This window comes from Tyto alba, unplaced genomic scaffold (assembly GCF_018691265.1).
Source record: "Tyto alba isolate M040663 unplaced genomic scaffold, T.alba_DEE_v4.0 Super-Scaffold_2, whole genome shotgun sequence".
Taxonomy (NCBI): Eukaryota; Metazoa; Chordata; class Aves; order Strigiformes; family Tytonidae; genus Tyto; species Tyto alba.
In genome coordinates, this window is record NW_024881282.1 from 66266339 (window position 1) to 66338427 (window position 72089).

General features: G+C 39.9%; 2 protein-coding genes across 10 annotated transcripts in view; both read left to right on the forward strand.

Moving 5' to 3' along the window:
• The window catches only part of LOC104358014 (hyaluronidase PH-20), a 20790-nt gene extending 11785 nt beyond the window's left edge, over window positions 1-9005 (forward strand). For all 8 annotated transcript variants that reach the window (XM_009963539.3, XM_033011541.2, XM_033011542.2 and 5 more), the window contains 3 exons: window positions 574-1763; window positions 3240-3329; window positions 5147-9005. In XM_009963539.3, coding sequence (XP_009961841.2) covers window positions 795-1763; window positions 3240-3329; window positions 5147-5806 — 1719 coding nt within the window. In that variant the 5' untranslated portion in view covers window positions 574-794 and the 3' untranslated portion in view covers window positions 5807-9005. The remainder of the gene's footprint in view (window positions 1-573; window positions 1764-3239; window positions 3330-5146) is intronic.
• Window positions 9006-14482: 5477 nt separating this feature from the next.
• LOC104356292 (ADP-ribosylation factor-like protein 8B) lies at window positions 14483-39624 on the forward strand. Of its 2 annotated transcripts, XM_033011521.2 has the most exons (7): window positions 14489-14874; window positions 19347-19427; window positions 32255-32328; window positions 32686-32779; window positions 34919-34986; window positions 36396-36466; window positions 39227-39624. In XM_033011521.2, the coding sequence occupies exons 1-7, from the start codon at window positions 14686-14688 to the stop codon at window positions 39274-39276; spliced, it is 627 nt and encodes a 208-aa protein (XP_032867412.2). In that variant the 5' UTR covers window positions 14489-14685; the 3' UTR covers window positions 39277-39624. The 2 variants fall into 2 exon arrangements, with proteins under 2 accessions (XP_042649186.1, XP_032867412.2); XM_042793252.1 differs by lacking the exon at window positions 36396-36466 and having other exon boundaries at window positions 14483-14874.
• Window positions 39625-72089: the final 32465 nt, after the last annotated feature.

Sequence of the window (72089 nt, forward strand, 5' to 3'; positions counted from 1 at the left end):
ATATGCAGCTTTTGAGCCTGTTCAAAAGAGCTCTGGACAGAAGATAGAGTGACTATAATATTGCAGATACCTCACTGAGTTAAATGAGTGTACATGGATTGTTTTCTTGCATGTGTACAACAGTCCATATTCCAATTTTGTGTTATCTTCTATCTTCCCTTATTTGCCCTGTAAAATTAACGAATTAAGACCTAGAACTTTATTTTGAGACAGGTGAGAAATATTAGATATAGATTACTGTTGATTAAGATAAAACATTGTGAGACTCCTTGTGTTTACAGACATCAGTCACTGGTACAATCAGGACTACTACCGAGCATGTTCATTCTGATCCATGACTCACTGGATACCATTCCACTGTCAGTTTTATATCTACTTGTTATATATATATACAATTTTATGCACGCACAGTTTATTTCCTCTATGATTGTACATTGTGCTTTTGCTTCAGAGGGGAATTCTATTCAAAGATTACAATATATTCAAAATCACAAATGGTATTTGTTTCATTGTTAGCAATGAAATATTTATCATCTCTTACTTCATCTACATTTGCCTCTTTTTCTGTATTAGGTCTCAGAAGTTGTTGAAAGGTTTCCTGCAGCCTGAAATGACAGAGAGCCTCATATAAGGACATCCCTATTTTAAACCTAAGGAATATTGCTTAATAGGTATTAATCTGAAGAAACATATTGTATGGTAAAGCTTTTGACAGACTACCAACCTTCTGAACACCCAGAGAGCATTACATTTTTGTCTGATCAGAAGCACCTAATGTCACTGCACATGCTACAATGGAAACTCTAAGACAGATACAAAGTTTTGGTATCTGTGTTACCTGTATGTATCCTATAGCATCCAGTATGGTGTTCACCACTCTTCTAGTTTCTTGCTGCTCATCTCTGAACATAAGAGCTCGTCCACTTGTTTCTAATTCACCTTTCCTTTCTATCTGGAATGCTCCTACAGAACTTTGTACTGAAAGGACTGGAGTGCAGCTGGACATGAAATTTTTTTCTCTCATTGGGAGCACATTGAAGACATCCATTGGGCAAAACATCACTCTTTTCTATCCAGACAGGCTTGGCTATTACCCTTACAAAAATGAAATTACAGGAGAGGCATTCAATGGAGGACTCCCTCAACTGTCATTGTTGGAGAATCATTTAAAAAAAGCCAAAGAGGATATCCAGTTCTATATTCCTTCAGATGAACAGTTTGGATTGGCTGTCATTGACTGGGAAAACTGGAGGCCTGTGTGGATAAGGAACTGGGGATCAAAAGACATTTATAGACAGGAATCCATTGAACTGGTTCAGCAGAGAGACCTCAGTCTATCAGAAGCCGAAGCCAGGACTATCGCTAAAATGGAATTTGAAGCTGCAGCTAAATCAATTATGTTGGAATCTTTAAAGCTGGGCATAAAAATGAAACCAAATCGTCTGTGGGGATATTACCTTTATCCAGACTGTTATAACTATGATTACAAACAAAACCCACATAATTATACAGGCACCTGCTTAGATATTGAAATAGAAAGAAATAATGAGCTTAACTGGTTGTGGGAGAAAAGCACAGCACTTTATCCATCTGTCTATCTAGAGACAGCCTTAAGATCTTCCAGAAATGCCCAGCTCTTTGTTCGCAATAGAGTTCAAGAAGCTATTAGAATTTCCTATGTCTCTAATTCTACTCATCCCCTTCCGGTTTTTGTATATACACGTCCAGTATTCACAGATGTCTATGAGGAGTATCTTTCCCAGGTGAGTGGAGCTAGACCTTAAATATTCCAGAATTAAGTGGAAAGAAATTACCAGGTGACACTTATTTAGCAAATATGCTAACTTGTATCAGAAAAATGTGTGTAGAGTTTGATTAAAAGAATAAATTAATCCATCAAAGAAATTTCATCAAATGGAACACTCAGAGGTCTATTTTCAAACTTTCCTCATGATATTTATCAAATACTGTTTTATTCTCTAAGTAGCCCTCACATGTAGCAAAATATTACAAACCTAGAAAGCATATTTAGTACATTAAGTCAGAAGAAAGAAGTTTGAGTAACTTCTTCAAAGGAGATTTAGTAAAACTAGGCTGGCCTAATGTCTGCTTTTTAGGTTATATAAAAAAAAAAAAAACAATAACAAGGAGTCTTTATTTTCCTTAAAAAAGGGTTTAAAAACTAGTGAGAAAATTCTGTTCTTAGTCGTACTTGAGTAGCTTTCTAAACGGTATTTCAGCATCTCATGGGTTAGCCAAAGTTAGGCTCAGATTAAGGTCTAATCATTTTTTTGCAATTCTGGCTACAATTTTCCCTTTGTATTTTCATATATACCCACCCTGTCAGAGATACCACCAAGCTGGGGAATCTCCTCTTGGTCATCCAGGCCAGGAGGAGAAGGGAGTTAGATGTTGTGGTCATTGTGACTGCACTGTGTCCAGTGTCCTCTCACATTCTGAATAGAGCATCACCAGGCATTGCCCACAGCTCTGTGGATACCTTCAGGGAGCAAGGGGTGCTGTCAGGGACCCTGCTGGGTCCCTAGTCAATCATTTAAATCCTGTAATCCTTACATTTTTCCTTTTCATGTGTTGTGCCCTGCAGTAAGTTGTTTTTTTCTTTTTCTTCGCCGATGGGCTTTAAGATTTTGTTTGGGTTGAGCTAATAGCTGACCCTAAAAGGAGAACTGAACAGAAACAAATTTCCCAAATCAATCTCTGTAAAAGATTAGAGCCGTTCTCTGAAGAAAAGAGATTCCTGTTGGTGAAAGCTCCTTCTCTTGCTACTTTTCTGCTTTAGCACTTTTTGGTAACTGAAATTAAGTTAAAAAAAAAAAAGCAAAAAAAAAAAAAAAAAAGCTGTGCTTTCCAGCTGTGCATTACCGAAACCAGTTACTATCAACTCTGAGCAGCCAGGAGGCAATGCAGCAAAATAAAACTTCAAATGGTTGGAGGAGTGTATGTCGTATGCCTAACCACTGGCTCAGTTTTACAGCCCTGTTTTTCTAACCACATGACATATAAATTGGATATAGTTGGCAACATTTTCTGGCATCACCTGTGCAACCCAATCCCAGAATAAAAGTGTAATTGAGAGCAGAATGTTTTCATCATGTATAATTGCTTGCTGTCTTCAAAGTAGTTATTTTGGATATGTAATTTACTACATGCATTATACCTTTTGCCCTTATGTTATAGCTTACTTACATTAGTATGATTCTTTGCACATTTCCCCTCAGGATGACCTGGTAAATACCATCGGAGAATCTGCTGCACTGGGTGCTTCTGGAATTGTGATCTGGGGTGATATGAATTTAACACAAAATAAGGTATGTCAGATTAATTATTACATGACATTTTTAAAGAGCAATAAAGTGAAAAGGATATAAAGCATTATGATTACTTACATCGTATCTTCTACTTTTAAAATAATGACTCCGTATTGCCAGCAGTCTTCTCTAGTCAAAAAACAAGCACATTTGAGGCTTATGAAGGTTGTAATTGTCTACACAGAATAAGAGTTCAATCTTTCAAAGTATCAGTGTTGGTTGAGTAACTGGACAAACTACCATGATAATTGTAGGCAACAGCACTTATTTGGTTAATTTAAGGAAAAAAATTCCTATATCTTCATATACATTCCAGTCATGAGCTACAGAAAAAATTACTTGTGCTTGCCCAGAACAATTTTTAACAGACCCTTCCGCTTCTTAAAGTGGTGCACCTAGCAATAATATTTAAAGCACTAGAAGGAGTCAGTCTGAAATTTCAGCTCTAGCCTGTTCTGTGTGTTGTAAGTAATAATTTGATTAATTTCATTGTAAGAAAGATATGAGTCAGAAGAGGAAAAAAAGTTCAATTTTTATTAGGAAGATCAAATGCAGAGTTCGAGAAACATTGTTACAAGGATGTTCAAATAAATCTTTCAAACTAGCTCATTCATACCCAGGCAAGCTAGATATAATAAACAACTGCACGGGAAGACTTTTATGAAGTCTTCTGAGAGAAAAGACTGAAACTCTTCAGCACTGCTGAGCCTCCTGTTACAAAAAGCATGACCAAATAAACCTCCACAGCTCTGTAAGGACCAAATTCCCCAAAGCATCCCACTTCTACCATTTTTATGTGCCTGCCTTTGAGAAAAAATATCAGTTGCACCTGAAACTTTTTTGTCCATTACCTCAATACCAGAACATAGAGGAGCAACAACTTTTATTGCTTGAATTTTGAGATAAGTGTAAGCAAACAGAACTTTCCACAGCCCAGACGGATTATACATTTTTGCACTAACTGCACCTTTTGTTTTTTACAGCTATCACAGTAAGCAGTCTTTCAGCAATGAAATATTACTGTAATCTTCACTTTGGCAAGAACTTCATCAACCAAAATTTCTAGGCAGGGTTTGTATATATAACTAAAAGAAACAAAAGACCTACATACACCTCAGATTCACTAAGGTGATCTCCATGGGTGTAAATATTAGCTGTATCTGTATGCGGTATTAGGCAAATGCCCTATGGAGACACAGTGTCAGAAACAATGAAAGAGTTCCCAGAGCCTCTGGTTATTAAACTATGCCAAGCATACACAGAATATATGCCAACTTCATGATCAATTAGAATGATCAGTTCTCTTAGCATACTTCCAATTTGACCATGCTCCCAAAATGCTTTCCATTCAAAAATGCTGTGAAAGCTCCCTGTTCCTGCAGCCTACCTATTCAGGTCAGGGTCAAATTGAAGAGTCTCACAGAGGTGATTTGATAGAAAAATTATTTGTTCAGGCTGAATAACTGAGGTTTTTTGTTCAAGATCCCTTCAAACCATTCAAGACATAAAAAGGAACTTTGATCCCTCATGTCACTTCTTTAAATGCATCTGATTTATACGGATAAAATGAAAGTTGAAAGTTGTCTCTCTGATATAAGTGCTTTTCATAACATCTCCAGTAACTACCCGACATAAATTTGCTGTGATCCTTGAACTATATAGCAACTTCTCAGATAAACTCGCTTCTAACAACCAGTAACTATTACCAGAACCTCAGGAGAAACATTCATAGATATCCACTGTGATACTGTTATTAGAACGACAGCATTTTAATGGTTTCTGTAATAAACTATGCAGGTATAATGTTCTTTTCACAGAACACCTGTAGAACTCTGGACAACTACCTTAGGACGACTTTGACCCCATACCTCATCAATGTCACAATGGCAGCCAGAATCTGTAGCCAAGTGTTATGCCAAGACTCTGGTGCTTGCGCACGGAAAAAGTGGAATTCCAGTGACTATCTTCACTTGAACCCTGAGAATATTGTCATTCAAATGACAAAGGATGGAAAATACACTCTACAAGGGCAACCAGCATTTCAGGATCTGCAAACATTCATAGAAAATTTTGATTGCCACTGTTATGCAGGCCACAGTTGTGAACGTAGAGCTGATATAAATGACATCCATTACCTCCATGCTTGCATTTCAGAAGATATTTGCATTCATATATCCTCAAATTCACTTTCTAATATAGAAGCCTCTGAAGAAAAGATTCTGTCTAACAGAACTGTATTTTCATTTACCTCTCAGAGTAAGGTGACATTATCTACACATTCTGAAATAGAAGATTTCCAATCTACCGTTGGAAATAATATACTCAATACAACAACTGCAGAATATAACACTGTCACATCTGCCACTAGATATGATTTAGAAGCAAATGATACTCGTACTTTCAGCAGTTCTTCATCCTATACGATATGGATGTTTAATCTGTTTTGTTTAATTCTAGTTTTGAGAATCTTAATATAAATGGCCCATGAAAGTGAGAATATTCTTTTCCCTGGCTGTGTTTGAAATTCTAAAGGTTTTATTTACAAAGAAAAATCTTTCCCGAAAGGCATATGGTCTTATCTGTATCAGGTAACCTTTTCTATTCCATAGGTGACACTTCAGCTTGAATGTATTTCTTCAGTTTAGTTCTATAAACTATTTGTGCCAAAGATATTCTGGTCTGTATATATTGATTATACCATATGAAAGGATAATCCAGAATAAGGAACATTTTTTTAAAGTTTACATTTTTAACAGTTATATTTGGAAAAAAAACAAATGAATTATTGATAATGCCATTTTGTATGCTTCAAGTTAAGCCAGTTAAATACATCTCAACCTGGATTTCATTGAGTCTCAGCACTCAACAGGTTTGATGCTCTATGCAGGAATTAATTTTATTCCATATGAAAATTAGTTCTTGAAAATATTTGGATTAACTTTAGATCTGTGGGACCTTGCAGCATAAAATTTATCTGATTAATGTAATGTTTCTCCACTTTTCACATTATCTACAGGGACACCGTGGTTTTTCTTTTAATTAAATATATTCACAACTCTTCAAAAGCTCTAACTTTAATGTAAATGTTGACTTCAAATATTACAGCTTCACTATTTAAAATTTGACCTGTAGCGGTCTCTTCTTTTTTTTTCTTCTCTTCTTCTCCCAAGCCCTCCCCTTCCCCCTTATTGCAGATGTCTTCTTCTTGGCTTTCAGTTGTTTTGCCTGACTAATTCTCGCAATTCATCTGATCTGCACTCCCTACCCGCACTGGTCACCAGTCCTACTTTCTCTGTCCAGCTAGACCTAGCAAATGGATAGGGTTGTCCCTGCCATTTGGACAAAAGCCTGTGAGCGTGGGACTTTCTTGATGCCTGACTATTTCCTGAGCAGGCTCTTTGGTGGAAAATTTGTTCTTTAGGAAAACCAAGCAGTGGATGCTGCAAGATAAGTGACCTGGGACTCCCATTCCTCATTTTCAGTGCCCATGATCCCCAGTCTCACGATGACCTTTTTGATCCAGTCTGCTGACAGAACTGAGACTATTTGCTTAATATTATTCCATTGCCAAAAGCAGTGTGAAAGTAGCAGAGATACCTCAGAAGAAAACTACTCCCAGTATCATATGAGGATTCTAGTTATGATTTACATAGTCAGCATTTAGAAGCAATTAACTATAGTGTATTTGATAAAATAACCTTTTCAAATTATGTCAGATGCTTAATAGACGGCTGGACTTCTGATGAGTGAAGAGTGGCTGCTGGCATGGATGCATTAAAGAAGTCTCCCTAGAGCTAGGCATGATCTGCATAAATAAATCACCACCTCCCACAGATACAACCTGCCTCACTAATGGATATACCTGAGATTTCAGTACAGGAGCCCTTTATTTATGAAAAGTTCGTGCCTTAATCTAGCAGAAAACACATATCCATTGACTTTGAATTTTCAGGTTGTCAGTCATAACAGACATTCAGAAAAATAGATGAAGCCTTTAGACTTAACATGGAGAAATAATGTTTTATGGCTTTTGGACTGCAAGTCATCAAGAGGAAGTGACAATTTTCTCATCGCAGTTATGTTGTTGAGTCCATAAGTCAAAGCTGTTTCTGCCATTAATGTTCCAAGCAGAATCATGAATAAAAAATATATATGTAGCAGATTGTTCAGCACAAAAGAATCCATCTGGCTTTGATCACCTCTGTAAAAATATGGGTTTTTTACTGCAGCTTTGATATTAGTTGTTTGATCTTGAGTAACCAAAAGCCATGGTATCATAATTCCTGTACCTGAGGTCCCTCCCTTTCATACTGCTGTTGACATTACCTTTGAAAGGGTTTCTAAAAACTGGAAACATCACTGGTAATGCCTTAGCATGTGTTGTATGACTTATATGAAGTTTTATTTTTTTCAGCAGAACGCTTAAACATGGCTAAAATTCTATGTTGGCACACAAAGTTCTATTTCAAAGGTGGCATTACTTTGTTATATGTTTGGCAGTTTCCTGAGGTTAGGCTTGTTTGTATCTAGTCCTCTGAAAGACACTGGATCTGTAGCACTTTGTGACAAGAGACCTCAGAGGTTCACAGTATCTACAAGTCTTGCCGTAAATATTTTTATCAGCCAAGTAATAGCAGGCAGAGCATTTGTGATGGGGAAAGTGTGAAATCACCAGAAAAGGAGGAATGAGAAGTTAAAATCACAGAAGAGTGAGACAGAGCACCCAGGACCTCCCAGTGCATGCAAAGGAAGTGAACTGCAGAAGTGAAAGAGTGAAGCAGTGGGGAATGTGGACAGACCAGTCTCTTCCCATTCAACAGGTTTTATCTACCTGGCACTTAATACTGACAACCTTTCCCGGAGGCCCACTGTAAAGATAAAGGAACACAGTAACTGATATGTTAGATTAGACCTATCCATCTGATCACAGCTCTTTTCTTGAGAGCAGCCAGGACCAGAAAAATGAAAGGCAGGCAAGTGAGAGGAAAGCAGACTATTGCAATAAACTGTTCACAGAAATGTGCCTTAGATTTCTAAGCTGCACACATGAATAGCTATCTGTCTTGTGCTCTGATGCACAATGCTTTACCAACCACCTTTCGAGTGTTCATTTGGGATATTTATGCTACCTACATGTATCTGTAATTCATGTTTTAAATCCTACAAACTTCTTGCCATAGTGAGATTCAGGCCAGCTATGTGCTGTGTAAAATTGAAGTATTTTCCAAATATATTATTTTGCTCTGTATTATATTTGTCTTGCCTATATTCTATGCTAATGAGTCACCATGGGGTCAGTGAGTCTCCATGGACTAGGGAAGGAGAAAAGAAGGAAAAGGGGTGCTATGCCTTGTGTTGCTGGTGACTATCTTATGTACAAAGCCGAACCTGTATTCTCCTAAAGCAGACCAACCCCCCCCCCCCCCGCCAAAAAAAAATTTCACTTTCCATTCATGGCATTTGCTGTAATCATTAGTCTTCTCTGTAGCCTTATAGTTTCAGTTTCTTATGTTCTTTTATTTTTCAAAAGATTAAATACTAAGGGAACATTCATTTCACTTTGATTGCCATTCATTATTTTGTACTTCTCCCTTCTAGGCAGAATTCAGGCTAGCAATACTTAGGGACTGGGAACTGCTAAAATGGGTTTGATGAAATGATCTAAATGAAAGTCATTTAACTACCTCGAGTGCCCTCCTTCAATGTCTAGAAATTTTTCTAAAATTGTAATTGAAATTTTGCTTCTCTACCTGAAGAATCTGGATCTGGTTTACTGTGTTGCTTGTTTGGGGACATCCAAAGATATTGGCACTCTTAAGAGAGATGCCTACAGGCACTTAGAGAAACTGAACAGAAGTGAAATCATGGTCTAGTCCTTGACTTATGGTTTCGTGCTTCTCCGTATTAAATATGACAACATGGAGAGAGATTTTGAGAGGCAGGCCAATAACACCACTTTGCAGACAGCCTACGATGTGACCAGCATCCCAAAGAGTCCAGAAAAATTTGCTTTAATCCCTGCATCACACGGGGACACCCTGTTGTGTATATATATATATATCAGCAAAGAATTGTGTGGAAGATTTCAGGTCTGTGCAATATGCACTAGACAACTCCCAGACACATATTAGATTTGTACATGTACCTATCCATCACTTTTCAATATAAACAACCAGACAGCAAAGACAGCTACATAATTTTAAAACATATTCAGTTATGGAGCACTGATGAACTTTTTAAGAAGACAACTAAATTCTGTCCTTCAAACATGCACACTTAAAACTTACTTGAAAGGTTTTTCACAGTGCGCTTCTGCAAGCGCCTTTGCACAGGCATATACCCGCTCTGCCAAAGCAAAACAGCCTGCAAAATTAAGGTCTGAGATTTCAAGACAGAGTCATGAGTTTTATTCCAAAGAATAACATCAATACAAAACAATGTTTATTTCATGGCTTAAAAAAAACAAAACAAAACAAAACAAAAAAACAACACAAAACTGTTTTATTTAACAACAACTCCATCTTTCTTAAATAAATTTATTTTTTGTTGTTCTTTCTTGGCAGTTTTTTTTTTTTTTTTTCCTGTCCTACTGAAAACCAACGTATAGGTGGCCGGAAACAGATTCAAAAAGCTTATTGGTCTAACTTCATCCCTTAATGCTTCTAAATGTGTCCCAAAGTGTGGCTATTCCAGACTCTTCTGTCGGTTTTTCTGCAAAGACTCCACTGAAATTTAACTCAGCATCATGGTATTTTTCTTTATGATGATAGTCATGTAAACATGTACTATTCAAGATCAATTTTCAGTTTTTGTGTATACCAGTCAAGGATCAGGGTCTTTAGAGAACAGTCCTTTTGTGTAGGCCTTCTGAACCTTTCATAGCTACTTTTCTCTTTACTGTCAGTAGGACTCAGGACTGCAAAATCTTCCTGCATTTGTTGTCCCCTTGTTACATAGGAGAAAGTAAAGGGCAAAGAGGTGTAAAGGGCACCTATCAATGTTAGCATCCTTAAGGGAATAACTTCGGATTCCATTATGTTCGCTAATGTGTTACCATCATCATGGTATATTGATTATAGTTCTCCTTGGCCAGTAGTAATTAGATTACATTTTTCAATGTATGCTTGCATAACCCTTGGTTTATAAGTGATAAGGTATTTATTGATTAGTAATCGGACACAAACAGACACTATGAAAATTAATGTAAATCACTATTTTATACATTCACCCAACATTTTGCTTCTGTGCACACAATTCCAAAGCTTTGTGTTCAGCAGTGGACATCAGACGATATGCAGTCACCCTTCTCTGCCTCTGTTTTCATCTCAGAAAACATATTTATTCAACAGAACTTCAAGATCCTGAGGAAGAAATATACCATATGTTGGCAATCTCCTTCTGCTGTGCACTGCTCCCTCAGGCTACCAGCAGGTTGAGACAAGATGATAGCTTGACAGTGTCAAGTGATGATTTCCTGAGGCAGGGCCCTAACAACCGTCCACTTAAGGGGAGGCTAAGGGCTCCCTGCAGTCCCATAACAATAATATTGTTAATGTCACAACAAAGCATTAAGTACCTTACTGCTGGACAGCTAGTAATTAAGAGCACTGGACTAATAACAGACTTAGGCTGTCTGTAAATGCTGTGCATTGTTTCAGTACCTGCTGCATATACCAAATTTAGGTATCCAAAATGCATAGTTCTTAATCTTCCCCCATTTGCCAGTGTAACAATCCTTACAGAAGTGCTTTTACACCTCTTCCCTCACTGGAGCGTGACAAAAATTTAAGATACATACTAAAGAGTCACTGATGCGCCAGCCAGCAGAGGGCATGGATGATGCACAGAGACACTGGCGGGTGCATTACAATGCTTCCACTGAAAAGTTCAATACAGTCTTTCTATTCTCTTTAGCAAAGCAGCTGCCTGTCTCTGGCCTACAAACAGAAAAGACAAGCAGTCTCTCACTAATGCAGTGCCTCATTAGCAGAAAAGATGTATGGCTTATTCTACAGGATTTTTTTCCCAAACATCTGGTATATCAGGACAAACCTGAAAATACCGGCGTGAGAAATCACCTCTTCCCATGCTCTCCTCTCTGGAGATTTCATTCAGCTGAAGGCTTCTCATTAAAATCTTCATGTCTCACTAAAATCCAGGATTAAAATACAGATAATGTGATCTGATCTCTTTGTTAGTGCTCCAAACTAGAGATGTGGGTCCCAAACATCTTGTTTCTCCCCAAATGTGGAAATATCTCGACAGACAGCGTTGGTTCAGGTCAAGTTTTGCTGACCATGTATTTGTAGCATCACCACCATCATAATCTGAAACTTACGATCCATTGTTATACATTTTCATAGCACAAAGAAGTCTCTGCTATGGAGTAAGCTGCTGTACTGTCACTTCAGAGACAGAGCACTTGGAAGACTCAATACACTAGGAGCTGCATGGCCCCAAAACACTGCTAGACTGGTCCCGAAGTGTGTAAATCTCAACAGACAAGACAGAAAAGTGAAATACTTTATCAGTGGTTATTTTTTCCCCAGAAAGATTAAGTGGCTTGTCCACAATCACACGGGATTATGAATTGTGGCTTCTTGTGCCCCAGCTCAGGCCTTTAGCTACAAGAACAAATGTCCTCTGAACTGCTAATTGTAGCAAGGTAGCAATATCTTTACATACAATATTCTATTACCAAATTGCAAAATAAAGAATTGACTTTCGTAATCATATAGTTTTGCGAAAGATATAACAGATTTTAGAACAATGTTAACAGATCTTTCAACTTGGACAAACCCTCCAAGACTTTTTAATATATTATATTTTGACCCCCTAGACACTGTAAAAGACACTGTCAGTGTACAGCTGAATTAATGTTTTAGAATATACCTGCCTATCCACTACTGGCCTTTTATAAGGGTATGATGGAAATATATTTTTCAGAGTATGTTGGTGTATCTGCAATATATTGTTTCTTTAAACTTCCAACACTATGAACCTTTAGCACTATTGCAGAACCTTTAGCACTATTACAGAATTTAAAAATTCTTGCAAAATTAGAGACCGCTCAATTTTATGTGGTTTTTCCCATGCAGTAATCAGAACCACTTTATTCCCTGAAACCACTCTCACAAATGGACTGTCTTTACTTTGCACATCACCAGCTGGGTGATGTGTGGAGATGGGAAAAATTCTTCTATTTTTCAGTTTTAAAGCAGCCAGAAACATTTCACTTAAAATTCAGTAATTGCTTTGGCTGAAACAAGTTTTTAAAAATAACAAGATACATAGCAGAAAAATAAAAGTATAGTTTTTGACCTGTGAACTATTTCCTGGTCCTTTTACCCATCCAACCAGAACAACTCAGTTCATCAGCGTCAACTTTTCCACCCATGTCTCTAGTGAGCCCTCCCTTTACGTTTAGCGTAAATGGTAACTGGCTGGTAAATTTGTGACTGCTGGCTGAGGCGAGGATGTATGTACGTATTGAATGGCCATCTGGCTGCTACTAAGAGGCAAGGAAAACAGCAGAGTTCTGCCACATTCTCCCTCAGTGAAGGATCTGATCAGGTTCCTCTTTCACCGTGCCACCAATTTTCAAGAAACTTCAAGAGCTGTACTGCTCTAAAGCTGCTGAAAACACCATCGCTGCCTCAGTTTTAAGAGTGACATCCACAATTCTGACTCTAACCCAAAAGACCGGTGCTAGGGAATAGCATTAGGACAAAGGGACTACCTGTATGAAGGGCAGCACCTTATGCTACTGGGGAAAAAAAAAAAAAAAAAAAAAAGTGTTTCTTTTTGTTTGTTTGGGACTCGCCACTTAAATCCGTATGCTTTTCTCCAGATTTTATATTGAGAAACAATGAGAAGTAATTTCTTAACATTATTGCTGGGTAGCAGGGCCAGCTCCAATGTTCAATTTCCTTCTGGAAATGTTCAGTTAAATTTACATGAGTAAATAAATGAGTATCTGTAAAAAAAAAAATCTTAGAATTACACTATGAGTCATTTTGACTATCTGCAACCAGGGCATGAAAAAGAATAAAGTTTTTCACCACAGCTAGCCCAGAACCAATCGCTCTTGACAGCGAAGTCACATGTCCTTTCAGTTTTTGTGATCTGTCTGACGTAAGCAGTGAGGTTTGTGACAAATTGCATTCTCTAAAATGCTGAATTATATCTCTAAAAAGAGCATGAAAAACAAATTCAAAAATGTTTTGATGAATTTGCTATGTTTCAATAGTAGAAGTATCCATATTAAATTTTCGAAGTGCCTTGTTTATACCTGTATGAAAGTCCCGCATCTACCAATACCACCAGTGCTGTAACCTTCTAGAGCATCACGTATAATTTCAGTGACAACCTCAGAGACTGGCAGGTGGATTCAGGTTAAGTGTTGGCTCTATTTACGGGGAAAACAAGCCTTTCTCTAATGCTGTGTAGCAAGACTGTATGCTAAGTCACTTATCCAGTGCAGGCAGAAGATTCCTGGTGAAGTGGCATGTCCTACTACTGCCCACTGTACAAAACCACCGTCACAAGCATCTCTTGCTGAGGCAAGGCAGCGTGCTGAGGGAGACTCTCCAAGAACTGTCAGAGAAGAACCCAGTCAAAACCACGGTAAGCCCGGGGTCTGAAAGCCTGGCTCTACACGATGAGCAACTCAAGAAGAGTTTCATGGGAGGGGTGGAGGTTCTAGGGCCATAAGAACCGCCACCAGTAGAGGTGAAGGACCTACAAAATAGATCCTGCCAAGGGGGCCACGTCCACCAACTCTCAGAAGCCCGCGCTGCAAACGCGGCCCTCGGCCGCCCCTCGTTGGGTGCGGGGTGCTGGGCGGCCAGCCCACGGCGGCAGCCCCGCACCGGGCCCTGCGCCCAGCCACCCCTCGCCTCCCACGACCCCCGCGCTGCCGCTCCCCGGGCCCTGCGCTCCCTCCAAGGGACCGCCCCAGGCCCCTGGGCGCGGCGAGCCGCCCCGGGCCCGGCCCCGGCCCCGCCCGCCATTTCGTGTGGGAGCCGCCCCGCCCGCCCTCCGGCACCTCCGCGGACCGGCGCCTGCCTCCCCCCCCGCCCACCCCGGCGCTGCCCCTCGCCCGCCCGCGCCCCCCGCAGCTCGGCCCCGCCGCTCCCCCGCCCCGGGCCGGGCCGGGCCACGCCAGCCCAGACCCCTCCCCTGTCTGCAGCGAGTGGCCGCGGGAGAAGGGCGGTGGCGGCGCCGCCATCACGTGAGGGCCCTGCCTGGCGCCCGGCTCCCCGCGCAGCCTCCCCGCCGCCGCCGCCGCCGCCGCCGCCCGGCCCCGTCGCGACCCCCGCCGCCGCCCCTCGCCTCGCCTCGGCCCCGCGCTCCCATGCCCAGCAGCGAGGCGGTGCCGCTGGGGCTGGGCGCCTGCCGCAGGTCGGGGGCGCTGGCCGGGATGCTGGCGCTGGTGGCGCGGCTGCTGGAGTGGCTGCGCTCGCTGTTCTGGAAGGAGGAGATGGAGCTCACGCTGGTGGGGCTGCAGTATTCGGGCAAGACCACGCTGCTCACCGTGCTGGCGGTACGCTGCCGCGGCCCGGCCGGCCAGGGGCAGGGGCAGGGGTAGGGGCAGGGCGGGGGGCGCTCGGGGCGGTGGCCGGCGGGAGGGCCGGGGCGGTCGGGGAGGGCGGTGAGGCGGGGGGCGGCGGCCCGGCAGGCTGGCGGGGCTGGAGGCGGCCGCCCGCCCCGGGCCGGCCGCTTCCCCCCGGCAACAAGTGCGGGCTTTGCCGGCGGGGCCTGCGGCGGAGCCGCCTCCTGTCAGGAGGTCCCGCGGCGCGGCGGTGCGGCGGGAGGGAGAGAGGAGGGCGGCGGCGTGAGGCAGCTCTTGCATCCTCTGCAACCTGGAGGATTTCACAGCAGGCTCGGGTGGGTGTGGAGCTGTTTTAAGACGGAGAGAGATGTCACCTGCATCCGACTGCTCATCTTCGAGCAGACCTCTGGGCACAGGCTCCTGCCCGTGATTCAGAGTTGGCTTTTCACGGCCAGCGTATCCCAGAATAACTCGGAATGGGTTGTGCGTTCTCCAAGGCCACAACTCCCCTGCTAGTGAATTCTCCCCTCCCATCAGTTGCATCAATATTAATGCCTCACACAATTCCTTGATAGCTCTTTCCCAGTATTCAAGTCTGATTTTGACGCTCCCTTCCCACTGTGGTGATGGCCTTGCAGCCTTATACCTCTCTAATGCTGACAACTACCATGACGTTTTCCATTTTGTTGCCATGCTGAAGTACGTTCCTCATCTTTGTTTGCTACGCTCCCCGCCCTTCTGCATTTGGGTCCATCCCGAAGATTTGCTTTCCATTGAAAGATGGAAACAAATACGTATGTTCAATATGGTTACTAATAATGATGAAGCTTAGTGGCATATATATGCTTATGCGCAGGGTGATCGCTGTTGTGAGATGTATTGCAGCTTCACCTGCCATGAGACAAAGGTTTCCAGATGTTCTTCAATACTTATCTTGAAAAGTTACCGGATCACAAATCGAAACCAATCTGGCAGGTGTATGGCCTAAAGTCAAAGAGATTGTGGCAACGATGAAATGAGTATATGGTATTTGTTATTTACTTTTGAATACCATTATGGATTAAAGGAAAAATAGCAGATTGTGAAGTAGTGTGAGTAAAGAAGTGGTGAGAGAGCAGGAGAAAAAGAAATGGGGTAGGGAAAGTGCACGATGAAAGTGTGTTTTGGGGGACATCAGCAATCAATAAACAGAAAATATCTGGAACTGGTATTTTAGTTAGGCACTCAGGCAGGCTTGGTAACAGAGGCCTCAGCATTCCTCATGCCCAGTGGAAGTGTTCGTCTCCCACAGGTGGGCTTTGCTGAGGAAGTGGGAAGACGCATGTCATGTTTCTTGGACTATTGATTGATTCTTCAAATTATATTGATTCTTGGGTTCATAAATGGAGCTAAGAAGAACACAGCAGTTCAGAGACTTCAGTAACAGTAGTGTGGTATTAGACTTCATCCGTGTAACTGTTTGTCCACTCACTTATACTATACCACCAGTGGAATGACATCATGTATGTTTGTTTCTCTTGTGCTAATATCTTGAATACCAGAGCACCATTGTTACTGCAGGTCTGATTTTGCCAGCAAATGTATTGGTTAAGAATATTCTGCAAGGCATCCATGTTTTCTAACTTGGGGAGTGGCACAGATTGCAGGTTTTGTAGCTTTTGGGTCTTTCAGTCTGGAGATCACACACCATGATAACGACCAAAGAAGGGTAGTTGGAGAATTCAGGAGTAAACAATTTAGGATAAGGCAAAGGATAGTAGCTTACTCGTGAATACAGTTGATAGGGGACTGGCAAATAGATTGGCAACTATATGTATGTTTGTGTGTATGTGGCTAGAGTGTAACAAAATGAAAGTAACTGTTACAAAATAGTGGCTACTTAAAATGCAAACTGCAAGGGATCATAAACACAAGTGGTAGGAAATGACCGTTTTTTCCTCTTGCAGGAGTAGTCAGGCATCCTACCTTGCTAACACTGAATAAACACCCTTTGAGACAGTCTCCTCCCTGAAGTGTTCAAGCCATATTTGGTCCTGTGTTAGCAGTGGAAACCTTGGATAATGGCCTTTTACTGTGGGATGTAATGAAGCAGAATCTGGCCCATGGTTGTTGATATGGTAGGGGGTGATGATGGTATTCACTGTCAGCTCAATATTCAGCAACATTTAAAGAGGACATTGCAAACTTTTTAGCATCAGTTATTCTCATCTCTGTCAGGATGTAATCTATTTTTTACGGAGTTACAATCATAAACTTGTACATCTTGTATATTCACAAAATAGGTAATTTGTCATGTAAAACTTCCTTAGCAAGCAAAACAGAACAGATTTTTTACTTTATCGTGCTTGCAGCACTTGAAAAAAAGCACAGTAATCAGAGCTTTTGGACTAATTCAGGCAAAGGATTCAACATATTACTTTATTCATTGTGTGGGAAAATAAAGAACTATAAACATAATTCTTTCTTTGTAGCTGGCTCTGTTCAACTAGACTGGAAAATTCTTAGAGGAAATAACTAAAGACTAATAAAAGAGGTGCTGATTCTTTGCATTCTATCCCCAATACCAGAGCAGTTACAGTGTTGGTTAATTTTATTTCTGTCTTCCAGTTTAGCATATTACATATGGTATATAATTTGCTGACAAAAGTGGAATCCTGACTTTCCATGAGTTTGTTTAAACAATAGCCTCCTGAATTGGCTGGCTGGTTTTCCAAGCATTCCTGTACTTGAATAATGAGGCTACATTCTCAGGGTTTATATGTTCATATGTACTTAGATGTCTGTCCTCCACAAATAAATGTACTATATATGTTAACAAATTAGGCCAGTACCTGCTACGGGAGATGGTTACTGATTGGCTTTGTCTTACTCCATCCAATTAAAAACTTCTGTCACTGCTGGGTATGTGTATCTGTATGAGGCTGCAGGTGCGTTTGTCTTCCCTGTTTTATTCCTACTGCTATTGACAAGTCACTGAACCAAGGAGAGAAAAGGAAAAAAAGAGACTTTCAGAAAAAAGAGATGGGGAAGATGTATAGTACAGAATTTAGCAAGAAGGTTCCCATCTGTAAGGTCGAACAAGTAATGGATGGAGGTTGTTTTTTGCCTGAAAGATCTAATACCAAATGCCAAAATCATGTGAGAGGATCAAGTAACTGTGAAAGACTACACAACTTGTGAAGTTTCAGATTAAAAATAATTAAACTTAGTTTGTGAACACAAACTGGAAGCATAGTGTGTTCTCACTCTGCCACAAAGAGCGAAAGGTTGCAGAGGGTGTACAGAGACCAGCAATAGCACTAGGGATAGCTGGTGGCAATGTGTGTGCTGTGAGGCACCCACACTCAGTGTACCCTGAGGCTCTGATCATCCACATCTTAGGTGGGAGGGACCTGTTGGAGTATGCCTGCTTCCCTCCTTGTCCACGTACCCATATTTTCTTCCAAAAAAAACCCAGGGCACATGGGATGGTGAGGTAGGTGAAGGGAGTATGGGCAGATAGATATGGAAGGGCAATGACAAGCCCAGAAGGTCCTGTTCTCCTTTCTGGATGACTGGAAAACCAGGACTACTGTGTATGTTGCAGAGAGCCTCTGGGCCTCTGTGTAGACATAACTGTTAAGTAACCACCTGCATGTCTTAATGCACCACGCCTAGGAGACACAATACCTTATTAATGACACATTTTGAAAAGGAAGAATGAATAATGAGTTATCTACTTAGATCTGAGTTTAACCTTTCTCCTTAAAAGCTGTCTTCTGTAGTGGGTAGATGTGTGTAGGGTTCCCATTGGCATGATGACAAGAGTATGTCTTGTACAAATATTTCTCTGAACGGGGGGAGGAGGCAGTGCTTTGGTTTTATGTTTAAGGTGTGCTGACTTCGAACCTTGTAGTTTTCTGTCTTAATGGCATTATCTTAGCTTCCACAGCAGGACTCGTCTGCTGTCACCTACTCAGAAGGAAAGGGTCTGCACACAGTACTTTCTACATGAGTACTCCTTCACTGTTTATTATATTTGGAGTTAAATCGTTGGTAATGGTAGTGAGAAACTACAGGCAAAAATCCTGGTATAGTCATATTTATCGTATTTTATATTGAGGGTTGGATTAGATGACCTTTAAAGGTCCCTTCCAACTCAAACGCTTCTATGATTCTCTATTTTGACTGTGCTGCTTTCTGGTTTGCTGAAGGATCAGATGAAGAATTGTCTGAAGTCTCGTGGTTTCTGGGGTGATCTTTGTCACCAATGAGAACAAAAGATCTTTTAAAGGGGCTGAAATGATCAGTCTTCCTTGGGATGACAATGCATTAATTGAAGTGCTGGCCAGTGCTTTTGCAGAAAATTAGTGTGATATTTTAAAGTGTTGTAAAATAAGTTTCTCATTTGTAATCTAAAAATTTTATCTGCTGTGTATCAACTATTTTATAATAAATGTAATTTTTTTTTTTTTTTATTCTAGTCAGGGCAGTTCACAGAAGATATGATTCCTACAGTAGGCTTCAATATGAGAAAAATAACAAAAGGAAATGTTACCATAAAGGTAGGTGTGCATGTTTGAGTTAATACAGAGTGAGTAACTAATGGACAAAGTGATTTCAACTTGGAATGTGAAAGTGTAGGAAATTTCTTTTAAGCGTATAGGATCATTTATCTGTTTTTTAGCTCAAAATTAACTTTTTAAAAGCATATAATCATATACTTCTCTGTTACATTAATGTATTTGATTTCATTTTACCCATGCCAGGCAGAAGCTTTTCTGCAGTCTTTTGGGTTAGGAAGGTCATAAAATTCTGAGATATTAAGATAGCTGAGTTGATTCCTGGAGGTGTGTCTCTCCTTTTCTCTCTCTCTCCTTCTCACAACTATAAGTGAAATCTGAAGTAACTTCACTCCTAACTTATGCATCTCAGCAGAGAGTGTGGTTTAGCTGGCATGATGTTAGTCATACGGAAATAGGACATCTAATGTAAGTCAGTTGTCAGGGAACCATCTCTTAGGCCCATAGAGAAATACAGATGATTCCAGTTTGATTGTGATTCATGCCATTGACATTAGAATAGAGATAAATCACTCCAATAGCATTAAGGTGCTCTCTGTTGTTTGATTATGAAGGGAGCCTCGTTGATTAGTCGAGATCAAATTCATGACTTCTGTCTAAAATTAGGTGAAAGGAATATAGGTTTTTGCCTTTACCTTGACTTTTCCCTCCTTTTCCTTCATTTTCTCTCCTTTCTCTCTCAGTTCTAAAGATATTCTTTTTCTTCTGGTTTGGTGTGACTTCTAAACCTAGGAAGGATTTTCTGAAATTACATGTAATATGAATATAAGCAGTTGTTAACTGTCTACCCATTTTCTCTAAACTCTGAGTAGGTAAAGGGTGGTAGAAGAGATACTTGATTTCTGTTGGTTGGAGGACGTTAAAACTGAACTAAAAATCCCTAAACCTAAAATGACCATAGTGGTATAAATACTGTGACTGCCTGTCTGTTTCTGGTCTTAGTATCTTCCTATACTTTCTCAAAATTTCAAATGACTGTAGTGCCTTCAACTGTACATTCCACTTATGTATCTACTTCTGTGTTACAAGCTTGCAGAATAATCAATAGATGCCTTTACAACTGCTTGTAAGTGACAGAGCCTAATAAGCCAGTCTTTTGAAAACTGTTGAAATGGAAAGTAATGTCACTGACTATTTCCTCTCTTCACCCCAACCATCCTTCTGTATACCCTTTTGAAATTCATGTCAGGTTTGGCTGAAATAAAGACTTTAACATTACCCATGATTTGATCTGATTCTAATTTCCTGGGAAATTTTGGCAGACTGACAAAAATAAATGCTGGTGAGTATCTTAAAACTAGGTCCACAGTAAAGACCGTGAAAGACTTATAAGAAAAATCGAGTAAAGTGTAAAATGGAGTAAAAGTAAAGTGGAGGAGAGTCATTCTTGCCTCCGTAATCTCAGCTTTGTGACTTTGTGCATGATCATGTACATGATTAGAGCCTACTTTGGGAGATAGTCTGACCTCGCTCATCACAGAGCAGGTGAGCAAGAAGACAAAGTAGCATCATTTAAGTGTTTTTAATTCACACATTTCCTGAAAGGTAAATGATTGATAGAAGCCTAAACTTTTTTTTTTTTTTTTAGTGTAGATGGTGTGTGTGTGTTTGTGAATTTAAAAAACCAAACTGTTGCATGATGAGCACTGCAATACTCAGTGCACCGTGTCCAAATTCTTCTTTGAAGTAAAAAGTCAAGACTAGCATTACTTTACGGAGTGCACGGCTGTGAAAACACAGAGGAATTTATATGTCAGTATGAGTAAGCCTGCATTAGTTGGACTTTATCTGAGGAAAATGTAGGTGATCTGCCTCTCGGCACTAATTCTTGCAGCCAACCCTGAATGCTCAGGTTTATTTTGGAGACCCAGGAATCAGAAAGAATAAAAGGTAACTGCATTGGTCTTTCAGGAGACAGAAGCAGTGCACAAGGTGCGCATTCTGCTGAGTAACAGTCATGCAGCTTTTTCTTGTACACGGAGGCTGTTACTTCATGATGCTTTCTGGTAGTTCTTACGAATGCTGTGTTTGAAACTGCTGAAAAAAGCATGATTTCATCAATGATGAGGTTTCAGTTATGGTCTTGGCCCTTGTTCTCCTCTATTCTCAGTATATGCAAGATCATCCAAGCTCTCCCTCATCTCTGCTGGTTCATTTCTCTGTGGCCAGCTCTGCTTGTGTTGTGTACGCTACATGTAAGGTAAGGCTGGTAGGGGGAAATTTGAATTTATGGAAACATCTGCTTTGATTGCCATGGGGCAGTATTCATGATGTATAACAAGAAAGTACAGTGATCAGCAGAGAACTGTTTCCTCTCTTTCCTTCCTATGGAGTTTCCCTCCAACTCTCCTTGTGTCTGTTAGCCTCTCCTCATCAAACACATTTCTCTCTCTCACTGCCTGGTTTCTTTGTGCCTCATCCATTTGCATATACACACAAAGTCCAAACCCTGAGCACCTCATTCCTCAAAAGACCTGCTCCTGTCCCTTAAAGAGTAAGCAACAAACATCCTTGCTTAACCCAGGAGTGCATTTGTCAGTGAATGAGATAAAAAAAATTATAGTCTTGGATCCCTCTACTGAATGTTGAGCAAGCATCCACGTGTTGCTGAGCAGAGAGCTGAACTCAGCTATAGAAAGAACATACTTAAGCCTAACAGTAGCTTGGTACATTCCTGTTTATCTTTTCCTAAAAGAGTGCATTTTAAATCCAAATCAGAACTTCTGAATATTTTTTCCTTTGGGGTCCAAATTCTGCTTTCCAAACAGAATCTTTCTTGTAAAGGGAAATAAAACCAACCCCCCTTAAAAAAAAAAATAAAGGTCACAAAATAACTGCTTTTCTGCCCATGGTAGCAATTCCGCACCTCAGTATGATGTTCCTCATGCTGGGGACAAACTAGACTTACCTTTTGGGATGCCTAAGAGGGAATCAGGCCACCCTGCTGAGGGTGTCAGAGATCAAAGGTCAGCTTTTACAATCAGCTTAAGTATATCATGGTGTGAGGTTCTATGTTTGACTTTAAGCCTGGCCCTGCACCCTTGCACCCCTTTTCCATCAGCACAAGTCATCACATGGCAAAGCGGTAGTCAACCAGCCAACTGCTCTAGATGAAAGCAACCTCTCAAAAACCCCAACAACCAACCAAACCAAACCTGCCCCTGTGCTAATTCCTCCCTGTTCAAATTACCCAAGCAGTGTGTGCCCCAAACAGCTGCATGATTGCGGGTGCCGCCACAGTGTGGGAGGGCAGGATACAGACACGGGGAAAATGATGCATTTTGGGGGCAGCCTGGACAGACTGACCAAGCTGCAAAACAATGTCTGTATTCAGAGAGCGGAATCTGGACAGGAAAAAGCTGCAAACTTTTAAGCACATCAGTGATAATATTTTTAATAAAATAAATGCTTAATGCTATATTGTTAGGATTTATGAACTTTGGATGGCGGTAAACTTTCTAATCCTTATGATTAATTAATGATTCATATTAGTTATGAAAGAGAATTTATGGAGAAGTCAATGGACACTGATATCAGAACAGTCTGATTGTTGTGCTAATTGTATAGTTTTTATCCCCCAAGATTCTGTTTATTATACACAAATCAACATGTACACTAGCTATGACAGCAAATCAAATAGTGTATTTACAAGAACATCAAAGTTACTGCCTTTTAAGTGTAAATGCAACCTAAGGCCGTCCCATGCTTTACTGACCTCTTACACATCAATGGCAGATGAACAGCAGAACAGGAATAGTGATAAAATTGTGATTAGCATTGTGATATGAAGCAGCAAGTGCAGACTCACAACCAAAATCTGTTTGTTTCAGTTTAAGTAGTCATAATGCTTAAGTTTTCACTTATTCAAAGGGGTATTTTTTTTCTTACTGTTCTTCCAGGCGTACAGGTGTTCTTTGTCCTCCTACCTGAGCCTTCCCTTCTCTTTCAGAAGAGTGCATTTGTACTGAAGGAATACCTTCCACCTGAGCTTTAGCAGTGCTTTCTAACTCATCCCGGAGAGATTTCTATTGTAATTACTCCTTAACATCAGTTTCATATGCTTTTCATTGCATCTGCCTTGGTTTACCATTGATCAAAGAAGTCCATAGGTGCCTGTCGTGGTTTAAGCCCAGCCAGCAACTAAGCAGCACATGGCTGCTCGCCCACTCCTCCCCGCCCTGGTGGGATGGGGAGTAGAATCGTAAGAAAAAGGTAGAAACTCGGGGGTTGAGATAAGTTTAAAGGACAGCACAAGGAGAGAAGAAATAATAATAATGCTAGTGAAAGTGTATAAAGCAACTGAGGCACAATGCAATTGCTCACCACCTGGAACTTGATGCCTAGCCCCTTGTTCCTGAACCACAATACCTCCTCCCCCAGCCAGCTCCCCCAGCTATATACTGAGCATGATAGTTTGGGACAGATGTCCAGGCTGTGCTCCCTCTCAGTTTCTTGTGAAAATTAACTGTATCCAGGTTGAACCCAGGACGATGCCACAGTCAATAAAAAACTTACTGCATTCAACCATAGTTCATAAATAATTCCTAGGAATGGGAATTACCTTTCAGTTCCCTTGTTTTCTGTCTTTTGCATAAAAACAATAAGGCCATGATATAGAGTTTATATAGAGAAAGCATAAGGATACTTGGAGTGCTATACTGATGCCACTCCAGAATTGTCAGATGTGGAAGAAAATGAGAAAGCTGTTGATGGTTCATTCAACTAGGCAAACAAAAAGCATTTGCAAGTAGACAGGGTCTTCAAAATAAAGTAATTTTTGAGCCAGGATAGTTCAAGTAGGTGAAGGAAATGACTAATAAGTTTGTACTGGAGTTTTCTGCACAAATGATACTGCAAGATCAAGTTCATGCAGGGAGGAGGTGTGTGAGTTTCTGTGGAACTGTGCCTTGTTTTACACCTTGATCTCAAAAGTCATGTTATATATAGTTGTTACAATAGAGTTGTTAAGAATAAGGGGATAGTGCTAACAACACTATTAATATGTATATTAATTTCAAAAATGATACTTGATTTGGAAGCCAATCTGCACAGGAAAATAGTTTCTCTTAACCAGTTCTCATTGTCTCTCTGCTATGATACCATACAGTGAAAGTAAGAGGTATAGGGGAATATGGCTCTTACGTGTAGTTGCTTATTTTCTTAAAAGCCTGTCAAGATGAAATAGGTGTACACCACTATTCCTGCAGGTAAGCTGTTAAAATCTTACAGCCTAATTGCTAGATAGTTTCTAAAATTATTTTACTGTGAGGAGAATAGCATCATTTGTTGATAAGTTGATGACTGAAGAATGGTGAGGGGGATGCCACTTGCTAGAATCCTTTGATGAGCTATTTGCAGCGTAGTCAACAAGGATTCAGAGTGAAATTTTCTTTAACCTTTCCATCCCAACAAAGCAGGTTACCTTTCTCATAGAAATATTATGATATCCAACTGTCAGCTGTTATTAAAATTCCTGGATGAAGTGTTATTTTACTAAGCCTGTGAAGTCCTTCAAACATGGCAGGAGTGATCTTCATGGGAAACAGATAGGTCTTGCATCTGACCTTTTTCAAAGGTCTTAGGTGACACTGCAAAACTGAATCAATTAAACTTACTGTAAGAGAGAGGCTGAGAAGCCATCTGGATCAAAAGTCATCAAGTGAAAAAATGGCATTCCAGAGTGTAAGACTGATCACCTTGGGCACAGTAAGTTGCAACACCAACAAGTGCGTGATACTAATCCTTTATCTTTTTTTTGCCATATTTTGGGGTAGGCCACTAAGAAGGAAGTACTATGCTAGTGCAGTGTCACCACCTGGTTTCTTCACTACAGTCCTATCTTTAGATTCCATCCAATTCCAGAAGACAACAAAAACTAAGGAGCCCACAGTCTTCTTTACTTTCTTCCAATTTTGTCAGTCATTTTCAGAAGCCAGTAGATTTATTCTCATGTTTAGTCTCTAATCCTAGTGTGTAAAAGTATGGTCACCAGCATGCCTGAGTATTTATCTGAACCACACTGAAAGAAAAACACTGATTTATGCAAGACGAAACATTTTATAGGAAGATGACAATTTCATGTGCTCTTTAATTGAGGTTGAGCATGATCAGAAATTTAAAGTTATCAGCTTTACAATGAATTGTCAAATTTTGCCTTGTCAATGTATTTAATAAAACCTGTCACCTGTTATTTCCAAAAAAAAAGAGGAGGCAAAGAGGAAAGATTTTACCAGACAGTATTTGAAATCTAAACAGGAAGCTTTACGGATTTTGAGGTTGTGGTTGAGGTATTAAACTACAGGATGATTTCCAGCATCAAAATACCTAATGTACTATGACTTAGGGACCTGTTAAAATTATTTTGATGAAGTTCATAACAAAACTGATAGCTATCACTTTTTTCCCGACAAAAAAAATCTATGACTGAATTAATTTGGGGTTTTAATTCCAAGCAAATTTTGTTGTTTGCTGAGTGATATGATTTTGATGGAATTTCGCCATTTTTGGATCAGGTCAGTATTGGCAGTCTTTTTGCTTTGGTGAGATTTACTGTTCAATAAACTATACAGTCGCAAAAAAATTTCTTCTAACAAACCAAATTTCAAGAGCCTCAGAAGACATGCATCGTGAACTGTTATTTTAAGTGATTATGAAGCTCCAACTAATCAGCCTTTGATTCTCGCAGTGATGGTCTTAGAATAGTCTCAGGTATAAAAAAGAAAGAGAGCAACGCAGGGTGTGCATATGCACAGGTGATGCAGCAGCTTCATTTTCCTTGCTTTGTGCACTTCGTTTTTTTGAAACGGCACCGCCAGCCAGTTTCTGCCCCTGGCCGGGGTTTTGCAGGCCGGAGGGAGTGGAGCTGCTCAGGGGAGAGGAGGTTGGACTGCGGCCACCCCGGCTGCCGCCACCAGAGGCCAGCGTCCCTCCACGGGAGCCACAGGCTGGGCTGCTGGTGCGAAGCCAAGCTACCTGCTACTTGCTGTTTGCTTTGATGTGGCAGAGAGGATCCCAGCTCTGTGCACTCTCCTTTAACAGCTTGCTTCATTGCAGCACTCCTTGCCTCCTCTGGACAGTAGAGTTTCCAGGTCTCCAAACGTCCTCATAGAATCTGAATCCTTCTGCTTTGTAATGCTTCATCCTGCTATTTATCAGTGATTAAAAACCGTCTTGCCTATCATATCATCATCTCGCATGTCATGCAGTAGTACAAGCCTCTGTATGGCCTGTATAACTCCAGCAGTGTTTCAGCAGGTACTGGCTAGTCTGTATGGCTTGGGTCACTCTAAGGAGGCTGTACTGTATCTGGGGTGATTTCAAGTCAGAGTGGTTATTTCTACAAAGAAGAATTTTTGTGGGATGTCCCAGTGATTTATGATAGTTGTGTGTAAGGAAAAGCTGTACTGCTGGATTCAAAAGGGCTGTGATCAACAGCAAGAAGTCCAGTTACTAGCGATGTACCCCAGGGATTGTTTAGTGTCTTCGTTAGTGACCTGGATGATGGGACAGGGTGCACCCTCAACAAGTTTGCTGATTATACAAAACTGGGAGGAGTGATGGATACAGCGGAGGGTTATGCTGCATCCAGAGGGACCTTGACAGGCTGGAGAAATGGGCTGACAGGACCCTTATGAAGTTAAAGGACAGTGCGAAGTCCTGCACCTGAGAAGGGTCAAACCCAGGCACCACCACAGGCTGACTGGCTGGAAAACAGTTTTGCAGAAAGGACCCTGGGGGTCCTGGTAGACATCAAATTGACCATTGGTGAGCAGTGTACCTGTGCAGCAGAGAGACCAATGACATCCTGGGCTGCATTAGGAGGAGTTCTGACAGCAGATCCAGGGAGGTGATCCCTCCCTTTTACTCAGCAGTGGTAAAGCCATACCTTGAGTACTGTGTCCAGTTCTGGGCTCCCCAGTACAAGAGGGATGTGGAGCTCCTGGAGAGAGTCCGGCGAAGGGCTGTGAAGATGTTTAAGGGACTGGAGCATCTCTGATATGAGGAGATGCTGAGATATCTGAGGCTGACTAGCTGAAAGAGGAGAAGGCTCAGGGAGGTCTCATCAGTGTAGCCGGAAGACATAACCAGACTTTTCTCAGTGGTGCCCAGTGACAGGAGAAGTGGCAATGAGCAAAAACTTAAATATGAGAAATTACATTTAAACCATAAGAAAAATAATTTTTATTGTGAGGGTGATTGAACATTGGAACAGGTTGACCAGGCAGGTTCTGGAGTCTCCATCCTTGGAGCAGTCCTCTCTAGGTGACCCTGCTTTGACCAGGGCGAGTTGGACTATACAATCTCCAGAGGCTCCTGCTAGCCTCAGTGGTTCTGTGATTCTGTGAAAAGGAGTTAAATTAGGGTTAGAGAGCCGCTCAGAGAAAATGTATGGAGCATACTCAGAATTACTCAATGATCAGCTAAGAAGGAAAAGTATGAAAGCACTCTCCCATCTGATAGTTTGAGAAGAGAAGCCTTGGAGACTGTATTTGTGATGGCAGTTTTGTGCTGCAGAATGTAAGACAGGGTCATGCATTACATAGGAGGTTCTACAGTGATCAGGACAAAAACATGGGGCCAGAAGCCAGTGTCCTCAGTCGGAACAGACAGTGTTGAATGTCTCACCAGTCATTCAGAGTAACTCTTGGGACTCCTAAAAATGAGGACCAAGAGTTGTTCTCAAGGAATCATCTAAACAAAACTTGTGCTCTCAGGTGAATCAGGCATTTACCCGAGTATCTTGGTTCTTAAAATTTGTTCTTCCATGGAGAAGTTTTTACAATATCCCTTATTTTGTACAGTGTTCTTTCACTCTTAAGTGTTAGAAAGCTTTTTTCCTGATGTCTGACATGAGTTGCTGTCATCACAAATTGAGCTGCCTTTTCCTTCTCTTCTGTATCTGGCAGCCATTTCCTGGGAAACATGATGGTTTTGCTCTCCCCCTTCCCTCTTTATAGGTTGTATTTTCAAAATCTCTTCTCACCCTTTATTTTCTCATGTGGATTTTTTCAAATTTTCCTGTGTCTGTTCCCTAGAATGCTGCTCAAAACCAATATAGGAGCCTCCCTGACACTGAGGACAGGGCAGCATATACTTCCAAAATTGGACATAAGATTCTTCTGCTAGTATATGCTGATTTAAGATCTGCAGCACTGTCAAAACAGATTTAGTATGTGAACTGCTCAGGCTTTTTGTCCTGCCCCTCCACCTGGTTATTATCCATTTTGTGCTAGAGCATTTGCTTCCGTCTATCCAAATGTAGCATTCTGAACTTGTGGGCCTTAAATTTTGACAGCCTTATTTCAGACCATCTCTCTGGTTAGTCTGGATACTTTAGGATTCTGATCTTTTCTTTTTATCCACACCCAGGTTGAAGTTATCTGTAGCTTATATAAACGTATGTTCTATTCCAACATACTGTTGGGACACCTGGGAACCATAAATGGTGCCCCTGCTTAGCTCTGTCTGCAATAGCTTTGCCTCATTGGTAACTACTGAGAATCTGTTAGGATTGCTCAGACTTGAGAGACAAAGGGCAAGGGGGACACATGAGGAGAGTGCCAGGGAACAGCTCTGTGGAGTTAAATCTGTCATGGGAGAATGCCCTTTTCTTGTCTATTCTACCAATATTAGATTACATTTACCCAATATACACACTGTTGCACATCCTCCCAGCTTTTCTCTGCTATTGGGCAAATACTAATTTTTGCTTTCATGGTTATATGTTCTTCAAGGACAAGCAAAATTAGTAATCACTACAGTAGTTATTGATTGTCTGTTTTGAGCTACCAGTGTCCTTGCCTGTGGTCTCCTTGCCTTCAGTCTTCCAAAGTCAAGTTGTGCATACAACTTCTATATGCATGATCATTTGAAAAGAGAGTACAAAGGATTGCATGTTGTCATGCAGAATCGGGGCTTTCTGATTTGCGGAGGACACAATATTGAGGCTAGGATGGATTGACTGTTTCTGTTCAGAGGTGTGTTACGTCTTGACTGAGAGGATTACAGACTTACCTCTAAAGCTGGGTTCCCTGGTACTCTCCTGTCTGAGAACACAGTGTAGGGGTAAGCAGCATGAGGTTCAGAAGAAAGTTTCTGAGAACAGACTTTGCTTTTGTGTCCTGTTTAAAATCCATCTGTTGATCCTTCCAACATTGTACCTGGTGTCTCTAGTGAAATGGTAAATATATCTTGGTCATTGAGAAATAACACCTCCCATTAAAATGCCTCTGTGCTTGCTTTCAAGAGTTGAAGTTACTCTGCCATTTTGTGTAGCAAGTCCAAGTCCATTTCCCATTCTTCCCATAGAGAAAGTGCTATGATTAAATAATTATAAACTGTGAAGTGTGCATATAGCATTTTTTCTGTCTGATGTGACTAAGACAAAATACCTAGATGCAAAAAATATTTAAAAGTTGGACTGTTTATTAGATGGCGAAGCTGAATATTACTGTAGATTCTAGTCTAGAATAGGTGACTACTTAGGATTTGTCTCCCCAGAGATAACTTCCTTAATGCTAAGACCTCTCTGCTTTCCTTCCTGGGTGCCTCTTTTATTCTCTCACTTCTGTCTGTTCAGTCATTTACAGTGGAAATGGTTTGGGGCAGAGATTTTTGTGTTTTGGATAAAGTAGTTAACGCTGTCGTTGGCTATTCAATATAATAAAGAGTATTAGAAAGTTACTACTAGCACCATTTTCATTTCACAGACAAAGAAGTGAGGGTTTTTTTATTTATTTAATGCATTTATTTTCTTTCTCTATTTCAGATAATTATGACTTAATATTTTGACATAAACTGGGTTCCCAAGCACTATTAAAAACACATACCCTATCTTGTGTCCTTCATGTTGTACTTTAATGAATAGCTGTAAGCCTTATTAGGGAAACTGACTGGAAATGACTTATCTTCCCAGTACTTCAAGGTGACTCTTTCTGCTAATGAGAATAATACTTGTTCTGCAGTGCAAGTTAATATAGTATAGATATAGTATATCATCAAACAAGGACAAAACCAGTATTTCTTTATCTTGTATTACTTGTTTTGTGATTACTCCAGGCTACATCATCTTGTAGATTTTTCTGGCCACCAGGAATAATCGCTGTCAGTCTCCAAAAATCTAATCTTACTACTGGCCTTCTCTGTCCTCTTTCCCTTTCTTTCTTCTCTGATCTGCCGAGAAAATAATTTGATTTCTTTTTCCAGACACACAGATGTGCACCAGATGGTTACTGATAGTTTCAAGGTCCTGATGAGTTATTGGAATAATTAGTGTTGGTGTGAGGTTTGTCATCTAGCTATAGTAATGAACTGTGTACTCATCTCTTTCAAGCTATTAAAATAAAAGGTTTATTTTATTAAGACTTTTGAAACAGTGCTTCAAAAGTCAGTGTGGATAATAATTGATAACTAGTTCATGGTCAGAAGTTCACTCAACTCTCTTTAATGTGTAAAATTCTTGATCTTGTACAGGGGATCAAAAGCAATCTACGTTTAGGTGATATACTAATTTTATGCCTGAAGGAACAGTAAGATATCAATAAGAATATGATTGTAATGGTGAATTGGGAAATATTTATTTCTAAAATATTAAGGTGTTAAAAATGATAGAGAAATTGATACATAACTATGATTTATAGGTTATGGAATTAAAAGTATAGTCTACATTAACTGAAAAAGGCCCTATCCCAATGGTCTATTAAGTCTTGCTCTATTGTACAAGTCTTTGTTTTTTTGTTGCCACAGCAAGTTTAATATTTTTGGATTTATAAATATGATAACAACTCTTAAGATTTTGCTTCTGTGTATGTTAAATTCCAAATTTAATTTGTGCTGTAGTGGATATGTCTCCTAGATCTGGTATACAGTATCTATTGTTTTGATGGCTAAATCTGATTAAAATAAGAAAAAATTAATTCTTTTTGTCTTTGATATAGGAATAAATAAAATCATTTTATTTTTCAGTATTTATCACTGTTTTAATAGGTGTCACTTATAACACAACTGTCTTTGGATGTAGCTGCAACAGCTTTATCACCACACAGCCCTTGCGTGCATGATTTAGGTCCTTTCCCTGGTATTTTGATCTTGGAAACAGTTTTGAAATGTTATTTTCATGCTCCAAAAATACTGAGTTTTTGCAAGCAAAGTAGAATAAGTAACTCCTGTACAGAAAAATAATGTGTTAGCCTTTTAACAATAAGGAATTCAGTAGGATTGCCAGACATTAATAGCATGCATAAGTATTTGCAGGATTGGAGCTTTATAAAATCCCAAGCAGAATTTGATCTTCCTTTCCTTAAGATTCACTGATTAATCACCTCAGGCATACCCTACACTACTCCTTCCTTTCTGGTTCTGATCAGTTAATCCATGTGTCTTTTCAAACTCATTTGTTGAACAAATGGAAGAGGTGTGGAGGTATTGGAGCTCCCTAGAGTATATCATCCTTTATGTGGACTCCGTCTGTTCTCCAACCAACCCTTTGTTTACTTAAAATCAGTCTTTATCCAGCTGAAGACCTGATGCATTCTTAACTCAGCAGTGAGTGGGAAAGGGTAGAGTTCTCCAAATGGACATTTGGAGCTGCTCAGGTCATGGGACTGACTTGCCCCGTGAATGTGCCTGTCCCCCGCTGTTGTCTGGAATGGGCTGAGAAGACCAGTCTTCTGAGAAAGGTCACTTAAAAAAATGCCTACATTTAGTCATTGTTAACACAACCTGCATCCTGCATGTAAGAGTTCTTCTGTTCTGTTACTACTATACAGTTCAAAAATGTTTTGGGGTTGGGGTGTTCTTACCTTTTCCAGGTATGGGACATTGGAGGGCAGCCAAGGTTTCGAAGCATGTGGGAGCGTTATTGCAGAGGAGTCAATGCAGTTGTGTAAGTTTTCTTGTGTATGCCCATAGAAAATGTATTTAAAAATATATATTATTAATATAGATATGCTTTTCTTCCTGTCCACCTCCATCACATGAGAAGACCCAACATGATAAAAGTAGTGTGTTTTACACATACATCAACCCAGATATCTAAGCAATCACATGTTCCAGGCCATTTTTTCCCCACAGCCTGTATTTATTTCTTTGTCTTCCTGTATTAATAAATACAGGGCTTATACAACGTAGGACTATTTTAATGCTGTTGTCAATGTGAATACATTTGTCACATTTCACATGTCTTCATGCAATTTACTGCAAGTAATAGACAATACCATAAATAACTATATTCCCATTGCAGTTACATGGTGGATGCAGCAGACTTAGAAAAAGTAGAAGCTTCAAAGAATGAGCTACATAGTTTGATAGATAAGCCACAATTGCATGGAATTCCAGTAAGTATTTTTATTATTATTCTTACCTGAATGTAGAGAGTGTACCTTAAATCCTCATGAATTTGTTCCTCTATAAAATAGTGAAAATAGTAGTTTAAATATGATGCAGCCTTGATACATTTAGCGCTTTTACAAAAATTATTGTGACATTTTTTCAGAGGACTCAACATCTTATCAGTGCTGCAGTGTGTTTGTATGTTTTCTAATCTAAATGTCAGAATAGATTTGGAAAAAATTAATTTTCACATGTGGCATTATCAGACAGTAATTACTTCCAGTCTGTCCCCTTGTTGGTTGGGTTTGAACCAGTGACCTAGATCTGTTTCTGGCAGTATCTTAAGGCGTGTGAGATTTGTCTGTCTGAAGGTTGGCAGACACTAACAGGAAGAGCTTGACTTTTTCTCTGTCCTGACTTTTTCTTAACTTTTTAGTTTTTCAAACTAAACTGTACAGAAAAAATGCAAATATACATCTGTTCTCCAGTAGGAAGTGTCAAAGAACAGTATATTCTGCTGAAATTCTAGTGAGGAATAGAGGTAGAGGACTAATGTTGTTTAATTAAATGTAATCTACTAGTTTAGAGCTAGTAGGAATCAATCGGGTTAGCAGTGATCTTTGATACTGACATCTCCAAGTAAGAGTTCATACCTTTGATTGTAAGAAAAAAAACTGATACACACAAATAAGGAAGTAGTTACTCACAACCTGATGGCTCTTGCTTGGCCCCTTTTTTGTAAGCAAATATTTTGACACTTGGCCAGTGCAAGTGATTGAAGTCATCTGAGGATGAGTAGACAGACAGCCAAAATGAAATAATAGTGAGAATACAGTTCTCACACATCCGTTCATGAAGGAGAATTTTTCAAGTAAGTCTTCATCTATTTTATAAGGTTTGCTATATTGTTGCATTTTTAAATGTTAAGTACACGTTGAACAAATCCTACAGAAATCTGCAGTGATGCTATTCATAGCAAGTGACATTGTCTGTCCTTTGTACTGTCTTCACATCCTGCTTTACTTCGCACTTTTGCTTCCTGAAATGATAGGTCTCTCATATCTTCAGAAGTATTTAATTAAGTTCCTTTCCTTTTATATGTCATAATATCACATTCCAGTTGCCCAGCCTGACCAACAGAGTAATTTCCAAGGTGCAATAATGTATTTTTAAATTTATTTTTATTTCATATATAGTAACTACTATTGAACTTCCTTCAATTTATTGTACTCAGGCTATGGCATTATAGATTTTAAGGTAGCTTTATTAATCTGAGACTGCAAGTAGTGAGTTTTAATGTGTTCCAGATTAATGGGAAATAATGGGACAATCTTGACTCAGAATTGTAACGCATCTGGAAAACAATAATGCAATCATAATTAGAAAAACCTTCCACTGCTTACTTTATCTTAGAATGTGCTCAAACCCATTCAACTGACCTTAATTTACACTTGAAGCCTTAAGTATTGTGTAAGAACTTTTAAATTCCAACATCTGTTCAGTAAAATTTCTACGTTTCTCAGACTTAATTCCTAATGGCTGCCCTTCTGATTTCTATCATGGATGCTCAAAGGGGAGAGAGAGGAATCAGTCATTTGGCTGGTGGTTGAGTGATATATGATTTGGATGCCTGGCTGTTTAGTATGTCAACATTAAGAAGCAGGGGGGCAAAACTAGAGAGAATCATGTCTGGGTCTTGAGGACTCAGCTTCTACTTCTGGGGCCCTACTTTTGATTAATATTAGTGTGGTCCTATGGATTGAATGTCTGTTGGTGACTTGAGTGCATCTGGTGCATGCAGTCCTCCAGGTTTAGTTGCTTGCAAAAAGAAGCCACTTAGTGCAATCTGACACCATCCCATAATGCCATCCAGAATGGAGAGATTCACTTCCAGAGGAGACTTCTGTTGCTGATACACCCAGAAATAATTTGATTCAGTTTTCAGAGGGTGTGCATCCAGCATCTGACCCTGAGTAGGAGTAGGATTTCCATGATGCTCCCACAGTTATTGTTCATTTTGAATGTCAGCTATTGTGTTCTAAATACTTGGCTGCAAGATCCAAAATATTGCCAAGAAATGGTTAAAGACAAACTAAGCTTTTATTGCTCCTGGATTTAACATGAATATGAATGATTTCTTTCAGGTGTTAGTCCTTGGAAATAAAAGAGACCTCCCAGGTGCACTGGATGAAAAGCAGTTAATTGAGAAATTGTAAGTAGCTGGCCTGTGTAAAAAGCTGAAACACTGTTAAATTTGATATGTAAGAGGAAATCGTTGGTAGTCTATGACAGTAACCAGCTATAACAGATTCTATTTTACATTCCCAGATACTGCACTTCAAGCTCTGCTGGTAGTTGAAATACCAACCTATGCCGATAACTGACTGCAGTAGATTTGAACCTCTCTTTATTATTTCAGTTGTATAAAGTTGTTTCAGATAATCCTGTTTTCTCATCACTGAAGATCCAACTACTATAGATAGTAATGGGCTCACTTACACTTTTCAGACTAGATTGTAGTGGCAGTTTAATGCTCTGATGACATTAGAACAGAACCATTTCAAACTACTCTCTGTAAATTTAAGCGATTCAGATATTTTTGGCATATATCCAAAGCATATACTTACAGATTGCTGAAACTAACTTAAGTTGATGCATTGTAAGGGTAATCGTAAAGGAATTTTGTACACGATTTTGTAAAGATGACAAGCATAGCAGTAATTTTACAGAATAGGGTTCTGTGTCTCAAATCATAATTTCAATCAGTAGGAAGTGCAAGTGAAGTGAAGTGAGGTTTTAGTATAGAAGGATGGTCCAAAGGGTTAGCAACTAAACTGGGACTTTATCCCATGAGACATTTTCAAGGAGATCCATGGAGAGGCCAAGTCTACCCTCCTGAAGTCCAGGGAGGTCACTAGTTCTCGTCTTTATTAGAGTCTTTTGTGTGATCTCAAGACTCTTTCCTTCTCCACGCCTCCACTCCCCATCTGCTCCAGGAACATTATCTGTCTCCTGCATGTCTGTGTCACTTGTGTGAGGATAAATAAATGAAAAAATAACAAAGTGCTCAGAAACTCTGAGGGGCATAGGGAAATTCCCAGAAAGAAACAGAAGTTAATTAAGAATCAGTTTCTTCCTAAATGTAGAGGTGGCCTTTCAGTAGTAATCAAATCTGATATATTTAAGTATGAAATAATAAAAATCCTGAAGATTAATGCTGTGATCATTTGAATACTGTAACTTGACTATAAGAGTTGTTAGAGATAAAAACTCTGAATTCTAAGTGAAAGAACTATAAGGTGAATGCTAAGACATGGTAATGTTACTTGATTGCCACTATAAAATGTTATTTTAAGCTCATGGATTTCTGTGTTTTTATTATTCACTATTACACTGACTTAATGAGAAATTTGAATTTTTGTAAAATAACTTTGTAACATATTAATCTTTATAGTTTAAGAAATGTGGGGGTTTTTGTGTGCAGTAGCATATTTTAAAAATTTAATATCTGAGAATAGACTTGAACCCACTGAGTATGAAGCAGAAAACATATAATTTAATAGAAATTTCTGTTGTCAGTTTTTGTGGAGTTGTAACACTACTTTTTTTTTTTTTCTGTAGAAACCTTTCGGCTATTCAAGACAGAGAAATCTGTTGCTATTCTATTTCCTGTAAAGAGAAGGATAACATTGGTAAGCTTATTTTTCTTACAGAATCATCAATGTATACTTTGTACTTTGAATCAGATGTTAAAAATGTTAATGAGATTTTAATATCTAACTAATATGTAACTGAAAATCTCAATTTACTTTGAAAGATTTTGCTGCAAATACTGCATGCAATTGTATTTAATATAGAACTATGGGTAGTTTAAAAGTCACTTGTAGAATTATTTAGTTCTGTGAGAATTTAAGAAATTAGTTTGACAGGGGCCTTGGAAAACCATATTTAAAACCCAAAGTAATTGAATCCCTCGCAAAAACTGTGTTACTTCTGGGAAAATAGTAACTGGATAGGAAGGCCTTCCAATTATTAGGTGATACTTAAAAAATTTTGCTAAGTGTTTCAATCCATACCTGATTTTACTTTGGAAGCAGTCTTTACATGCGTGTGGCTTGTAGGGCAGTGTTCCTCAAACTGTAGGACTAGTGCTTTTGTCCTACTAGAGGTGCACAGAGTGTTTCCTGAAGTCAGTGAGAACCTCTAAAAGCCCCATGGAATTGTTTCCCATCTGTCTTTGCTTTTGCCCTTTCCTCTCTCTCCCCTCTTTCTTCCACTTCCTTGTCCCTTTCCTCTATCATGGTCTCCCCTTCCTTTCCCTCCACAGGGAAGGAGAAAGAGGTGAAGCACCCGGGCATGCTGCCTCTGTGCCACCCTTCTTCCCTGCACGCTTCTAAGACAAGTGGTGCTGGATGGGAGACCTACAGCCTGGGTAGATACTTACAGCTGCTTCTTGAGGAAGCCAGCCTCCTTAGAAGATCTGGGCAGCCCTGTAGGGCTCAGCTGAATCGGGGACGGTGGGAGCAGGAATGAGAGGAAAGCCAGTTTCTCCCAGCAGCAGGGGAAATTTTCATCCCAGGCAGAGAGGACCAGGTAGTGGAGGTGGTGAGGCGGCTCTGCCATTGCACCAGGGCTTCAGGAGGCTCGGGGAGATGTCAGCTGTGTGCTGGGATGCGTTAGGCAGTAAGGGCTTCTCTTAGAAATGGGGTACAGCATTTGGGTACATTGGTTTGAAGGAGGCCAGACCAAGGTTTGCTGCTTCTTGGAGTGCAACAGTTATTTCCGAGTGAGGAAAATACACTGGGGAAGATCAGACTTTGGGCTATAAGGACTGAGGAAAACAACATAGTCAGGATTATCTGCGTAAGTGAAGGGCAGTGAAGGTGATTGGGGTTTTAGAAATGCAGCGCTTGATTCTCTTCAAATTGGCAAGGCTGCAGTGGAAGATCTCAAAAGTGGTATTATGACTAGAAACTGGTAAAAACAGCTTAATTTCTGAAAGGGTCCTGGAGAAAACAGGTTTTGATCCTGGTTAATTTGAATGGGTGTCCTGAAGGAAAAAAACATGCAGAAAAAACATGCTAATATTTGCAAATGGGAAAATAATGAAAAGAATGATCACTAATGCAGAACCATGTAGATCACTTTACCTTGTAGAAGTTCTGGGAGTAGTGATGAAAAAGGCTCAAATCCTAACTTGAGAATTAGTCAAGTATCTTCCTGTGTAACATTGTGCCTAGAAAGGGTAAGCTGATTCCTGAATATTTGCCCAAAGAAATAACAAATGGGAACAGACAGTGTCTCTCACATCTGCTTGAACTGCATGGGCATTACTGGAACACTGTGTGGCATATTTTGAGGAAGACCTTGAGAAACTGAAAAGAGGTTGGGCAAGAACCTAGGGAGATCAAAGGACTGGAAAATGTCATTTATAATGAAAAACTATAATGAAAATATATTTAGCTTATTAAAGTGATGAAACTACTAGGCTGTTAAGGAGAAGACTGGGAGCTGTCTTCTTCCTCTGCATTTTTGATTGATGCCAATGCAGTTGAATGAGATGATAGTAATTTTTCAGTGCAAACTGCAGCCTAGCTCACTGGTCTCACCAGGAGGTGTAGGTGTAAGACTGGCAGTTTCTGTTTCCTGAAAGACTGTGGAAGATTTAGCATATAGTTAATAGCTTTGTTTTAGATGCCATGGGATGCTTTTGTCTGCAGCCTCAGTGCCTAAGCTGGTCTGCCAGGATATTCGTGAGAGTGCTGTCCTGCAATTAAGATAGATGTGGCAACAAATTTAAATTTGAGGGCTAGAGCTGTTGCTGCGCCCTAACAACCTTCCTACCTCCCTGACAGATGTTACTGGCTTGAGGCAAAAACATCTAATCTGCTCATGAATCAGTTTGTGAACTGCTGCAGTTTTCAGCCCAATGCATTAGATTGTATCAGGAGGGGTACCAATTTCAGCTATCAAATTTTAGTCTAGGGTTGCATGTCTTTCAGAGACCTTGGACTCCTGCAGCCTACCTAAATTGCTTCTTAATGCTTCGTCAGATGTTTGTCCTTTTCTTTCCTTCTGGTCATGTATTTCTGCCTTTGTTCTCACACTGCATTTCATTCCAGTCTGGATTTTACAGTTCATATTATGGTCATCTTAAATCTTTCCTCTTCCAACAGTTCTTCATCGGTGGCTTAGAGAATTTGATGTCAGCCACCATATTTCAAGAATACAAAATGCACATAGTTTAAAAACAAAGAAAAAACAAGAGGAAAAAAGCCCACTTGGTGTCTTAGTACTGATTTTTTTAATCGGGTGTGAATGAGAACCTGTGGTTTCTGGGTTGTGTTTGTTTGGGTTTTTTTATTTGTACTAACCTGCTGGTGTTCTCTTGTCCCTTTACACTCCGCAAACAGCCTGCTGAGTTTTTCATTTTGTTTTATCTGTCCTGGCAGACATAACATTACAATGGCTTATTCAGCACTCCAAATCAAGACACTGTTGAAGAAAACTTTTGCTGAAGATAAGTCTTTCCCAATCACTTTGACTCCTATCAGCTATACACAAGTGAAAAGATAAAGAATGCAGCTGCATACTACCAGGACTCACTTTGATTGTATTTGTTAACAGAAGTAAAACTGAGTTATAGCTTGTCCCTCTATCTTGGTTCTTTTTTTAAAAAAAATCCAGATACTTGTCTGCCTAGGTGGAATTCCTGAACGCCTTAATACGAGACTGAAAGAAATCAATACTTTTGGGGGCTGAGATGTTTGAGTTTATGCATGTGAATTGTCAAATACTTAGTAGTTTTTTTTCTAATTTGAAACCAAATAAACTGCACAGTGGAAACATGTATGACTGGTTGTTTTGAACGTATCATAGAATTTTTCATACAGAATGTTTTCCCTACAAATACCTATAGTTAATAATCGATTAAAACCATAATTAAAAGCATCTTATTTGAACAAAATGGTGTGATCACAACACTTTCAAATACTCTTGACTGCTGAGAACTTATTTCCAAAGTCATGTGTCTGTAGTTATCTAGTTTTTCCAGTCACTAATGTAAATGATTCATACTAATGTTCTTTGGGAATTCAAAAATAAAACAAATTCTAGACAATCCTCTTCTCCTCTGTTGGGAGAGGAAAGTGTCTAGAATTGCAGTGGATGCTTTTTTTCTCTTAAACAGAGAGGGAGATACAGAGAGAGAGCAGATGAGAGCATGTGCATCCTTTCTGACATTATTACCCCCGAAATTCATGGGTTTCCTAAGCATTTTAATGAATTAAGTGATTTTCACAGTGCTTCTGGACTAATCCTTCCATTCCTGAACCTTCAGAATTTTCAAGTATGCAGGCTAATATAGCTAAACTCTGAAGCAGGATTAATTCTTTGGAAACGGATTAAAGGAGCAATTCACTTTGTAAATTTTGAGGCATTGCTAACATCTTACAGTTATCTGCTTCTGAGTACTTCACTTAGAAGCACTCTGATGGGAATTCTTCTGTGAGTTTGGAAATTCTGTTAAATATTGAAAGTTCACGTCAAGAAATAGTAGATGGACTTAAAGCTTACACAGAAAAGATGCTCAGTGGCCAAGTGTTTCAAGAACACTTGGAGATCTAGGTGGAAGAAGTTCTGGGATGCTCGTCTAACACTGTGGTAAATGATGGCTATGGTATTAAAAAGGCTATAAGTAGTTTATGGAGTGTCGTGGTTTAGGCCTGATTGGCAGCCAACCACAATGCAGCAGCTCTCTCTCCCTTCCCCTCCGGCAATGAGAAGGGACAGAGAGCCAGGCTTGGGGTTCAAGATAGGACTGGGATGGGGAAAAATCCCCCTTTTATGATCACGAGCAAAAGGCAGACTTGTTAGGGGAAGAAAAAAAGAACATACATTTATTACAGACACTAACAACACATAACAGAGTAAGACAGTGAGAAGCATTGCCACATCTTGAGAACACCTTCCCCCCACCCCTCCCTTCTTCCCGGGCTCAGCTCTGCTCCCGATATCTCTACCTCCTCCCCCAGTGGCGCAGGGGCAGGGAATGGGGGGTGCAGTCAGCGCTGCCACTTCCTTCATGTTCGGTGAGGGGAGTGTCCAAAACTTGTTCCTCCTGCTCCATCGTGGTCCCCCTCTCACAGGAGACAGTCCTCCACAAACTTTCTCCAACTTGAATTCCTCCCATGGGCCGCAGCGTTCCCCACACTGCTCCGTCATGGGTCACTAACTTCCTCCGACTGGATTCTCTCCCACGGCGTCTCTGCTCCGGCACACCTCCCCCCCTCCTTTCTTCCTCCGTTCCTCCACTGACCTTGGTGTTCACGCAGCTGCAGCAACTCCTCCTCACAAGTCCCCCAGCACGTCACCACGTCCCTTCTTAAATACGTTATCACAGAGGCGCAGCTGATTGGCTCAATTTCCCAAACAGAAGTGGAGCTGACTTGGAGCTGGGGGAGCTTCGAGAAGCTTCTCACAGGGGGCCGCCCCAATAGCCCCCTCCCCTGCCACCAAAAAACTCCACCACTCACTCAACCCAGGACATGGAGTTCTTGCAATTAAGTATGTGAACTATAAAGATAGCAACATTTTTTGTCAAGTCTTTTTGAGGATGCTTTTTGGCTAGTGGCTCTAATAAGCTGCTTAGAACATGCTGAACACACTTGATAAAATCTCAAGTGTCACAAGAATGCTACTACAAGCATGATAGTCAGGTTATAGCACTTGTTCATAAATGTTTGCAGTTATCACCTGCAGGAGTCTGGACAGATGGACTGATTTTTCAATGGTTACATGAAAATGATTTGACTATGTGTTAAGTGCTGAGTGCTCGGTAAATAAATAGTACTTGTTTCTAAAATGGGATGTTGGAAATGACCTTCCAAAATCTGACATGTAATCCATCTAGTGACATTTTGTATGCTGAAAAAACAGTGTCAGTTGGCTAAGGTGATGAATTTTGAACACTGTTGTTGCTCATGGACTTTTGAAATAGAGCCATTGTAAAAGGCACAGGAATTGCAGTGATTATGCATACAACACGAGAGCAGAGCTGCTTCTGTACCAGTGGTCTCGATATCCTTCCTTCAGTTGTGTTTTTTGATGACAGTCTCATCCTTCCAACCTACTATCATGGCATGCAAGGTCATGCTTCTGACATAGGAGCTCTGTATCAAATCTTATTGCATCACTCCTTAATCTGGGACTCTCCTGCCCCTTCACTGCAGGTGGTTTGTGCAGGTGGATGCAAGCTCTTTGCAGGCTGATTGGAACGAGCCAGTTTTCCAAGACACCACTTGTGAGAAAAACAGTGCTGGCTCCTATCTTTCCCTTGCTTTGCTCAAGGTATTTACCTGGGAGATGACCGGAGAAGCTAACTTCCTGTACCAACTATCAGTGCAAACTAAAGACAACCTGTGGAGGGAGGAGTTTAGGTTCCAGGCTGGCTGAATAAATCCCTGTGAATAACAGATGAGAATGACCAATTTTGTTACTAAAATTATGCCATTATACAGCATATGCTAATTTTTTCCTCATTTCTCCTACTATGTGACCTTGTATCCAAACCTAAGGCAAATCAGCACAGGCACTGGCATCACTGTTCCCATTTGAAATAGCCTGTCTGTTTTTCAACAACTTGCCTTCAAGTAATTTTTCAAAACAGGCTTAGCTGAAGATGAGTGTTTACTGTCACACTCAGTAGCTTGGTGGGAAAGATTAATTGTGACTGACTGACAACTCTAACATCCTATTTCTGAGACTGTATATGGCCATAAAGTGTTACAGAGGTCCAGACCACTGGAGGCTGTATTGCAGCAATGTTATTTGGAGAGGTCACAAACTCTCTGCAGAGGTGTCTCTTGTGCAGGGAGCGTCCCCTTGCTTAGATAGCAATATATAATGCAGTGCCTTGCGTGGATCCACGTTAGATGTGTTTCAGAAGCAGGAAGGGCGTGGAGATAAGTGGAGTGACCACAGTGTGATTGTATTCTATGTCTCAGGACTCCTGAGAAACTGACTGCAGGACAGAGCAGCAAAGGCTGCTGTTGCGCTCTGGCTTTGCTGGGGGGTGGCAGGTGCCGTGGCCTGCTCAGCGGTCCCGATCCCTAGGCATGCGTGATGGTGGTAATCTGGCCTACATGCACAACATCCTCCAGGCTGCGTGAAGAGAGCAGTGTTGGGGCATGTGGACAGATGAGGAACTAGGACTAACCTTCAGTTTAGGCACAGCTTGTAACCCCAGACCCCCCAACGTCAAGAGCCATAAAATAGCATGAGTGCAACAGTGATACAGACATGTTTCCCTTCCCTTTTTTCCTTCTCCAAGTGTAGGAACAGCTTAACTGTCACCCAGGGCTATACAGAACTACCAGGTGCCAACCATCTGTGTTACTTCCAGTGTATTTTATTTTTTTTTTTTTCCTGCTAGCGATGTAATTTTCCCATGTTTCTTTTCCATTTGTGTTGTGTATTGTATAAAGCAATCATGAACATAAGATTTTAGTGAAATGATATAAAAAAACCCATATCAAAGTTGAGATTTTTATCAAATGCACTATAAAACTCCACATTTATTGCAGAGAGCAGTGGCACATATATAATTTGTTCCTGAATAGGTTATTTTGTAAAATGCTGGTACTTAAGTCACCTGAGCAGCATACTAAATAGGATGCCTCTGTTTTGTGCTTTAGGACAGGGCGTGTGTACCAGCTGTCATGAGACTTTCGAGCAGGCTGATGGAACATACACAAGAATTGTGAATAACGACCCCAAATTCTAAAGCTTGTGAAACACAACAGACTACCTTTGGCTGGCATCTCCAGTGAGGCTCTTCTGCCTCTTGCTATGACCTAGTCTGGGCTGTAGCACGCCACCTGTGATCCTGCAGGGGCCTGCATAACAAAAGGACTAGCTCAGGCCATAACGTGTGGCTTAAAAGCATGTAAGGGAAGTGGGATATGGGTGAAGAACTGGCTTCTGGCTATTAGTTTTCTGCACCATGGTTTCCAGGTCAGTCCATGCCTTAGAGTCAATACGTGGCAGTCTATAGAGTATGTCTGTGCAGCACTTCTTCCTATGAATTTGTCTTACTCAAATGCCTTCAAAGAGCAGGACACATTTATACTTTTCTCTTCAAAGATCCTGGGGTGCACTGACAGGAGCCATGGTATCTCTCCATTATATTTTTTGTGCTTGGGACCTAACACTGACACTCTCTCTTATGGAGAGTGCCTGCAAGCCTGGCCTAGAGCCAGAAGGCATCAGCATGGAGTGATGCAGGACAGGCTGTTGAAAGCAGAGAAGCGTGAGGAGAGATGTCCTTACATCCTCCTTACTTGTGGGGCAGGATGGTTTTAAGATCTGTGGGGCAATGAAGGAGAACAACATCATGTGTCATCAAATGTGATATGATCAAATTTTATCCCTGGCAAGAGGTGGTGTTGCATTATGGTCCAAATCAAATGATTCACATCATCATGCAGTCAGGCTGAAGGCATAGGCTGGCCATCACTGGTAAACAAGAAGAAAACAGCATTCCAGGTTCATGAAGAATATGGTCATCCAAAAGCCACCAGGACATGGGACAGGGTAGAAGAACTTTCTTCCTCCACTGCAGAAGACACTGAATTGGGACATCTGTGAGGAGCCATACACCACTGACAGGTCTCCATGAGAGATGGAGTTTCTCACGGACTCCATGACAGACTGCAGTTTGTCAAGTCTGGACAGACTGGATCCTGCCCTGTTTTCAGCTTTCAACAGAAGTCTTTCCAGATTACTTGTGACCTACTGGCAACGGTGTTACCCCCCAAAATACTGAGCTCTGCCTTTCTTGGTTGGCCTCCTGCCAAGACAGCCATCTTCTCTTGCAACTCAGGCAAGTGACCTCATATTTGCCCATCCTGACTTAAACCCTTGTTCAGGAGCTGTTCGCAGCACTAGCAGAATCTAGCATATTTCACATGGCTTGGTCTGTGCGAGAGCCAGATTCGGGCTTGGATAATTCCAAGGTAGGTCTGGGAAAGTCTTGGATTCATTTTTGTGTGTTTTTTGCACAAAGTCTGTTCTTTTGTTCCCATTCTCTGCGCTTAACTGTTTCCTGGCAAAATGGGCATAATCCACAGAGTCCTCTCAGTGCTAAAGTCACCTTGAAAGAAGGCATCATGTCCCACTTCTTTAGGGCCCTCTGTCATCATTGTGGCATCACATACAGGATCCCAAGAAGAAAAGGGAGTTTGAAACTGAGCTAACAAGGAATGCTGAAGAGGAAATGCAGTCCAAGTGGCATGGATATGTAAGAAAAAATGATCTTGTGGTATACCATCAGAGACAGTCCCTTCAGCATCCCCAGTTCTGCCAAGATTATTGATGTATCTCATGGCATGGCATGCAGCATTTTTGCTCTTTTCTAGAATGTGAGCATTATGCTAGAAAGATCATTACATGATCACTTTGCAGATATATCTGCCATGGAAGAATGTGAAGATTGGGCAGGCAACAGATCCAGTTTTAGTAGCACTATTCTGTCACAGCAACTTCAAAATGGATAAACAAGAGCAACACAGCTGACCCATGCCATGAACTGATGATTATGGATGTTCTCAGCCTGAATACAGAGCACTTCTTTGTCTTCTTTGCCTTGGTCAGCACAATCAGTTGAACAAGAAGATACATTCCAAAAGCTATCAATGCAATATGAGCATTTGCAAGCTGAGTAGCCAAATGTTTCTTAGAAGGTGGACTTTCCGTGGAGGAAGAGTCTCATAAATCAGCCTGGGGATGTGGATAAGGCAGGTGGGAGGTAAGTGTGAGGCAGCAGGCAAAATGTTTGAGGTGAAGAGGTGTCTTATGCTGGCTCCCATCCACTGAGTTCCTCTAAAACGTCCATAAAGCTATCCCCTGATGACCTGAACTGCTCTTCCCTCTGTTTCTGATATGGTCTGAAGTAGTCAGCAGTTGGACTGGAAATGGAGCACTTCTGTGGGGGTCATTTCTGGTCATGGTCTCTGTAGCCAGTGCCCAGCATGTCAGCAACTTGGGCCTGGAGAAGAACAGTGGGAGCAGGGTGGGAAGAGCAGACTGAGAGCCAGGGCGAAGCCAATCAGCAGGTAACAGCAGCACCTGTGCTCTTCATACACCATCCAAACCCCCCACTTAGCCTTTTCTTTACCTGTGTGATTGTGTCTTCTAGGCTGACTGGCTCTGTCAAACGCTGACTCTTGCCTTTCCAGGTGCAGCTGCTGAGCAGGTCTCTGCTGGTCAGTGGGAAAGGGAAGAAGGCTGACCACCACAGCCATATAGCAGCTAAGAGAACTGGGGCCAGCCCTCCCTTCAAGGCTTAAGGCTTGCTGAGACTTGCAGGCCTGCTGGCTTGAAAAGGCAAAAGGACAGATGTGCAGCTCATGGCAGCCATCTGCGGGTCTCTGCTCTTCATTTGAGAGGGAGAAAGGGAATGGGATGAAGAAGGGTACTTCCCTGCTGTGTAGTCTCTCCTGGGGTGAGCTGGGTGCCAGGGTCTTCATGGCATGGCTTGGTAATTCTTGCAGGTGCCTGTTGCTGGCATGGGAGCATGCTCAGGTTGGTGAAGGAAAGAACTGGGATCACTGCTTGTGTCTGAGAGATTTTGCAGAAGCAGAGTCTTTAAGAAGGTGGACAGGCCGTCCTGTGTCATCCAGTGGTACAGGCTGCTGTTGGGTGTAGACTGTGGCCTTGGCCCGTCCAGAGGGGGCTGTGTCAGCATAAGCATTTGAATTTGCATTGAAAAAAAAAAATTCAGAAGGATTAGCTGCTTCTGCACAGATTTTCCCAATGGCTCTCCAAGGCCACAATAGTGTGGACAATGTACAGGGCCTTGTAGCAATTCAGCTATTTCTTGGGACATGTAAGCCTTCATTTGAGAACTGCTGCTCTGGATGTTTCAACTTTTCATGGGCTGTGTTGTGGTGTCCAGCACATCCTGTCATGAAGTCAAAGCTCCACACTCATGAGCTGAAGAAAGAGGGAGGTGATTTCACTGTCATCTCTGAATACTTAATCCTTAATGCCAGAGACAAGTCATTGCAGGGTCTCACTGGTAAGTTTTTAGAAAACGCTTTTGTTTTTTGACTGAGTGGACCAGATTGCACCTAGTGCATATAATTTTACAAAATGTTCCCCAGGGAGGGTAGCTCATCTGCCTTCCAGTTTTGAAAATTGAAGCACTGTGATACATATATGTAGGCAGTATACTTTAACAGGAATAAAGTATTTACAGTTAAGTGCACTTAAAGTAAGTGGGTTTGTTAAGTAATCCCTTCTCCCCCTTATGTACTATGGATCACAAGTAATCCCTTCTCCCCCTTATGTACTATGGAGAGGTTGTCCTTCAGCCTGTAAAAGACTGGAGTAGGACCCAAGGCAGTGAATCCTTGGTGCAGCATCTTGTACCTTCCTTCAGCTGCCTTCTTCTCTCCCAGGTTTATGGCAGCAGGACTTGAATGGAATGTTTTAAAGCACTCAGATAGCTGTAGTTTGTTTTTGACAGGTGTGGTGAAACCTAGTGGAGAGAGACTGTATTTGCTTTTCATCTCCTTTTTTACTCACATATGGACACAGAAATCCTAGGAGTGAGTAGATTTCACATAAGGTAAAGAGCCCCTTCTGTACTCAGAAAGACAACTTACTGGCTAACAGAGGTGATCTGATGCTTCTTCAGAAGACAGCACAGAAAGGTATATATTAGTGCATGATGTGACAGAATGTGGATCAGTTACAGGCAAAAAGGATTTCATGACATCTGTTGGTCAATATGTAAGTGTATTCTTCAACATATAGTTAAAATGAGACCTTTAGGAAAACAGTAATTCACTTTCAGACTCAAGAGAGAAGCAACTGAGTTCTGAAGACTTATATTTTGCCTTTATTTTTAAACCTTTAACACAAACCCACACACTAGGTCTTGATCCATGCACAACCCCAAACACCCCTGCAGCTACTTTTATTGGATGTACAAGTGTACATCCATGTAGCTTACATGCAGTTTTTTATGCAGATGGCTAGTTGGATACTTGCCTATTTGAATAAGGTCAAAATTAACCAGATTTTTTAGAAGGATAGATCATCAGCCACAAGGAAGAAAGAGCCCTACATGTCCCATCTTCTGTAGATATTAATGCAGATTAACTGTAAATTTCAATATTTATCATAAAATGTGCTACAAAATTCATCTTCCAGATCAGAATAATTAGCAGCCTGTGATACTACTCCACATCTGATAGCCTTCAGTATGTGACGTCTTGGATCAAAGGCCCATTCCTCTGCACTCCAGAGCTCAGCTCCCAAACCACCACTCTGCCCATTTCCTCGGTGCTTGGTATGCAGCAGGTGGAAGATGCCTTGAGCATCCTGGGGCTGAGTGTTAATCTGCAGACTGCTACGTTAAGACACCTTTCATGTTTCTACAACCTTGGCTTCCATATCAAGTGAAGGAAAACAGTTTTATTATGCACCTGTTTATCAGCCGGTTTTCTCCCTTGTGCTGTACAGAAATCTCCACCAGTTTGCTGGAGGACCTCTGAGGAGTGGAGAAATAGCTTGGTCAAAAAGTAAGTTTTTCTTGTCATACAAAACTGCTTCATCTTTGAGAAAGGTGAATTACTGGCAAGTCTGCCGTGAAATGAAATGGAAGAAAATATGTTTTTCTTATGAACTACTCAGGAGGGCTGTCTTCTGTTTCCAAGACCTGAGAGTTTGATTTTGTTAATTTTGCTTGTAAGGAAACCAGATAGTTCAGGCAGTGAGTCTTTTAACCCTTTTATTACCTGAGGTCCTACCTCTTTGATTCTACACAGTCTTCCTTGCACGCTGAGATTTTCTCAGCGTTTACGGCCCAACCTGTATTGAACTTCTGAAACCTTGTGAATTATGAGTTTCAACCTTAGTGTTTAGCAGTTGCATCTTTTTCAAATATACTACATGAAAAAGAAATATATAACACAAAATCTCTGTGCTTGAGTATACTTTTTAGTTAATATAGTGATGATTAAATATGTGCCTATCACCTAGAAGTGCTTTGTGTTTTGCCCACAAACATCAGCAAATGCACATGACCTATTCTAGATATCATCCATATAGCTGCTAATATACTAAGCCTGGTTTTTGGGTAATCTAGGAAGTAAAGTTATCTGCAAATTTTAAGGTTAGCATATCCATTAAGGCTTGATCTATCTCATTTATATGAAATACATGTCTCAACATTCATCTGCTTCAAGGCATAAGTATTTTTGTGCATTGGAAGAATGAAATCACCTAACGTGTTCTTAACCTTCTTTAACTTTTCAAATTCTCTTCATTCTCCTTTCTTCTATAACTAGAAAGTCTTAAAGCTGTTTTTCATGCATTTGACAAAACACTCTTACATGCTTCATTTGTATCAATTACACAAAAATCAGAGCTGAATGGCCTGTAAGTGCAAGTAGAACTGAACCTTTAATGCTTCAAGAAAGAAACATTAAACAAAGACTACTCAGAAAGATCACTAGAATGAACCACTCTTTCTGAAAACATTTTGTTTTGGAAATATAGGAATGGACAAAGAACATGAAATACATTTATGGCTTACATTTTAAAGATACTGATAAAGAGATTAGCAATTAATCCCATACACATTTGAAATTTCATTGCTTAAAAACTTCCTTTTGAGTTATTTGTTTGAAATCAAATATTGTAAGGTCATAAAAGCTCTTTCTGCAATTATGTTTATATGGTCATGAAATATTTTGCAAGTGTCTTTACAGGTCTCTGAAAAAGGAAAATTAAAGGAATTAGGAAACAAGAAAGGCTTTATTGAGGGGAGTGATTATCATTCAAAAGGACCTTTTTTCTCTAAGAATTTTCTTACTGATGTTTATTATTTTTTTTTTTTTTATTGAGAATAAAGTCAAAACTGTTACACCGCTTTATGTGTACCAAAACAAAGTTCAGAGTTGTAGTTCAGTCTATGTTGAACTAAGCATAAAAGAGGGAAACACTAACAAAATAATGTTGCAGTATTTGAACTGTTGGAAAATTGATTCCTGATTAAATCTAGAATAACTGTCAAAATCATCACGCAGTACATTTGAGAAAGGAGACTCAGAAGTCACATGTAAGATGTCTGAGCATCAGGCTTTCTCAGTTTACTGAAGCTGTAAACTAATAAATCAATGTCTTTAAAATGAGATGAAAGATGAGAGAACAGCAGGTGAGATATTTACACACCATACAGAACAAAATGCATTAATGTAGTGGATAGTTTTAATTACATTTAATTGTTGTACTTTTGGCCTTTAACAGAGGATTTTTAATGGGTACAATAAAATCTTTGCCATTAGCTTTTAATGCAATTCAAGCTGTTATAAATCAGTGAAACGCCATGGAAGTCAGTGAAGTCATAGATACACTGTTTGAGGCTCAAGTCCTTTATTTTGTGTTAAGTGCAGCCAGTATGGTCTATTAGACAGTGTAAACAGCGAAGCATGCTGTGTAAAACCTGAAGTGCAGGAATGGCACCTTTCAGGAAGGAGAATTGGAGGTCATCACTGCTGGCTGAGGTTTGCTGATCCAGGGGCTAATGAAACCTGACAGATTACTCCGATTACTCCTCAGGAAAAAAATCTCTCCTCAAAAAATAACAACCATGCAAATTAATATGATACACAAAGTGGGTGAAGATTTATGTCACTGTGTCCCTCATCCCTTTCACCTGGCTTCCTTTTTTTGTGCTGTTCCCTAACGATGCTCATTTTTCTGCTTCACTTGCCACTGCCTGCCTTTCCTCTGATGCCACTCCTGGATGCCGGGCTCACATGGGGCTGCACTTTCCTGGCCTATCATTCTTGATCCTTATTGCTTTATTTATTTATTTATTTATTTATTTATGGCAGTCAAGCTGTTGCATCAGAGGAAGCTCTCTTGCCCATCTCTTCACACCATCTTTCTGCCAGATTTGGTCTCCTCACAGCACAGGCAGTAGGATGGGCAGCAGCCCTGCACTACAGCTGCTGCAGGTCATAACCTCAGTGTTGCATTCAACAGAAATGAGTGGCAATTTAAGTTAATATACCAGACTGTGAGGTGACAGAACCATGGGTGAACAGTTTTACTGCCTCCTCAGCTAGCCTCTGCTTGCCAGGCTTAAACCCAACAGAAATGGAGAGGCAGAGCCAGACTGGTGAGGCTTCAGCCCAAGTCTATGGAGATAATCAGGAAGATTCCTAACACTGTTAATTAAAACAGGCCATTGGCTTTGGATGATCCACAAGACTCAATTATGCTGAGATAATTACAAAGAATAAAGGCATCCGCTTAGGCAAAACATGAATCAAGCTCTCATTTCTGTCCTGCCACGTCATACACAAATCTTTTCTGAGAAACAATGTGATCACCTTTCTCTACTTCTGTTTTAATTCTTACAGCCCTTCCCTATCATCTCCTCTCTACTGCATCTGAAACAAGATTCAAGCTTCTTAGAATAGAGTCCCCAGCTTTCCATTTACAGTGCAAGGTGTTAGCCTTTCTGAATGTTGTGAGATGATAAGTATGTCACAGAAGATGTGTTTTCTGCACTTAACTGGAGAGTTATTAATCCTAGAGATTTTTCCTTCCTTCTGGGAATGGCACTATCAGCTACTTCCTGAGGATGAGAGGCAATTGGCAACAGGCAGCCTCCTTGATGAAATGAGATGGATGTTGGATTTCTCTGAAGATAATGATATTGAGCTGCGTCTGTTTGAGAAAAGAATGAAGCGGAAGGGAGGGAAAGTGAGGAGAACAGAGAAAACCAGGCCATCGTGCCCTTGTCCCTCAAAGATGAGGTTCAGGGACAAGTCAGCCCAAATGTTACAAAGTGGTTCATTACTGTCCTATCTGGTCTCAAATAGCAGCAGAACATATGTAAAAATTACAAGTGCAGGTACACACACACAAAACTGTATAGTATGGTAGTTAATGCACTTTTTATTTCAATATAATAATGTATTCATGAGCTTCAGCCTGAAATTCGAGCTTTTCACAGCACAGTGTGAAGAGCTGTTGTGATGAAAAACATCAACATTAGAAAACTTTTTAAATTCCTTACTCGAATATGGGATAACTTACAAATAAGTGCTCATTTCTTTTAATTTCTGCACATTCATGGCTTTGTATTTTGCAAATGATGTTTTCTGCTTTGTGTTTAGCAAATAAACACTTTTATTTGCTTGCACCTGAGCCTGCTATGAAATAGAGTTCCTTTTAATGTCACTTTCAAATGTCAAGCCATCCCTTCCCTGAAGATGTTACCATCTTTTGAAGTAAGAGACTGGGAAACCTAACTACTGCTTGACTCCTCAGAGCATTGTTTCAGGTTGCAAAGTGTTTAAGAGGGATGGACATGGTTTCATATTAGCTGCACAGGTTGGTTTGAAAATTACTGATGTGGGAGTACAAGAGTTAAATGTGTCTTCCTGTGATGGGCAGAGTGTAGGGAAGCTGGATGACCTATAGCAGGGTGTGAGGCGCACATGTAGAGTGCAAGAGTTTTCAAGGTGTTCTGGCAATCACACTATTAGATGTTTGAGAAGGCTTGTGAAATCCACTATTAAATAAAATTCAGGAGTTTGTCCATGTTCACAAAAGATTTGGGAATGTGAAAAATATTTTAAGCAAATGGTCTACAGTAAAGACCTCCAAACTTTTCCATGGACTTGTGTCCACCCTCTTTGCATTGCAAAGACTTCTGTTAAATACTGAGTGGGTGCGAAAAAAAAAATCTACCAGTCCACAGAAAAAAGATCTTATTCATTAATCTCACCAAATCCATAGCTTTTTGTCCTAGAAAGAGAAACACTGACAATCTATATGTCTGGAATAACATTTACCTGGGTCCTTGGCAGTTCTACCTCAAGGAAAAAGACTTCCAAATCTGAAGATTACAAAACAAAAACGTGCATAAATTACACGTGATTTTTACAATTGAATGATTTGATTTTGGAAGCTTCAGCAAACCAGTATAAGCTGTTATCTATACCTTTGGGATTGTTATGTGGCAGTCCCATGAGTATTACCCACTTGATTCAGTCTCTTTTTCAACAAGTGATGATTCTTTTAACGTACATATAACAGTGAGTTGGTATAGCCAAGAACTCTTTTCTGTCTGTTGGAGAAACTTCTTTTCATTGGTACCTAGAGACATTTATGGAGTGCTGTGTTTATTAAACTGTTGGCCTAGATATTACTGAAATAGATAGCTTTGGGGTAACAAAGGGATAGGTACCAAAGATGTTTTTTTAAACTCATTTGCTCTAGATGGGGTTACATGTATAGACAGCAGATCAAAGAAAACTCAATAGATATTATTTTGCAGTTGCAGAGAAATGAAATTTACTCTGTAAGTCAATGGACTGCTAGTTTTATTGCTTGTTTTTCTTTTTTTGCTTTCTATTTGAAGTTGAATATTTGAAAAATGTAACAAAACTTAATCTGAAGAAATTCTCTTGATAAATGAACTACACCAAAACCAGTAGGCAATGTAATGTGTGCTCTATTCTCCTTTCAGAAAGAGAAAAATAAACTAAGTTGTTTCAAGAGACACACATATACAGGTGCCAAACCAAACTTTATTCTGTTCTTGATAATGCAGTCAGCATTGAGGATGGATACTACAGACATATATTTGCAAGTTAGGAGGGGTGAGTGGTGGAAGGATAAACTTATTATCCAGAATCATTCATTTTTCTGTTTGTCACCAGTTGATGTACCTTCATCATTCTCCCCTGAGACTGATAGTGAGATTTGCCATTGCCTTTGTGTTTGTGAAAGACCCTGAACTGAATTTCAGGTATTGCAACAAGATAAATCAATTTAAAACAGCATACATCTCTGGTGAGACTTGGGGTTACTTTTTTTTTTTTTTTTTTTTTTTTTCTGTAAGCTTTCCTGAACTCTGCTTGGCAGTTTGTTGGAGTGTACACTATGTCCATTATTGGACAGAGCAGTAAGTGTGCTGAAATGCTGCCTCTTCAGCAAAAAGAACAGGAACCAGCACTCTGTAGTCCTATGTTTAAAATTTGGGGGAAACAGAGGAAAAGTTGAACTCTTTGTACTATGGAAAGTCTGTTCCTCTCTTAACTGAATTGGATAAAAGCAGTGAAAACAGGGACTTTGTTAGTTCTTCACAAATCCATTAAAATATTATTTTTTTATACATAATCTTAGAATGGTGGCTTTTAGCAAACAACTTTATAAAATGCATGTTGTCCCTTCTTGCAGCACTAACTAGGGTCATACAAGAAAGGGAAAGAGAATAGTTTTCAGCAGAACTGGCTTTGTTTGCAGTGTGACAGCGACATACAAGTTTGGAGTAGGATGTAACTGGTTGTGAGACACACTTTATAGAGCATGTACCAGGCAGATCCTGCTGACACTTCAGGCATAATGGGATGAAAGAGCCCACGGGTTTGGGATGGATCAATACTGTCTCTGTTCATGCTGTTTAAGACAAAGCAGTTAATCATTTATTTAGAATACGTCTAGCACATTTTTGATAAAAACAAATAAAAAATGTTGGGTATCTATCTTCTTTATTGATATTTTACAGACTATAATCACTGATGTATTCAGGCTAACAACCTTTCCTCTGTCTGTTGTATCATGATAAAATTGACATCCTTTAGTTGGAAAGAAGTTGGACAAAGATTAATTTTTCTGTTAAAATCCATTGCTTAGTAAAATTTTCAGTTTCCTACCCCAGCATCTCATCTATTTTGTTTTGTTTATTTTTTTTGACTACCCGCAGGGAGCTGTAAACTCTCTGAATAGCTGTCAGGACTGCGTTCAGGATTTTGGAGGCCCTGGGCACAAAAATCCTGGAGAGGTCTCCATCATCCCAGACAGGTACCCTTTTTGTGTACAGGATGGTCATATGACATGCACTGTAAAATCCAGTCAGAGTCTTTGAACATATGGCATAGCAAAAACTGTCTGCCTGCACAGATGGAGCGAATGGAGTGATTTATCTGTTCACATGCGGTAGCTGTTTCTGAGATGCACTACAGTCAGTATGGCTGTGGAATTACATGTAAGACGCTAGCTGGGATGAACAGCCGTTCCACTACTGATTAATGTGTCCTGGTGACCGTTCTGAGCAGGCATTCAGCCTTATACTGAAAGACAGCATTAGCACTCTTACCTGCATATATGATATCTAGCATAATAGGGACCCTGAACGAGGTTTATAGGTGTTAACATGATAGAGAGAAATACTAACATATATCCAGACAGTCTTGAAAGTTACCTGGTCATGGGAGCCTGGCCTCAATATCTCTTTCTACGTCTTCTCATCTGTGATCTTTGTTTTATTGGGAGACTGAAGAAGAGAGGGTATTCAGCTGTTTTAGGAGTATTTCTGTTGTTGCTTTAGTCAACCATTTTCCAACTGCCGCTACTTAGCAATCTCCCCTACAGACCAAGAGATTTTGCATCTCCTTATGTTTTTATCAGAATAGAAGTAAAAAATATATTATTAGGAATAATAATGGCAACCATGTCGTCATGTTTCAGGAGACCAGTAAATATTTCATATCTATGTGTTTCCAACGTGTTGTTTCAAGAAACCAGTGAAGGATATTAAACCTCAAGGTGGTAAGTAAGAACAATAGGGATATAGGTGAATAATTGTTGCAACTAAAATTCTAGTACTTTTTCCAGTTATTTGCAATCCTCCCAGTTGCACAGATTCTCAAGAAGATGCAATGAAACCCATCATTATACTGTAATCAAATAACCCTTCCCAATATTCTTTGTAATCCACAGCCTGAAAGCTTAGATTCTTTCAAACTTTTCTTATTTAATAAAAAATATTATGGACATTCATATCAACTTTATCACTATCCAGTAATTTCTCTAATTTCAGCAAAGCCTTGTAAGGTTAAGTTCCACAAACTAATGGTGTGTTATGGGAGGGCCCTTAAAAAGCTGAACATCTCTCTCCTGTCATGGGGACCTTTATCTCAAAAGCTGCTGCATGGTTCAAAGACCTGAACTGTTGAGTAGGGGAGCAGATTTATCTCTGATGGGAGAAATGAAAAACTTTAGTTTTACTATAAAGCTTCAGGCATTATAGACAGCCAGGTAATATCCTGACTCTGCTTAAATCATTGGCAAAATTCCTGCTGACTTCAATAAGACCAGGATTTCATCCACAACATCCTTAATAATCTGTGACAAAATGAGATCAATTCTTTGCTGTGGGTGGGAAGACATGAACTTGTTCTAAATGGAAAATGGACAAGTTGCCAATAACTAAGAGACATCAGAGAATTTTAGAAGCTTCCATCTGGGAAACATCTTTGGTTAGTCTTTCATATATATTAAAAATATGTTTCCTGTTTTCTACAGCTAATTAACTGGGAAAAAAATTATTCTACTGGTGGGTATCCGGTGATCAGACTATGAGATAGAATCAGCTAGTCTATCACTGCCAGAAATACTGATGAAATTTTGACTTGCATTGAAGTATCCTCATGTCCCCTTTTTCATTAATCTGTATATCAGGCTGTGTGCATTGAAGCAAACCTTAAATTGCTATTTAGAATTAATTCATATAATCTAATATTATGGCAAGATATTTTTTAGAATAATTAAGGTTAGCAGATAGAAAATGAGTCTTCCTAGGTTTCCAATAACTTGAGTTGCAATCCAGAAAACACACTATATACCACTCTTATTTTTGGCCCAGATGATCTGTCAGTGAAGTACCAACAGACAGAATATGATATTTTGAAGTCCTGTGAGTGAGGAGTTAACTTTTCTGCCTTCTCTGAGAAGTCAGTGACACTGAGTGAATGTTGCAAGAGGGAACAAATCTAGTTTCAATTAGATATTAATTAGGTATGTACCAAAATTCACAATTTTTTCATTAATTATGTAAACTAATATCGTCAAAGAACTACAAGGATAAAATGAGTTCTCCAGTGTTATTATATTAATCAAGTAGTTATTAAATTATCAATATATTTTTATATCAATAAAGAAATCAAGCAGGCTTCATGGTAAGTTTTTGCCATTCTGTAGACTTCTAAATATACATGTATTAAACTGAAGGTTAAAATATTCTGACTTTGCTGTGAAAAGCAGACAGATTCCTTTCGACTCATGTTCAATATTTGCCCAGGAAGTTTTACTTTGCATCTTTACTTTTTAAGCAATGGTTGGTCATCCATCTCTGCTCTTCTGCAATAATCACAGCTGGTTTTTTTTTTTGTTTTTTTTTTTCCATTTAATGGCAGTGATCTTAAGAAAGTAACTGCTTTATCAAAGTGGCTTTCTTTTCAATTCCCTCTTTATTGGAGCTACTACAAATGCAAGTCAAACACTCTGTTGCATGAAGGAAATATTTCCAAAGAAACGTTATAGCTACAGGTTAAACAGAGAGCATCCTCTGCTAAAACTGGAGTCCTGCGGCACTACAGTGTGTAAAAAAGAAAACAAAACCAATATAGCCTCTGAAAGAGATGAATTGCTCTCTGCTGTGCGATAAAGAGAAGAAAACAATACTACAGTAGTCTGGAAAAAAAAAGAACAAAACGTTGGGTTTTTTTATGTGCCCATCTATTTGGGGTAATCCCTTCAGCAGGAGAACCACAAAGTTAGGGAAAGGAAAAACCGCATCTCCACACACTAGTTTTATAATAGCTGCTAATATAGTAAAATTTAAAGTCGTGCAAGAGAGGGCCTTTACCTCATCTACTGTTGATTGCAAAGCCAAGTTTTCTGTAGTGCCATCAGATCTTTATGCCCTTACTGGTCTTGCTGTACTACAGCAGAGACAACGATCTTATTTAGACAGAGGGACACAAATACTGCAAATATACAGCCAATGAAGTAATGTTATATGTTGAAGAAAGTCATGTTATCCAATGACCAGGCAGAAGCAATTGGATGCACAGGGTTACTTCATGCATATGCTTGCAGGTCAGTCATACCTACCCATAAGAGTGTTTAAGCATCTGACTTATGCAGGACAAAATCAGACATAGCCCAAAGAGCTCAAGACATCACGACACTGCCAGCTTCTAATAAGAGCATAATCCTCTAGGTAAAAATCAGACTCTCTCAAGCTGTAATTCTCTCAGTCCGTCTTATGTTCACCAGCTTTATAGTAGTCTGCACTGAGCAGGGAGACAGAGGAGTCTTCCCACCATGAATGCCTCATCTTCCAATGTGCCAGTACCCGTCCCAGGCCAGGGGGCTCGGACAGAAACTCTTTCAGACTGCGGGCAGCCTGGATTCAGGGCACACCTTTGCTTGGCAAGGGTCCCTGGAAAGTAGGTTGCCGTTCAGGAGGACAGACAGCAGCACCTCTGCATTTCATATGGTAAGAAAAGGGCTGAGGGCCTGTGCTTAGTGTTTGCTATTGATCGGCTTTAGTAGGCTGCCTGCTCAGCCGTGCAGGGACTAGTGGCACTTTGAGTCTTTGGGTACACTGAGAAGTTGAGAGATGTAAACTCCTAATTCAGGCTCACTAAATTGCTCTTCAGAGGTGTTCAGAGCTGTCTTTTTTTGGCTGTTCTGCATTTAAAGCACTTGGACATGTTTTCCATGCAGCTTGTGTTACATTTAAAAGGACAGTTGCCGGATTTTAAGATGATTCATAGAATCATAGAACACCAGGGTGGAAGGGACCTCAAGAGTCATCTGATTCAACCTTTTTTTGGCAAAAGCACAATCTAGACAAGATGGCCCAGCACCTTGTCCAGCTGAAACTTAAAAGTGTCCAGTGTTGGGGAATCCACCACTTCTCTGTGGAGATTATTCCAGTGGCTGATTGTTCTCATTGTGAAAAATTTTCCTCCTGCATCCAGTTGGAATCTCCCCAGGAGTAACTTGTACCCATTACCCCTCATCTTTTCCATGTGACTCCTTGTAAAAAAGGAGTCTCCATCTTCTTTGTAGCCACCCTTTATATACTGGAACATGGTGATAAAGTGTCCCTTAAGCCTTCTCTTCTCAAGGCTGAAAAAACCCATTTCTCTCAGCCTTTTCTCATGTGGCAGGCTTCCCAGTCCTTTGGTCATCTTTGTGGCCCTTCTCTGACCCTGTCCAGCCTGTCCACAGCTTTTTTATATAGCAGTGACCAAAACTAAACACAGTATTCCAGGTGTGGCCTGACACGTGCTGAGTAGAGTGGCATCATGATTCCTTTATCTCTGCTGTTGATGCCCTTGTTGATGTAATCCAGCATCCTGTTGGCTTTCTCTGCCGCTGCACCACACTGGTCACTCATACTGAACTTGTTGTCCACCAGGACCCCCAGGTCCCTTCCCACAGAGCTGCTTCCCAGGCAGCTAGATCCCCGTCTGTGCAGCACTACTGAATTATGTTTTCCCAGGTGCAAAACCTGGAAAATGATGATGAGTAAGATGAACTTAGTTTGGACATAAACTTGGGGTGGGGTGAAATGGTGCAATTCAGTTAAGATTCACTGTGCCTATGTTCTCTACCTGTGAAATGGGAATGACAACAAGCTGCATGGAAATTGTTTAGTTTTGTATACATTAAGAAACTGTTGTGCCTCTGATTATATTCATGTCTACAGTTGAGAGACTGAACCCCTTTACACCCCCAGATCATCTGGGCTGTATCTTTCTGTTAACCTTAATGCCCAAAGAAGTTTTGTCCAACTACATCTTTTCTGTGCCTTTAATGAAACATAACAGGAATGTGATTGCAAATCTGTGGCTACTGGTGAAATGTAAAATTTGTGGAAAGGAACCTCTCTATTCAGGCTGTATTTGCTGCAATCTTTTCCATGAGAAACATCACATATGCCACTTAGAAATTGTTAATAGGAACCAGAAGCCTAATTGGCAGCTCACCAGATGAACAAAGGATATAAAGGGATACCAGTTCCCCAAGTATATGCCTAGAAATCTAAGAATACACATTATGTGGCTCAGTTTTCATAAATATTGAATTTGTAGCTGAATTCAGCAGTTTCACATGGTCAGTAGCTCTGCAATGCAGAGCCTAAGAAGTAATGTATATCAAAGTTATAGCACATACTCTTGCGTTTTACTCTAGCACTAAGTTGTACTGTACCACACTGCAAGGATGGACACAACATAACCACACATAACTGCACTCATGTAATGATGCTCAGGGTCCCTGGTTTTGCTTTTTTTCTGCTTCTTTGTTTAAGCATATGCTCTGAGACAGAGACAAATCAGCTGGAGGTATTTAAGACTTGAGGTAATATTACAGGTAATTGGTACTCCAGATAGATAATAAATGACTAATAAAGGTCTAAAGGTCAAACATTATAACTGTTAAGAAATGGACTTCACTGAAATACATCACAGTCTCTGGAATTATGTTTTATCTCTCTCCTGACACTGATTACAGAATGGGATCTCCCATGTCTTCCCTATATCTTTGGCTTTCACTTTTACCCGTCTGTGGTATGCTTTCAAAAACATATGGCAATCTTTTCAAGGTCTGGATGTATGGTGTATTAGAGTTTACAAAAAATTATTTTTGTTGTTGTTGTTTTGCTTTGTTAGGAAAGAAATTCCAAAAAGCTGGGCAGTTGAATAAAGTCCAGAAGGTTTTAGAAGAGAGAGTATTTTTAAGAAGAGATGAAAGCAGTGATGATAAGTAAACTCACTGTCTTAGGAAGAAAAGAACTGCTGAAAAGTAGTCAGACTTCAGGAAGGGTCTTGCTTGGTCTTAATGAATGAAGGAATGTAATGCTGAGACTAGACAACTTCCCCCTAGATTTAGTTTAACATGAAACAGCTGGTGTGCCTAGTAAGTAGCTTTCTCCTGGAAAATGTATACCTACTGCCTGTGTCACTTTGTGCTAATTAAATATACCTACCAAGAGCTGCAGTTGTTTCTAGTACCAAAGTAATCTTCAAAACACCTTGTGTTACTAGTTGTTGCTTTGTATCTTACACAAAACCTACCAGATCCCTGCTGGGCCCAGGTTTATTATTTTCTTCCCTTCTTTTATACCCATACAGACGTGGTGAGTGCTGTTATTACAGGAGAGTAGAACTCAGAGACCTTAGTCTGCAAGCCCTGCTGTGATAATGTGCACTTCAGACCACACCAGGTACCAAGGTGAACACCTACAACCTGCTAATATGTAAATTGACTTTGTCTCAGGTATGTAAACTGAGGGAAAATCTCAATGAAGTATTTGTGCTTAAGACCAAATGACCTGCAGTAGTTGACATTACGTTTTGCAGATAATTTAAAGCAGTCAGTCAAAAAAATATCATCTGAGAGAATGTAAAAAAAAAAATTCTATAAAAAATTGAAAATAATTTGCTTTTGGCACAGCTTAAAACACCCCCATTGTATGTGGCAGGTGGCTGTGTGTGCACAGTGTGGCAGTCAGTGATGGTACTGGCACACAGCCCATCCTTCTGATGTGGCATACCTTCGTTTGTTCAAATTTATTATTCAAAATGATACTATTCTTTAACAGGTGCTCATGATGTTAAAAAGAAAGCCCATAACAGATGTCCACATTATTTTATTGTTGGCATATATCTGCATCTTCTTTTATTTGGCATGAGGACATTTCTAGCAAACAATGAAGGGAGGATAGGCTTCCTACCTCAGATGGTGGATGCTGATAGATGGACTGTCTCTTGGAGTAGTTTTTAACATAGGGTATCAGAAATTTGTTACTGGAATCCACTCAGCCTGGATCTAAGATCAGAGATTCGGTCCTTCATTGTAATTGGGAGAAAAAAGGGACTGTGTGGATCATCTTCAGTTAACAGAGGTACCACTCCTCTCATCTTCACAGGGGAACAGGCTCAGGCTTCCTCTATCTGCTTTAGCTGACAGAGCATCATCGTTTCCAGATGCTGTTTGCTGACAGATTGTATTTGCAACAAGATGTGTCATCTCAGTATTCTATTTATGAATACATTTAATTAAAATCCATTCATGCAGATGTAAAAGCATTTACCATTTAAGGAGGCTATGACAAGGACATAGAGAGGACTTCTATTCCTGTAACTTCTTTGCCCTTTACTTTGGGCTTTTGGGTCCAGGATATTCTTAGATTACCTGTTTGACTGAAGTGGCTTTCAAATATAGATGCTACAAATGGAAATGTTCACAGGGAAACCATTCAATAATCAAAGTCTTTCATTTCCCATCTTTCATCTATCTGCTGTTTTTGAAATGCAGCCTCATGAGTCTGACAAGGGCTCCATGTTTAATTGCCAAAATTGAAATTGATACACCTGCTGCAAAAATTAAACCACCACTTCACTGAAGATTTGAGGATATTTAAATAACCACAGCATCTCACAAAAAAAATCCCCTCAAGTGTCTCATCCAAATTAGATCTAATCATACAAGACAGAGTAATACTCTAATAGTGTTAAGCTATGAAACTAAGTACTCCAAAGTGTCAAAGATACCTATACACTCCCAGTTGTTCAGAGATGTTATAGTTCAGTCTTGGCTTACAGAAGCACATAATGTTTTTAGAGGACTTTTAGGTACACTGCACTGGGAATGGTCTGTGATGCCGGGATTTGTTAATCTTTCTCATGCCAGTCAGAGATATCCTCATGGAATTAACAGTGCAGAAGACCAGGAGGATGGAAAAGGATGTCTGCACAATATCTGCTGACAGCTGCAGATTATCCTCCCATGTTACCAAAGCTGTTTGAGTGTCTTGCCCAGACTGCATCCAGATAGGGCCAAACAAATGCAAAATATTAGATTTGAATGGAGGAGCGTTGGTAGCTTTTGTTAAGTGCTTGTTTAGGAATGGAGGACATGACACAGAGGAGCTGATGATTAGCACCAAGGTGGCTTAGGGGAGCCTCTTGAGTTTCAGAGATAATATTGCTCATTTGACAGAGGAAGGTAAGCTTCCCCACTTGAATGAGCTCTAGTCCTGGGGGTACCAGGTGAGCAGAGCAGTTCAGAACATTTTTGCTAGATAAAATGTCTCCAAAGTATATTTCATTTAAGCCAAAATGTTTCATGAAAGCATAGAATTGCATTTAAAAACTTCCTCAGAGACTCTGTGCTTGGTGATTTGGGCATTAGGGGAAGAGATGGGAGAATTCTTTTAACTTCCTAGCCTCCCTGCTTGAAAGTGATCAGGTCAGTAAAAGAAAAATTACTTTGAAACAATATTATGTCTGTATGACTATGCCTATCATATTGCACCTCAAGGGATAGTTCAGTACAATTCCCTTTTCAGCAAAATATTTGAAAGATTTTCTTTTATTCTCAATTAAATAAAACCACCTCTCACATTTTGGAAGCTAAAAACTTATCATCCCCTAGAGACTTCAGCAGTGGGCCCTCTGTCTAACACCAGATGTGAGGTTAATTAGCCTTTGGCTGAGATCAGTATGTGTTGAAGCATATGTACTGTGAGTTTGTATACTCCAGAAATGCAGATGGGCTACATGGTACCCTGTAACGGACAGCAGATTTGTGATGTATAGGAAGGCTTCCCAAATGCGCACCAGATTTTCAGCAGATTAGGAAGAAGTCTAGAGCTGCAAAACATTTTAAGAACTCAGAATTAATGGACTGGTTTACCATGCCAACTAGCTTCACTGTTTGATGTAGGGTGGCTTGAGTGAACAGCTATGAAGAGAACATTTTTTAAATGTATAATACAGTTTAAGACCGAGTTCTGATCTGGTAGTAAACAGATTTTTTTAAAAAACTATCCCACCTTATATCTGTCTGACTCACTGGAAACTTCCAAAATGTGCAGAGTAAGTCATTATTTTGTAAAAATTAAGCACGCCTGTCTCTGAATGTCTACATGGTGAGAGTGCATAGGCAGGCACAGAGGAAAAAAAAGCTACAGTTCTTTAAACTGAAAGGAAGAGATGGCATATGGCTCTTCTGCTGCCACAGTTGCAAAAACATAGAAAAAAAAGTCAAAGAAAGTCAAAGTACTTGGAACCAAGACGAAAAACATTTGGAATTCTGATAGAAAAACAGATAATGGCATTAAAGGAATGTAAAACTGTCCTGAATAATAGCAATTTGCTACTGCTGCTGTAGAGTAAATACAACAGATTCTTCTGTCTGTGACAGTTCTGCCATTAGCACAAGAGAATCATTCATACCACAGCATCGAAGAAAACAAACAGAGATCTGTACTTAATTTGCAGTGAAACCCTGAGACAGCAGCCTCAAGAAGATGAGGTCAAAGGACCTTGACAATATGCTCCACAGGCTGCACCTATAATATGAGTGAAAAGAATGTGTCTGTGATCAGAAAATCAATGAAACAGCATGCAGATCTGCAAGAAACAAACCAGGAATCTGCCAACCAGAAGTAGAGCATGTGTGCACTGGGTGGGCTTACAGCACATTCAAGGCAAAGGGGGTAAAGCACTCCTAGGACTGAGGAGAATTTGCAAGAGACAGGGTACAGTTCAGAGGATGGAGGTAGAATAATCTGAAGAATTATCAGAGAAAATCATATTGAAAAAGATCTAGAGAGGTCACTAAATCCACCCACTAGTCCCAGGCACAATCAAGCTTTCCTCCCATTGCCTTTCAGGACAAGCAAAAAAACCCTCATTTTGAGTACAAGGACGATGAAATCCAAACTCCTTCACTGAACCGAGTACGATCGTTTTGCATTACTGTGGAGGCTAGCTGATACTTTAAAATGTCAGACAACTACGGCAGTCCCCCTCTTTATTAAGACCTTTCACTTTATGAATTATCAGTTCAGCTTCAGATCTGAGGTCAGACAAGATAACTACTCATCAGACAGATGTCCATTCCTCATGTGGGCAAGCCTACGTGCACAGCCCCACCGTGACTGACACGAGCCAATTCCTTCTGTCAGAGGACCTTGCAAGTGGTCAGAGGACAAACTGTTCATCTCGGTTGAGCTCTCCACTGATCCATGACACAGGCTGAAAGGGCAGCACAGGAAAAACAGCTCGTGTCACATCTTTTTCTGGTCAAATACGACTTTACCCACCAAAGCTGGCAAGCTGGCACTTTTAACAACCACTTGAATTCATCTGTGAAGATGTAAGGTATCAGTGACACAACTGATGTCAGTACTGATGGGGGTGTCTTTTCTCATGACTAGCTAGTCGCTAATGAGCAGTGGATATTTTGCATCTTGTCTGGGGTTAATTGCTGCTTCTACAGCTACCTTGGCAGTTCTGTCAATAACAAAAACCTGTCAAAACCAGTGAATATAATGGAAATGTCTACAAAGGGCTGAGGGAAGCAGGGCTTTGAGATAGAAGATGATGAAAACTCAGTCAGTGACTCTCCCACCTTTCAAAAAATGTCCTTTTACTTCTGGAAGTGAATAATACTAATGATTTTTTTTCTGAGTAGTGCTGGATGGAGATTAATTTTATTGAAAAAAAAGTCTGTTTCTAATCACTTTGATGCCAAATAAGAGTGCATAATAAAATGCAATAAATTAACCATTTCACTCTAAACAAAATCTAAGAGTTACAATGAAAATTCAATTGCAAAAAAAGTCCTTTGACAGTAAATAAAATTTTATGGCACATGTAAATAACAGTTCAAGTGACTCAATTTAGCAGTGACAAAAGCTGTTTTCAATGCAGAGTAATTGTTCAAATTGCCCCCTTTCACACACAAAAAAAAGCAGTTAAAATGAGCCAATTTATGTAGCATTGACAAGAATTGTTTTCAACTGTAGGCATTATGTTAAAGCTGTTTAAAATTAAGTAGAAGGTTGCCAAATTGATGCAATTACTTAGGCATCATAAAAAGGGTTTTAAAACTATAAATGCATCTGCTAACAGTATTAAATTGAGGCAATTAGCCAACAGGAGTTTTAACCTTCATCTAGCCACCAGGAATCTATTTGGACATGAGAAGTACTTTCATATATGTCTCTCTGCACTTTATATTGGTAATTAAGGGTGGGAATTACCTGGAGATAAATAACCAATATGAGCTTCCAGGGGTGTGCTTATCTGCAGCCAACATTAAACCATGCATGGCGGATGCTATATTCACATTAACTGGTGCTGCATGAAGTGGACTGATATTATTTACCATTATGTTTCATGTATGTACATTTTGTTATTTAGTCGATAAGTCTTGTAGTAGAAAGCATCTGGAAGCAAACCAACCCCATTAACGGAGAGCAATTGTACGACATGAGGCCTCTGAAGTTCTTCTGGTTGTCTCCCTCTCCGGAGGAAGGCAGGCTTGGTGCTGTGCAGACCAGGACCCTGGCTGGCTGTAGGCAGTCCCTTGCATCAGCATTGCTGACTTGAGAGGCACTGTGTGTGTGACAGCTCTTACAATGTTCCCAGAAAAATCTATCTGGTATTAACTAATGTCAGTCAGGATGGTGGGGTGTTGCTAGTCTTATAACGCTGACTTCAATCCCTTCTAGGTTGTGCTGCATAGCTTTGGGCTAGTCACATATGCCTAGAAACACCAAGTTACATCAGTGCCACTGACACTAATATAAGGTTCTTTAAGCCTCAATGTTAGTTTAAGAGTGTGAGTCACAAAAGATTTAGGTAAACCCTCAGAAGTGCAGAATTCAATTACAAAGTTTCCCAGGCCCCTACAGTCCTTCTCTGGCAGGGGCTTATCACAAATCACTGTGGTCCCTTGGTCAAGGAGGGCATCAAATCCATGTCATCCTGTTCCTATCTGCAGGATGGGATTGTCCAGTGAAAGAGAGTTCCAGAACTTAAACGCTGTTCTGACACAGATACTTCAGTTTGGAGGGACTTTGAGTCCTTGCCTGAGTTAAGCATCAAAACTCTACAAAGAGTTGGAGTTTAGATAAACCTTTCTCTTTAGCATTTCCTAATGGCTATCTTAGGCATCTCCTTTATTCAGTATAATGGATCTTGTCAACCTTATTTGGAGATGTTTGACTTTCCCCACACACTGATCAGGCACTTCTGAGCAAAAAAATTCCTGTCTGGGATCCAGGCAACTTGCAAGAGCCTTGTGACTTTCAGCACTGCAACACCTGATCCCATTCCTAGATAGTTACCTCAGTTCCCATCTCTTAGTGGGAACAACAGTACTGATTTATCTTAGAGGAGTAGTGTCAAATGAGTAAAAAAGGATATCTGGTTGTCAGATGTTGTATTGAAGGAAGCCATATGAAGGAAAAAGAGAAACAGCTGAGTTGAACTTGTAATTTGATTAGCCTGAATCCTGATCAATCTTGTTCTTCCATATTCTCTTGTCAGAGGAACAAAAACCTCACAGAGGAATAATGCTAAAAAAAGTCAGTTGTCTGAGTTACATTTTCCTGTGGGCCTTTTCTGTGCATCTTGATAAAAGTTTTGAAGTTCAAAGTTCTGCTACTCTGACTGGGCTGTTAGACTGGGGAGGACAGGGGTACCTAATAGCTTTGAGACTTATGGAAAGTACTGCCTTCTGGAGTTGAGCATCCTCTACTGATACTGAACGACTTTCAGTCAGGTTTTTTGTGTCCATTGGTTTTCACATTTGTTTGTGTTCATCCATTTTGTGTTCATCCAGTTTGTCGAACTATAACAAGGCAGAGAGATTCCCTTATGAGTTAGAGGGTCAGGTAAGGACTGTGGCTACGCAGAGATGACTCTCTCAAACAGTGCAGCTCCTAGTGCATAATCTTATTGCCACCTTCTAAGTGACCTGTGAGTTGCACCCTGTGGCACAGCAGATAGGTCTGATAGAGAGAACAGTAACAGGAGAGCCAGTGGCTCTGTTCTCCGCAGAGCTGCACCCACCAAAGAAAGAGTCATTAATCAGAAAAGTCTGGCTATCATATACACAGTGTACAAATGCATAAAAAAAGAGGTGGTTCAATGGCATTTCAGACATTGTGTCTCAGAATGCTATTTATTAACTGTAATGAAAGTAAGACAGCTTAGAGATGTAAAACAAGAATTACAGAAGAACATTATAAGTTACAACTCATGTTCCTTGTTAAAACTTTCTTCCCATAACTCTAAAAATTTAGGCTAGTATCTTCCTCACAGCGTGTCCTCAATAATTCCTTCTATGCTGGTCAGACTCTGATAATTTGTTTAAAATGAAATTATGTCATCAGAGAGCATCTGTCAATAGCTAACTGTCAGACTGAAAAGTTTTCATATTGAGTAGAGCTCCATGGAGCTCTGTCCCGAGTCCATTCAATATATTCATTAAAATTTTGGATGGAGGAATTGAGAGTTTGCTTATTAAATCTGCAGGCAACCTTTGGCTGGGAGGGGCCACAGGCACATTGGAGGAGAGGCCTAGAATTCAAAATGATCTCAACAAATTTGAAAAATGTTTTTAAAAAGTAAGAGGCTATTCAACATGGAAAATTGGAAAATATTAGGTATGTGTAGGAATAATCAAGGACACCATATCAAGATAGGGAAACAATTACAGTCCTCCAGGGGAAAAAAAAAAAGGGAATTCCTACATAAATAAGAAGTAGTGTAGAGCTCATTTAATATTTCTTTCATTCTAGTCTTCAGTAAATAACACCTCAGCTGAAGTATCGTGCCCATGTGCGATACTGCAGGTCAAGACAAACATGGAAAAAGTAGGCCATATTTCAGAGGAAATTATTAGAAAAATTAGGAAAACAAAACTTGTAGGCAAAGAATGAAGGAAACGGATTTATTTAATATGGAGAAGGGACTAATTTGAGAGACATAACTATGGTCTGAAAATATTTAGAGGTTTTTGCAAAAGGGAAGCAAATAAACTGTTCTCCTACACACTGGAGATAAAGCAAGGTCTGAGAAGCTTAAACTGGAGCAAAGAAAATTTAGAATAGATACTGAGTAAAATCTTCTAACAGACAGGAGAGTTAAAAACTCAATAGACTGTATAAGGAGGCTGTGAAATCATTGTTTGTTGAAGGTTTTAAAGAACAGATTAAACCAGTCTCTCTGAGGAATTTGTGGACCTTGCTATTGGGCATAACAGAGGGAAAATTAAGTGACTTCCCCAGGTCCCTTACAGCATTGTTTTCTGTAATTCTTCACCCAAGAGCATTCCCCAAAAAAAGCTTCAGACAAGAAGTCTCTCAGCCTCACATGGTACTGCTCAAATGCTAAACTGTTCAGATTTTGCTCATATTGACCCCCTTCTTCCACTTTCAAAATAAACTCATCTTTGCTATCAACCTAATTACTTTATTTGCTGCATTTATACTATTAATCAGTGATTTCTGTCTGATTCAGGATTAGATTTATACAATTCTACAGGAAATAAATATTTGGACTTCAGGGAGTTTCAGTTCACCAGAATATGTTCTCATGAATGGACAGCATGTAAGAAAACCTCTTTTCTCTTAGCCTTTGCTGTTTAATCTTTTTCCACTTTCACATTTTATGGTATCATAGTTCAATGCATTTTTAATGAAGGTTTATTCTCGCTTCCTGTCTCCAGATCCTTTTCCTGCATTCCTCTAGCAGGCAAGCTGAGCCACTAGGATTTCACAGCATAATGTTTTGCCTATATCTTCTCTTCTGGAAAGAATCAGCTTGCTGCCTTCCTGCTTTCCTCTCTTCCTTTTCTGTGCATTCATTCTGTTGTACTTTCTCAGTCTGGGGAGGTCATTATATGATGCAATTGTGTTAGCCAGTAATTCACAAAAGAGTTTCTTGTGTCTTGACAATACAAATTATTATCAGTGTCAATTTAAACAATCATCTTTTATCAAAAATGTTTTCTAGATTTTTTTCACTCTCACTGTTCATCACTGGACTCTCTCTAAGTGGTGTCTTTCTTGTGGCAAGGAATGGTGCAGCCAACACTGGACAGAATGCACCAGCTGAGACCTTAGCTGATGTACCTTTCTTTTTTAAAAACAGACCACGTTATGTACTGTAGTATGGGGTTTTTGTTTTGTTTTGTTTTGTTTTGTTTTTGTCCAAGAGTAAAGTTTGTAGGCATTCCAGATCTAAGGTTCCTAACAGGGGAATTTCTGACTATTGGCTTTTTTTTCTAAAGTAGGAAATCAGAAGTGTTCAATAGATCACAGAAGAACTCGGAAGTTGACATCTCTGTAACTTTATGCTGCCTGAGCTCCTAAGAACCTTTGTTACTTCCTTTTGTCAAACTTATTGCATCATACTTTGGTAAGGTGTTTTTTTTACAATTACGATCCTCTTTATATTGTAAGTTCAACAGTGAAACAATTGGCTTCTGTGTTTGTGCTATGCCAGGCACAGTGGGATTATGCTCTATTTCAAGCCTTGAGAATTTATTGTACTACAGATAGCGAATGAAAACATATCATACTAGTTGCATGACCCAGACACAATGTAAGAAATAACCATGGAAATGACAACAGATCTTTCTTGAAGTCTTAGTTTTCTTCTACTGTGCAAGAAAGTCACTTATTAATGAGTGTTTCAAAGGAAGAAAAATGGTATTCTACTACTGGTATTTTAACTCATAGTCCCTTTTGGATCCTTTCAGATCCAAAAGGTAGGTGAAGTGACCAAGCAGAGCAGCACTCCCTAGAAATGTCAAGAAACATGTTTTTCCTAAGAAGTATCCAAGACTGCAGTTTTTCTGTAATACCTGGTGCTATCCTAAGTTTGTGGCTTTTTGTAGGGTCATGTGGTCCGTTATGCATAAATGTCACCATGACTAGAGTCTATTGTATGGAAATGTCTCTGAATCCCTCAAACATTTCAGTGTTATTTTTCTGCTAGTGATTAAAATCTTGGACTTCTGCCTGTCATTCATTATTCATTATTCAACATGAAAAAAGTTTGGTCACAGGCAGAAAACAAGAACAATACCAACAGTCCTGGGTAGCATAATGTATAATTAAAATGAATAATTACAGTCAACAGATTCAAAATCTAGTCCCTTAGTAATGCTTACAAATAGGTACTGAGAAGATATGGCATTGCAAATCTTTACCAAATAGAAAATTAAAGGTGAAATAAAACTCAACATTTTTAATAAGTAAGTAATTTAATTATTTGGTTCTTCATTGGCCTCAGCTTTTAAGCATTTGTATTACTGAAGTTATTGCAGGCTTTAGGAACAGATTCAACAACTGGGAACATTGTTTGTTTTTCCAACACCCATATGAATCTACATTAATGAATATTAACTTATTCATTAATTGCCCAACAATTGTACTCTGAGAGTTTTTCAGAGATAAACTTGTTGCTTCCAACTCTTTGATGTTGTAGAGATATCACCATTCAGTACAGGGAAAAAGTGCAAGAACTCCCCTTAAGAAGAAAGAAGGAATAAGGCAGTTCAGTGATTCCACTAACTTTGAACTTTTAGGAATGATATTACCTAGAATTCAAATTTCCATTGACAGATATAAATGAAGAGAACTTACTACCTCCAGTACTGAAGGTTCATATATTAATTTCATATCTTTACTTGAAAGTTCAATATTAGAATTCAAAACACAAGTTGCCTGGGATGCTCTATTGCTTTAAGTCATAAAACTGTCACTGAGAGGATGTCTTTGTATATTGACCTACTTTTATACCCTGTTACCCAGAAGCATCCCTTACTTTTAGCATACTAATGTCTTAAGCAAAATGCAGCTGCATACATGATCTGAACAAGTTTGATAAAAACAGACTGACATGTATCTTCTCTGAACCTCTCCTGAAATGCAATTAAAAAACATAGAAAGACAAAGAAAATGATATTTTATGAGATGCATCAAACATATTTTGGATTTTTAATGATCCCAATTATGTGCAGCAGTTCACAAATTATAAATTCAGAGTACATCACAGAAAACTTAGGCAGTTGCAGTGAAGGCCAAAACTTTTATGGTTAACTGGAAAAGAAGATCTGCAATGAATCTGAATAGTAATTGTATTAAGAGGCAATGTTCTCTGCTCTTCAATTTGGATGAACAGAAAAGAAAATCTGTATTATAAGCTTTCCAACTCACATCACAGACAGATGTATTGGATTGTGGAAAGATCTGTGTTATCTTTGTTTCTATCCAAATTGTTTTTTAGATTGCTAAAAAAACAACAATTTAGCTCCTTCCCCCAAAACCCTGGTGTAAAACCCAGCAAGTTTTCTCCAAAAATTAACCCTAGCTATCTCTGTCAGTTGAATTCATTAATTATTTATTAATTTATTTGGGATTTATGAGGTCTGTTTTGACTTAACTCCCCAACTAGTCTGACCACTGTAGCACAAACTAATTGGTACATCACAAGGAAGAGATACTACCTTTCTGGGTAGTCTCTCATCTGACTAGAACAACCACTGTCATTGATGAGCTAATGGGAGGATTCATCTGCCCTAAATTAGTCATCTAACAGTTAGACTTGTATATTT

Bases quoted from the DNA above. Each gene is read 5' to 3' on its own strand.
- LOC104356292 (XM_042793252.1), top strand. From the start codon at position 14,686: ATGCCCAGCAGCGAGGCGGTGCCGCTGGGGCTGGGCGCCTGCCGCAGG. The intron at 19,428-32,254 runs GTAGGTGTGCAT...TACCTTTTCCAG, and splicing joins AAGGAAATGTTACCATAAAG to GTATGGGACATTGGAGGGCA. The intron at 34,987-39,226 runs GTAAGTAGCTGG...CTGTCCTGGCAG, and splicing joins AAGCAGTTAATTGAGAAATT to ACATAACATTACAATGGCTT.